The 72089-nt window shown below is 33.3% G+C and overlaps 2 protein-coding genes across 2 annotated transcripts in view; both read right to left on the bottom strand.

The window, feature by feature from the left end:
* The window catches only part of LOC129228662 (neurogenic locus notch homolog protein 1-like), a 76616-nt gene extending 68522 nt beyond the window's left edge, over positions 1-8094 (bottom strand). The window contains exons 1-2 of the mRNA XM_054863346.1: positions 8001-8094; positions 3308-3544 (exon numbers count right to left, since the gene is read on the bottom strand). Coding sequence (XP_054719321.1) covers positions 3308-3544; positions 8001-8052 — 289 coding nt within the window. The 5' untranslated portion in view covers positions 8053-8094. The remainder of the gene's footprint in view (positions 1-3307; positions 3545-8000) is intronic.
* A 23584-nt stretch (positions 8095-31678) lies between these two features.
* On the bottom strand, positions 31679-69545 carry LOC129227416 (ATPase family AAA domain-containing protein 3-like). The gene is made up of 14 exons (XM_054861970.1): positions 69239-69545; positions 68329-68507; positions 61493-61552; positions 61302-61371; positions 58511-58676; positions 53579-53648; positions 50075-50287; positions 48331-48456; positions 46740-46864; positions 44497-44548; positions 41442-41512; positions 38824-38991; positions 37344-37452; positions 31679-33370 (listed from the first exon to the last, which is right to left on the bottom strand). Exons 1-14 carry the CDS (start codon positions 69453-69455, stop codon positions 33182-33184), a joined length of 1815 nt encoding a protein of 604 aa, XP_054717945.1. The 5' UTR covers positions 69456-69545; the 3' UTR covers positions 31679-33181.
* Between the last annotated feature and the right edge of the window lie 2544 nt (positions 69546-72089).

Here is a 72089-nt window from a genome sequence, read left to right as displayed (position 1 = left end):
TGATTAGTTTTTATCCGAGTGAAATGTACGACATTTTCTTCTTTTTTTCTGAGCTGATTTTTGAATGTTCTACGGAATGTTTTTTTTTTTCTTTGTTAGACGGATAGGTTATGATATCGTGGTTGCTGGGCAAGTTTGGCGATAAACAATAGAGTTGCGGAATTATTTTTACATTTGAAAGATATTATTTGATGTCTTTTTTTTTTTGTTTATTTGGCGAAATATTTTAAATTGCAGTAAAAACCGCTTCACTCGCTAAATAGAGTTTTAAAGCAACTGTAAATCTAATTTAATGATTTGACGAAAAGTTTTAAATTCCAAAGTATTTTAAATAGTTTTTTTTTTTAAGGTGTGTACGCATTTTGTACAAGGAAACACGATCCTTTCACATCAGAGGGGGAGGGGCGTCAATTTTTTTTATTCAACGGATTTCCGTTAAAGTTTTAGCACGGGCATCGCTGTGCGGTTACTTCTAGCTGCAAATAAACAACAATGTTTCTTGAAGAAAACTTGTTTCTTCAATAACTGATTTTATAGTTGTGTCACAGAGAGATGGCGGATCAACTGGAAGCCGAAGCAGAACACTTCATTTTGTAGTAGGTGAAATCAGCGAAAACGTGCAAGCAGTTAAAATTTCACTGCTTGCGCGTTTTCGCTGATCCTATCTATTGCAAAATGAAGTGGTCTGTTGCCGCTTCCAGTTCATTCGTCATTTATCCGTGGCACAACTATTTAGACTGTGGCTTTTCTTATTTTCAACCATTTTGAAGTTTTGATGTAGCTTTGTTCTTAAACAAACGAGAAAAATTGTGAGCCGGACTATACTGAACTAGATATTGAAAATAAAAGACTTAATTTCTTTTCTGTTGAGCTCGGAACTTCAAAAAGTTTGATAGTTAAAAACAAATTTCTCAGCTCGGAAACTTCGAATATGTGAATAAATATGATGTCAGTGAATTAATATTTTCGTTTTACAGAGATTCAGTGCACTAAGATGCGATTGTCTGTGTATATCTAACATGTTGTTTAATCAAATATCTATCGACTCTTCGTGAAAATATGATCTAAAATTAATAAAATTTGATGTATCTTTGTATGCATCTGTCAATATATGGCATCGCTACTCCTGGTGAACGACAGAAAACAGAGCATCGAACCACGTATAGATAGATTCGTAATTTTCCTGGCTCCATGTTTAGTTAGATGTTATAGTTGTGCGACTTTAATTCGCGGAGATATTAATTTAAAAACGTAACTTTTTTCTCCTCTTGGTTCTTCTTTCGGAATAACTTTCAGATAGCTTCTCCTTTAGAAAATTTTGCTTCTCCCCATCATTTTCCCCACCAAAACGGAAGTGACTTGCAGAGAGGAAGATCATGCAGAAAAATACGAATGTTTTCCGAGTGGCATAATGAAGAGCCTTTTTCGATGCGCAAGGAAAAATAATAATTCGAATGGCTTGCTTAAGTAAAGCGCGTTATTAATGCGATGATATTTTCTTTTTTTATTTTAAATTAATGCCATTTACGTCACAAAAACGTTTATTTAAATTCTTTCACATGCAAAAACTTTCAGGGGGCAAGTACGGGGCGAAGCCCAAAAGTACCCCTGTGGTACTTCTAGGAAATGGGACTTGCTATTGTCCGTTTTCCACAAGAAGGTACCTGACTCCTCCTTCGTTACGTGGTATTCGATGATTCTATTTCGCTGTTTGCGGCAAAAGGTATATTCGGATCACAACATTTTGTTGTAAAAGCAGCAGTTTTTAAAATGTAAAAATAACTAATATGACAACAGACAAGTGAAGCAAGTGATGTAAAGGACACTAAGACTTGCTTGCACATTAAAAAAGGCCCAAGGGGAGAGGGTTAAGGATGTCTGGTTGTCTCTTTTAGAAGCGCGTGGATTGCTTACCGATCACCCCCGCGTAAAGTAAAATGGAACTCTTCGTTGGAGGAGGTGTGGCGAAGTGCCTTCTCGTGAAAAAACAGACAATACAGGTGGGTCGGGCGAGGTCGATTATTTCAAGAGTCGCACGCTCAGTTGCTGAAACTACGAAGTTGTGCATCTAGTTATACTACATCTATGGGCAGACGTCATCCAGTTGCGATTGATAACTCTACTTTTAAAAAGTGTCATCATGATACAAATACAAAAGTGACGACCAGCAAAAGGATCTGGGCCCAGCTAGGCTCGTCGTAATGAATTTACAATCTCCAGTGAAGATCAATGGCCCTCTTAAAACTATCTACTCCCTTGCTTATTACCACCTCTTCCGGTAAGCTGTTCCAAGGTTCCACTGCCCTGCTAAAATAATTATTTTTCCTAATATCCCTGTTAGCCTGAGATTTAAATAGCTTAAAACAATGACCCCTTGTCCTGTTTTCGGTGCTAAACTTTAGCCCCGTAACATCTTTCATTTTAGTAAATTTAAACAACTGAATCATGTCCCCTCGGCCTCTTCTTTGCTCAAGATTGTAAATTTTTAGCCTTCTAAGCCTGGAATCATAGTCTAAGTGGGAAAGTCCATTTATTAGCCTTGTAGTCCGCCTTTGAACCCTTTCCAATACATTAATATCTTTCTTAAGATAAGGAGACCAAAACTGAACAGCATACTCCAAATGAGGTCTTACCAAACTTCTATATAAGGGCAAAAGAACTTCTTTAGATTTGTTTGAAATAGATCTATTGATAAACGCAAGCATCTTATTGGCCTTGTTACTAGCAATGCTGCACTGTTGGCTGAACTTTAAATCCTGACTTATTAAGACCCCCAGAACAGTAACTTTGTCTGCCTGACTAATGACTGAACCTTGCAAATAGTAACTTGTACCCTTATTTCCTTGCCCTAAATGTAGCACTTGACATTTCCCAACATTAACAGCCATACCCCATTTATCAGCCCACTCCGTAATATGATCTAGATCCTCTTGCAGCTGATTTGCTTGTTCTTCATTTTCTACACTACCCATAATTTTGGCATCATCAGCAAAGCAATTCATGTTCCCAGAAATATTTTTATGAATATCGTTCATAAAAACAATGAACAAAACAGGCCCTAACACTGATCCTTGAGGAACCCTGCTTAAAACCGCACCCCCATTAGAATAATTTCCCCTTACAACTACCCTTTGTTTCCTTCCGGTCAGCCACTTTTTTACCCAAATGAAAGATTTCCCTCCTTCTCCTATATCAGCTAATTTGCTAACTGGAGCAACATGCGGTACCTTATCGAAAGCTTTTTGAAAATCAATGTAAACAACATCTACAGGCTTCTTATTGATGGTATATTATGATGGCATCTTACCTCTGCATTTTTTCTCATCATTGACAAACACTTGATTCGCATTCCGACATCCACAAACCGCCTTCTCTTTCTGTACATCGTACACGCATGTGGTGTCGTAGTGTACTCCACACAGCTGATCGTAGTCGCATGCCACTATGATTTGGCACAAATTGCCACTGACACCCTTCTTGCAGCTGCAGACGCCATTCGAGCAGGAACCGCCGTTGAGACAAGGCTTAGACTCGCTGCAAGCATCTGAAATTTGAAAAATATGTCGAGTTAATCACAATCGAAACATGTTTTAAATTTAAACAATTTTCAATACCAGCGTTATTAGTCTGGCTCTGAGGAACAAAACTGACAAAATTATTAATCCTTCTCAGTTTATTAATTTTAGACTTTTTTGGTCACCTGTAATCCTTCACAGTTAAGTTAATTTTAGACTTTTTTGGTCATTTGTAATCCTTCACAGTTAATTAATTTTAGACTTTTTTGGTCATCTGTAATCTTTCACAGTTAATTAATTTTAGAATTTTTTGGTCATCTGTAATCCTTCACAGTTAATTAATTTTAGACTTTTTTGGTCATCTGTAATCCTTCACAGTTAATTAATTTTAGACTTTTTTGATTATCTGTAATCCTTCACAGTAAATTAATTTTAGACTTTTTTGGTCATCTGTAATCCTTCACAGTTAAATTAATTTTAGTCTTTTTTGGTTATCTGTAATCCTTCACAGTTAATAAATTTTAGACTTTTTTGGTCATCTGTAATCAAATTTCTATTCAACGGGATCGTGAAGTAAACCAACAGGGTACATCGGGATTTTGTCTGAAAGCCGTCTGGCAAGCCTACTCAAAAGAAGAAAAAAAAAATTAACCGATAAATCTTTTTAAGCAATTGAAGTTTAATTGCATACTTCGAAAATTCTTCCAATTTTTGTTTGCTTAAATATCGTGCTTTCGTTTTTAATGAATACTATTTTGATCCTTATATTTTTGCTATTTTACTTTTATGGGTAATGAAGAAGCTCGATTTTACATCGCGTCATAGCGGTGTGTTTTGAACTCTTTCAATTAAAACAGAAAACGAATAAAAGTAGCGATTGTTTCTCACAATTATTACTGACCCAGGCAAATCCGGGTATTTTTGCTAGTTAAAGCATAAATTTCAAAAATATGATAAACTCGTGTTTTGGTCTTATAAGGATCGTCATTTTTTTTTTAACTCGAAATTATTTCGAGCATCTGGACTGTAAGATGGTCACAATGAAGAAGAATGCCACAATCGTTACATTTCGGATCCTCGCCAAATTTGTCACATACATCCTTTGGTACTCAGAAGTTCACATCGGAAATTGTTTTCACCAAAAAATCCGTTAAACGAAATGTTTACGCCTAATATTAACAATGGTAGAATTTTTTGAATTAAAAAAATACAAAGTGGTGTAAATTTAAACTTAAAGTCAAAGTTGTTCTTTTCTATACACGTTGAAGAGAAAATTTGCACCATATTTTTTTTTTTTTATTTCAGCCTGATTGTTAAACATGCGTCACTTGACGCAACTTTTATTTTTGATGTAGACCGTGCAATACGAGGCAACGCAGCTAATTCTATCAATATTATTAAAGACTAGAAAATCGCCCGTCAAGGTATGACGGGTGAAAATGGCTTCTATATTTGAACTAAGCCATTGCCTGTTTGGTGATATTTTTATCGTTGAAATCTTAACCGTAGCTCCAGTGGGTTATCCCTAAATTCCAGTAGATAGCGTTCATTATTGACCCCTTTTTCGTTTCTTCATTCCCCTGAAATGATACAGCCTTACGATTAAAACAGTTAAGTTACCGGATCCACAGTACAGCCTTGTCACAATGAAGCCTTTCCCTGCATATTAAACATTACCAAAACATATTATCAAATTATCATGCCGTGGCGCGAGTTTCATTGTTGGTGACGTCAGGAGCGTTACTCGATCATTGGCTATTATATGTTACTGACTGCGGATTATTGACTGTGCACATTTTCGAACTTGTGTGCATGGTCTCACAGAACCACGACCCGTTTATGAACTTTCATCCGATGTTACGATGTTAGAGGTAGTTCAAAGCAGATACAGATAGTAATAAATAGAATTTTTCTGCACCTGAGAAAAACATTGCACTTAAGGTGTTGTCCACCAATGATGTCTATCTTTGAGGGCGGATTCGTAAAATTTCGACAGTTTATGGCAAAAGGGAGGGAAGGGGTAACAAGAAGTGTGACGTCACTTTTTGGTTGACATTTTTAATAAAGTCAACCAAATTACAACAATATCTTTATGTAATACTAGTGGTACCCGCAAGGCTTTGCCCGTAGCAGAAAAATTAAAAGATCTTCTGGTTCACTTGTATATTTACAAATAACGTATGGTGAATTTCTCGCCAATTGGCTTGTGTCCATGTTATGGTTCCACGTTATGACAATTTCGTAATTTATTCGTCCATCATTTTGTTCTTAAAATTGGAATAGAAAAAGAACCACATCGAATTTTCGAAAAATCGCTTCGAGGTGGACACTCCCACGCTACAAACTAATTCTGTGCCAAATTTCATGAAAATCGGCCGAACGGTCTAGGCGCTATGCGCGTCACGGAGATCCTGACAGACAGAAATCCCGACAAAGAGAGATCCGGACAGAGAGACTTTCAGCTTTATTGTTAGCAAAGATAAAGATAGCGTGACACGTGATCAGGGAAGTAGAAGGGCTTAGGTGAAGTATGACCCTTTGTGACAAAGAGGAAAAGGGGTCAAATAAGTTTAAAAAGGTGAAATATTGTTTATGGTCAGCCCCTTCAGACTAGGGAGGGATTTGACATGGCCAATTTTACTGTATCGAATGTACCAGTCTCTAAAAAACTTACTCGGCTGCTAAGGTCCACCATTTTAAGGTGTATTACCAATTGAGATCTAATTTATAAAAAATTAGTCCATTTTGTAAAATATGTTCAGGATGGGAGAAAAAAGAATTAGGCTAACAGCAAAATAGTTTTTTTCATCATTTCCGGGATCAGAAAATGGAAGAAAGGCATAACAGATTATTTTCCAGAGAATAAAAATCTCGTACAAAAAAATCAAGAAGATATGTGCCCTTTTGAACCAAAACGGTAACTTTGATGACTCCAATGTCACCCCAAAACTTTAGTATATCACCACCTCATAAGGACATATATATAACTCGGAGATTTTCAGACATGTGCTCCTGCTCCATTGAAAAAAAAAAAAAAAAAAAAAAATTCGTTCAACTGTTCAACAGATTCGATCAGAATATGTTTCCTTTTGTTGAAAATGTAGGGGCCGGATTTGTTACCGTTTGACCGAAAAGTCAAACTTGAATAACTTGGCAAAGTAGAATTACTTCCGTTTGGACTTTTGGTGGGTAGGGGGTTTGATTAAGGTCATATGGAAGAAATAGAAAAAAAAGACTTCTAACAAGGGGATGTATTCTCTTTTGAAAGATTACTCCTCAATTGATACTTTGTCATCATTCATTTTCTAAACCAGATTGACGTGTGCTTTTGAAGTATGTGAGGGCTTTTAAATTCTGATCGGCAAACTTTCGTGTGACAAAAGTGATGCAGAAATTGGTTTCTTGTGACGAATAGTGTAGCACATGCGCTCTTCTCGCTTTCTTTCCTTCTCGTTGTCTGTGGTTGGGTTGCGTATATACTGCGTTCAGTACATCTGTTAATTATAACCAGAGTGTCCGTTGAAGCACGTGTATATAATCGGCGCATTTCGAGTATTGTTTAGTGTTCTCGTTGCTTAAAATCTATTTTCTTCATTAAAATATACAATTTCGTTGTGAATATGCGTGAAACGTCTTGGCCGGGACTCGCTCCGGGGTCCGTTGGTTTCGAAGGTTAACGCTTTGCCAAATGAGCCACTGTGATATTCAGTCAAATTGCTCTGTGCGGGAATATTAGAATCCGCACGAAAACGGTAATTTATCTTCTTAAGAGCGAAGAAGATGATGCACAGTGATCAGGGCCTCATTACTGAATAGGCCAACTAGACCATGGCCTAGGGCTCTCGATATTTAGGGGTCCCTAATGGTTGAAATAACTTTAGTCTATCGCTAAAATTGTTTCAGCCAACGGCTAAATTTAGAAAGTTTGAATACCAAGGGGCCATAAAAAAGTATTTGGTCTAAGGCCTCTCGATATCTTAATCGGGCCCTGACAGTGACACGAATCATGGTTCCACTAGATTGCGCTGCCGCTTAACAGGCCTTGAAAATTCATGACTTTTCTGTGCTAAACCGATGCAGCTCATGCATCCACTAATCAATGTCGACGTTTCAAAGTTTTTATTTTTGATTGGACATCCCCAGTTTGACCGCAAGAGGCGCTGAGCGGAACCCCTGCATCCTCCAATCAATAGTAACGTAATGGAAACAGGGATTCCCTGTAGCGCTCTCTTTGTTGCCATGAGTATCAGCGATTGCCACGGCCTATATAAGAATTAAGTGGGGCCGTGCACGAATGTATACAATTTTATGAAAATGAATGACTAACACAGTCTGTGCTGTTAAAAAGTGATTGTTGAATAATTAAAATGTTTCCGTTTTTCTCAAAATTTTCATTTCTGTCGTGTATTTTTACGACACACCCTGTTTTTTTTTTTTTTTTCATTCGAATCGAAGTGATAAATTAGAGCAGTAACATTTTCTTACCAACGCAAATGTCATCCTTTTGTATATATCCTGCATCACAGGTGCAGTTCATTTTGCCGTCAACAAAGTTGCAGTCAGTGGTGTGCCTTCGACAATCACATCCTAAAAATTAATTTCTCATTAAAATACTAAAATCGTATAAATAATTTAAAAATAACTTTAAAATTCTGAAAGACCATACTGCCGTGGACAGGCAAAGAGCAGTAACTGCAAATTTTTCATTTCTTTTCTTTTTGTCATCTATTGTACGTTAGTTTTATCGTACAAGCTTACTTATTTGGTTTCGGCTGAAAAAAAGTGCGCAAAAGTCTAATTCCAAAATTCTTCTGTGTCTAGTAGTGTCCGAAACGCGTTTCTCCAAATATCTCAAAAACTCATCTCTGTAGATACTGCCGTTTACCTACCCACGGCAGAATATCATTCAATATTTCTTGCTAATAAAACATAACGTATATAATTTTCGATTCTGATCTTTCAAAAAATGTTAAGTTAGATAAAATGATTAAAATGATAAATTAACCATTTGTAAAAATTAAATGCCTGGCTTTTACAAAGACGCAAATGCTCAATACGCTATAAAAAATTATAAACGGTCACCTGTCTGGTCAGTGCTAATTCTGTATTTGCTACCAGTTTGTTTGGCACTCTTAGCTTCCTTAAGAGGTTTTCCACCTCCAGCTTAGTCGTTCCTATGCTGGGATGATGAGTGCTAATAAGCACGAAACGCAGAGTCCTCGGCTGGAATTGACTGAGTTGGCGGTGTATTTCAAACATTTAATAGTAGATAATATTCATTAATTCATTATTTATCATTCATTATTTATTATTCATAATTTAATTCATTACCATAAAAATAAAATTTTTGTTTTGTTTTTTCGTGCAAAATTGGTTCAAGTATATGGCTGTTTCCTGAATCATGATGCCCCATGGTACAACAGGATGTGTCCCAAAGAACAATAGGAAGTTGTACCTTGAGACAGTTTGGAACTCTTACTTTAAATGGCACAAGGAACATTATTTTATTTTCAAACTGTCTGAATTTTAAAATATATGTTGCAGAGAAATATTTTGGGGCATTTTAATGTGACTTTTAAATTTAAAATTTAATTTAAATAATTGACGTTAAAAATTAAAATATAGAAAGAGTCCCAAGTTACAGCACTCTCCCCTAATGTTTGAGATTAAGTCACTTAAAACTACTAATATGTAAAACTTTGATTTCTCCAATGCCATTTTATTGAGTTGTGTTATTTAAATTGCTGGAGTGCGATATGATAATTTTAGAGTTCAAATATTTTCCTTTTAAAACAACAAAATCTGTTCAACAGTAAAAAAGAAAACACTATGATACGTACTTTCACAAATGTCTCCATTTTGCTTAAATCCTTGACGGCAATCACAAATCTTTGCACCATTTATGTAAACACAGTTTACTCCATATTTACCACAATCACATGCTGTCATAAGAGGGGGAAAAAAGAAGTTGCATTAAAAGAACATTCGACATGAAATGTGCTCAAAAAGTAAAATCAAAGTGTAAAAAAAAAGTAAAAAAATGTGAAATAGTTACAAGTTTTACAACATCAAAGAAACAGAGTAGAGGGGAACGGGGAATAAATCAAATAAGGAGGAAGAACTGAACGCAATGTTCGACTTTAAGGGGTCACATTATCTTCTAAAACATTTTTTTTTTTTTTTATTTAAGGGTTTTTTTTTTTTTTTTTTTGAAACCATAACATGCATACTTATTTTGCAATCAATAATTCAATAATTTATTTTCAAAATTTTAAAAAAATTGCCCATTTTTTCTAAAAATTCAAAAAAAAATTAGGAAAGTTTCAATTCTTTTAAATCTCTAAGACTTTTTTGTTTTTGAACTTATTTAAAAAAAGTTTTTTGCTAAACGATCATAATAATCTTCTTTAAAAATCTGTGCATTCATTTGCTTGTGTATTTATTAGAAAATTTTCTGTGATTAATTTTGTGAAAAATCGTAATTTCTTTAAAACAATTTTTGGTTTTTTAAGGTATAACATGCTCTGAACATTTGAGTAGTTTATAAAATGCTTATCCAATGCACAGTTTTGTTAAAAATATTATGCTGATTGCAAAAAGTATTGCTTTAAAGCTGTATCTGTAGTTGAAAAAAAATCCTTAGGCATTCTGATGACATGAAAACACAAAAAAAAAAAAAAAAAAAACGATCATCGAGAAAAAGCAATTTAAAGTTTCTCTTTTGCGTAAGAACACCTAGCGAGCATGACCTAAAACCACTCATAACTTTTTAAGTATTTGAACTAAAGCAATGAAACTTTTTCCCTATGTTTGGAAAAATTTTTAGTTTTGAAACAAGCAATAAAATATTTTTTGATCGTTTGATCACTTTTGAGACATTGTAACCCCTTCAGGGAAATTAGGGAGACTTCAACTAATTTTTGGTTTTTTATTTTCCATTTTTTTCGTAGCACAGTAAGGACGAAATAAAATAAGCAGTTTGCTATATATTTTGCACATTATTATGGCTAAAAATAATAGCATAAGTCTAAGTAGAAATGGTACGAAAAAATTATGTTCCACAAGTCTGCATATGCGTCAAGTGTCCCTAGATCTAGGGAGACTTGACCCAACACTTAAGGAGACATGACACCCTACATGAATGAAAGGAACCTAAACTCATAGGTATTGAAATCAAAAACGCAGGTTTGATGGCGTTTTTTGTTTTAATAACAGATACTTGAAGTAAATGTACAAAATGTTCACTCTTTGGGTGAAGTGTAACATATTTGTTTTAGTTAATCTTACTCCACATTAGCAGAAAAGCAGAAGTCGAATTCAAAACTTTATCATATCGTATCTAAACAACGTTTCAGTTATTTTATTAAGTAACAACTCATTGGGCTTAAAGATTATTAGTATTTTAGTTATTTGTCAAATAAAAACAATTAATTAGACCAAAATATTATATGTGTTAAGTATTCACTAAGCTAAAATAAATAAGCCTTCATATTCCCTATATTAGAGTTATTGCCTAAATAAAATAAAACGATTAGGCAACCAATTCCAAAATCTTCAAACTTTACTTAAAGTTGCTGTATCATTTAACACTGAATTTCTTGAAAACCACTGATAATTCTAAAATGTCTCGCCTTACAAAATATTGTTCTGTGATTGGTCAACCAATACAAAGACTAACATTTTCCTTAAATATCCTTCTCATGGAAAAAATTCCTTATATTTCAAGTCTCCCTATGGGTCAAACCTCCCTAGTTTCCCTAGTTTTCAATTGCTTGAAAAAAGTTCTACACCTATCGACTATTTAAAGTATGAAAAACGAATTTTTGTTTAATTTTACCTTGTAACAAAAATAACGGCATGGAGCTGAAAATTGCTGAGGAATTTTCCCTAAACCTTAGGATGTCAAGAATTTTCATTCTTCTGGGATACAAGCAAAAAATAGTTGCATTCCTTTCCACTTTTACTCAGTGCTTATAATTTACAATTTATTTTAAAATGCAATTGATGTTTACGAAATATTTGCAAATCTGCTACCTAGCTTTTTGTATCAAATCGGGGCAAACTCAGGGGTGCCAACCTCCCCCCTAAGTACAAAAGCACCCCCCCCCCCAATTGTCGCAAAGCCGAACCCCAAATCAAGAGCCAACTCCCCCGAGAAAATGCCCCTTAACCCCCCTCCTCCCTAAAAATTTTAATGGCGCAGTCTGCGCCCTTCCCTTAGGTGGACACCCCTGGCAAACGAAACAAAGGTACAAAGGAGCTAGTAATGCTGTGATTAGGATCTGTAGCTTTCACAATGCTGCTATGTTCGATTCGCCTCAACCATGGCATCACTAGATGGCGCTAACACTTTCGGGCCTTGACAATTTATGACTTTTCTGTGTTAAACCGATGCAACTATGATCTGCTCTTGAAATCAAACGGAATCCTGTGCATCCACCAATCAATGACAAGTTCCAAAGTTGGTTTATATCTGATTGGACGTCGTCCATTTTGACCGTAAGAGGCGCTGAATGAGGACTGATTGGACGTTGTCCATTTTGACCGTAAGAGGTCCTGGCATCCACCAATCAATGGCAACGTAATGGGAAGCAGAGATTCCCTGTAGCGCACTCTTTGTTGCTATGAATTTCAGCGATTGTCGCGGCTTATAAGCGTAAGCGAAATTCAGTGGGGTGATGCCTCAACTATAGAATGATAAAAATTTCGAGGTAAAGTTGAAAGATGCCATGAGTGATTGTATTGGTATCAATTATAAGGAGCCTATTGTTTTAAATCAGGCTTCACTTCATTTTTCCCTTTTACAAAGAATTATGATCAAAATTGTGGACACTTAGGAAAAATTTTGTTTTTTAACTTTGTATGCTTTTAGAAAATATTGCGTTTGACGAAGTGCAAACTTATATGCATGATTTTTAAGAGGGTTTAATCAGGGCCCGATTTAGAAATTATGTTATTGTAAGCACAACAAACCCGTGGGCGCCCCCTTGACTTACAGAACTGAGAAACGTGCTCAAACGTGCTTTTTGTCATTGTAGAGGTTCCCATCTGCTAAGAAAAATGGCGTACCATCCAAAAAAACTGATATCCCCCCCCCCCAAAAAAAAATCAGTGGTGCAATAGGCACCATTAATTTTTTTTTTTTTCAGGTTGCCCTATTGACATTTAATGTTACTGTAATGTATTTGTAATTTGAAACTTACATCAAACTAAATAAACAATTATAAAATACTCAAATATCTTGAAATATTGTAAATCAAGAAAAACAAAATAAATGCCTTATTTAAGCAGTAATAATGAGTTCTGTACTAACATGAAGTGACATCTAAGTGGTCTCATTCTACTCTAGATATCACCTCAGATAGTTTTCTCACTGGGAGAGAGCCGCAAACACATAAACCTTGTTAAAACAGAGCCAGCCACAAAAATTTAATTTTTAAACTTACACTAGAATAATAAAACAGAAGAAAAATTTTATAGCGCAAAACAAATGAGGCAGTGGGAAACGATGGGATATAAGTGTACATTTTCAAGTTTTGAGTAAAACGCGTATGAAAATTACGTCCTAGGTAAGCTCCATTGAATTTTTTTTCTAAATCATGCTATACAGCAGCACCTATAAGGGTTACTAGTACGATCTCTTGCCCCAAGACAGAGGAGAGGTTCACCTACCATTTGTACTGGTTATATCCAATTTTTTAATTTTGTCACTTGCATCCCTTTACTTCTCACTACCTCAAATGACAACATTCATTATGGAAAAAAAATAATTTTGGGGGGCCCTCCAAGCTAGGGGGCCCCAAAGCCCGTGCTTCTCGGGCTTACACTTAAATCAGGCCCTGGGTTTAATACTTAACTCAATGCAAAAAATATTGCAATACCAATAGTTCCCTCATTTTTTTTCCCCCAACTACAGCACTAGTAATAGGGAAGGGAAATTATCATTTAGTTGGAGTTTGGTTGCTGTCGCAGTAGTTTTGAAAAAGTGTTCCAATTAAAATTCGCGTTAATAACGCTTCCCTTTTTCACTGAACCCTCCAAAAGAGGTAAAAATGGCAGGAGTGGGTTCATGGCGCAGATTGCGCCGTTAAAATTTTTAGGGAGGAGTGTTTTGAGACGGGCATTTTTTTCTTTTTTTTTGGGGGGGGGGGGGGGGGCTCTTGTTTTTGGAGAGGTTTTCGCGATATTTAGGGGGGTAAGCCCTTGCTCTTAGGGGGTTGGCCACCCCTGAGCATGGTCAAAGTCATAACTCAAAGAACCAGAGCCATACTTTGCGTACTTCGATCGAAAAAGCAGAGTTGTGAAGATGTTTGTGATGTTTAACTTTCCCGGCCAGTTACTCTTCTTGTTCTGGCAACTGGGAACAAGTCAAATGTCAATAACTGCTGAAATCACATTCGCGTGTGCGACAAGTTATTATTGTGCTTTGTTTTGTAGAACGAAGAACGATTGTTTATTTCGTTACCAAATTACATTAATTCTGCCGCGCTATAAGCACAAATGTCGTATCTGCTCTTCTTATCAAAATTGAGTTACGGTCGTTCTTTGCCACAAGTTTCACCTAAATACAATGTTTTTTGGTTATTTTTCCAAGGGAATTTTTTTTTTCTTTTTTAATTTTAAAAAAGTTGCATCTGAACCAACTGCATGGAGGCGGAGGCGCAAAACTTCAAACGGGAATTTCTCGTTTTGAACTGAGCTGCAGATACGATTTTTTGCGCTTAGCACGTCAGTATTGCAGGGGAAACTGTTTGTAATGAAAATATTTACAATTTGTTTTTTGTATTGAATTCAGTTTTAAAATCTATGCTATTAATTTCTGTGCGCATCTGTTTGTGTGTGCGTCTGTGCGTCTTTAACCCTATCCCCTCCGGACTGGCAATGTCTACGAAGCCAATGCTGGTACTGTTGGATACAGGATATCAAGGGGAAGCAGTTCCTCCTGTCTCACCCCTCTAAATCTTAGGAGGCTGGAGATAATGGCTGAATATCCAGTCCTGAGGATGTCCTGACACACTGAAAAGCGTTAAAATCATCAACTGAGGCAGTGAGAAGCAAAGGGATGTAAGTGGACATTTTCAAGTTTCGAGTAAAACGCGTTTTAAAGATAACATCCTAGGTAGGCTTTCCTTGAATTTTTTCTCTAAATCATGCTATACAGCAGCACCTACTAGGGCTACTAGTACTATCTCTTTCCCCAAGACAGAGGAGAGGTTCCCTTACTATTTGCAAAGGTTATCTCTAAATTTTTATTTTAAAAGGGGGTGTAAGTACACTCCTTTGGTCTCACTGTCTCAACTGTCAACTGCCGCTGGCGGCATTGAGCCACTGATAGTGGCGAATGGGGGTTAGTAAGCGAAGCGAGCAAGGGAGGGAACCCCCTAGTAGCTTTAAAGCGATCTAGTACAAGTTTGCATTTTGTAAAACGTATTTTTTTTTCTATAAGCATACAATGTGAAAATATTTCAGGAATGTCCACGATTTTGGCAACCACTGCAGATGGACTTGCAAGACTTTTCATTAATGGGAATCTTATATGAGACGTTCAGAGCTTAAGTGGATCAAGTCTCTAAAGGATAGTTATGAGATAATCAATATTAACGGTTATTACCACTTGAACCCTAGAGGGAATTAGAAGACAATTCTCTTATTTTTTTTTAGAGAGAAATGTTCTTTTTATTGTTGCAGTATAAAGACTATTTTAAATAACATTATAATTGTATAGCGTCGAGATTAATTGTACATTAATCTTGGCGACAGATCAATTTTTAAATCAAAATTCTCGACTTGATTTACTTTGACCCTGTAGCTGTAGCAGTGATTGACAATAACAATTTTTAACCCGTAAGAAATCATCTTTATTTTTCTTTTTTAGTCATTTTTAACTTGATCTACTTCAACTATGAACGCCATATACACACTTCTCAAATGATATCTTACACTGAATGCACAAATATTTAAATATGAAACATGCTTAATATTCTTTGAAATATACCATACAAAATGATAACTTACTAGAATATATTTCTTCGATGAGAGTGTTTTCACTGCTAATTCCATTAACGAATAAGGGAAGTGTAACAATAATAACACTAAACAGGAGTAACGCGCCAATGCGTAAATGCTTAACGTCCATTCTAACCGCAGTACGTTTCTCAAGTCAACGTTTCTTTTAAAAGAGAACTCCAAAACGCAATATTTGCCTTTTAAGTATGATTTATCACCTTTTTGCCCGAAACTGATTGAAAACGCTTTTGCGATGGAAATAAGTGTAACCTTCACTCAGATTTATCTATAGGTAGATAAACATGTTATCATTTATTTTGATAAAAATATTGAAATGTGTAGTTCTTTTTTTTTTTTTTTTTTTTTTTGAGCAATCACGATTGCTTATTGCTTTTATTTGACTGTTTTGGCGTTCCTATGATTTTATTTTCCCCACCGCCACCCCTCCGCACCATCACCGTCGACCGGCTCCTCACGATGCTGCTCCTATAGCGAAAGCCGTCTCCAGGTTGCATCCATATACTACACACACACACGCGCATACATATACACACCTACACACATATATACATACATACACCTACACACACATACACAAATACATACACACACGCATACATACAAACACCTACACAAACACACCTACACACAATTACCCACATACTCATGCCTGCACACAGACACAAACACATATGCCTACGCACAAACACACGTACCCCCCCACACACACACACAAACAAACACGACTACACACACACTCGTGATTGCAAAAAAACATAATTTGAATTCAAGATGTCAAAATTCAAATTATTTTTTTTTTTCTCTTCTTTCTTTTGGAAACATAATTTAACGATCTCCAAATAGAAATATGAATTTCTTTTCACAATTTTTTTTTTGTTTATCATTATTATTATTATCTGTGTGAGGTTTCAAAGAAAACAGAAATTAAAAGCGTCCATTTGTGCTTAAGTATCCCGCCCTACTTCCCGTTTGCCTGCCCACGGCAGTAGTTCAAATCTTTGGTGATTTTGCGACAAAGGCATCTTAACGTGCGTGTTGAGGCATTTTTGCTGTCTTTTAAGAAACTTCAAAAAATGCTTTTAGGGTGCTATTAAACACATTTTAGCTCATCGAAATCATAGCTCTTTCTATTAATGCAAGCAATTCTATCAGTCATTGCAAAACTTTGGGTGGCTAATGTTCCTTGAAATAAAGTAAACTCTTTAGAGCATTATTTTTTAATGCCACTTTTTTTTTTGCTAAAGTCAAATAAAGGTGTGAAAAAAAGAAAAAACTCGAGAAATTTCGTTTGTTGGCACTAATAACGCTACAGCCTCAGGCTAGCGCGAGTTGAATGCAAGGACGCCCATATGGGGGGCAAGGGGGGCTCGAGCCCCCCCCCCCCTTGAAATTAGAACTTCCTTGCTTTTTTTCTTTGCAAAAATGTAAAAACATTTATTCTCCAGCCATTAATGAATAAATTATTAAAAATGAAATATTTTAATGACTCTAATCTGTCCTGAAATCAGTTTCCATGGGGAAAATACCCTCCTAACCCACGGGGAAAATATCTGAGCCCCCCCCCCCCCCACCCTTACAATTTAGCATATGGGCGCCCTTGGTTGAATGCCAGTCACAACCTTAGAACAGGAATTAAAATGGAGCAATCAATAGTCCATTCCAGCGGTTCCCAACCTTTTCCCCCTTGAGAACCCCTTCCAAATTCCGAAGGAAATTTGCGAACCCCTTGGGTACTAGGTAATAAGCAGCAAGCAAAAAAAAAAAATGTGCACACACACCACATATAAACATTAAAATTTGGAAGATTTTTTTATAGTTTTATGCTGCTCCATACTTCATAACAAGAAAGAAGACATAATCACAAAATATATAATTACAAATATTGCTATGAACTAAAATGATCGCAAGAACATGAATACAAAATATACTCCCCAAAAAATAAACACTGATTATTCTGTGTTGAGCTTCAATCAACTTTGAAAAAAAAAATTAAATGAAATATTTGTGGAACAAAGAGTCTCAATGTTTGGCTGAAATGTTTCTGACACAAGGGTATATTTATCTCTATCACTAAATCAGAGGTCAATTAAAGAATGATCTTTAAAATACCTTTCGGGGTCTCAGATTAACTAATTGATTTTTTTTCTTCCAGTAAAATGAGATAGATCTCTAGGTTTAGGTCTTCTTGAAAAGGACTATGAGCCTAGCTGTTTGATAAGGATATACTGCGCGCACATTAATCGTTTGATTGCTGAAGAATTTTTTTTAAATTACGCTATAAGTGCGGAGTAAAATGCGTAGATTGAAAAATAATAGAAGCTTTTTTTTTTTTCAATTTTCGCATTTACTTTTATTTTTACACAAAATGTGACTTTTAACAAAACAAATATTTTAAGCTCACTTACTACAAGTGAAATTTTCTACACGAATCTTATAAATTCTTTGTTTAAATTTAGCGTTGCATGGTAAAATTCCGTTGGTTTTATTTTTACTGCGAACCGCACACTATCAAACTTTCATTCACGAAAATTTTCTAAAGTAATTAATTTTTCGTACTTCCTGTGGTTGATAGCCATTTTTTTCATTTTCGACAGTAAAGCTCGGACAAAAAACTCATAAATCTCATTTATGTAATATTTATAATGTTTCCACTCTTAAATCACGCTTGAGCTTTTGTGTCTTCTTTTTTCTACAAGGTTCTACATAATTTAATTGACTGCTCAGATGTCGTCAATTCGATACAACTTGCTGTACCTAGTAGGACTCTTAGGAGTCATTCTTCTTTTAAAAATATTTTTACCAGACGGAACTATGCTGATAATTTTTGTCTTTTTAAATTTTAAACTTTTTAACATTCATTGTCATGATTTAGATATTTTTAACTTGTCATTTTACAATTTTAAATCTTTATGTTTTAATATTTTAAATATATAGTTTGTTTTAATTGCTTTTTCTATATTGTTGCTACTGTAATTGGATTATTTCTGTAGTGTGCAATGATTTTAATAAATAAATAATATAAATAAGTAAAAATGTAGTCTTATGTAGTGTGAAAAATTATAGCAACAAACAGCACGATCTACTTCTATGCATTTTTGACACACACGAGAAGAGCGATAACTCTTCGTCGGACTCAAATAGTAAAGAAACTAAACTTCAAATTATTTGAGGCGCTTCGCATATGCTTCATGGACTGTTTTCATCAAGTTTAATCAACTTTTCCGATCAAAAGCTTCTGAGGAAATTAACGCTTTCAAATTCTATCTTCTGAGGACATTGCATTCACAAGTAGAGCTTTTTCAGCATGGCTTCTCCCCAAATCATTCTCAATGAAAGCGCTAAAACCGGCGCTTTGCAATGACAGGCTAAATTCTTTAAATGTAAAATATGTCAGTAAGTATGCAAATATTTTCATGCTAAGAGTATCGAATGTGTGAGACCAAAATGAATAAAAAAAGGCGCAAAATTTGCTTGAAACCGCTTGCACATGAGACTTCATCAGAAACAGGCATGTTAAAACTCCGCCATTACAATGTTTTTTTCGCGAACCACCGGTTGGGAACCGCTGGTCCATTCATTGGCTTAGCAAAAGCAGACCCAAAGACCCCAAGTCACATGACTCGACAACGACGAATGGTAGGCACATTTTGCATGAAACAAGCGTAAGAAACCTGATTTCCTCCAATGCTTTGCTTTCAAATCTATCGCGTGACTTGGGGTCTTGACTTCACGAATGAAGATCTTCACTCCCTGCATTTTATTTCTTCTTATTGGTCACAACCACGACAAGGATATGCTGCCCTTCCTTTCACGAACTTTTAAACATTGACCATTTTTTTTCAGGTTTCCTTAGAAGAAGAAGTTTTTAAATATTTTCTGTACATTAATGAGTGTATTTTCAGTTTTAGACATAACACCATTATTTGGAAGTAAGGAATACGTACGAAATAAGGAATTTAGAAAATATTGTTCAACTTTTTTTCTCCCTTTCAGAAAATATTCAAAATTACACACGACCTGGCACACTACTTATTTGTTGCTAATACTCTGAAGCTAAAATATAAAAGAGAAGAAAGTGGTCAACATAATGTTTAAAAATTCTGAAACAAACAACCCCGTCCTTTTTTATGAGGGAGATTGTTTCTCAAATCGGTTTCACTTCAATTATATTCACTTATGACATCTCTGATAAAAAAAAAATGAATAACATCCTTGCTATACATTGTTAATGGAACATCTTTGTCTCAAAAAAAAAAAAAAAAAAAAGAAAGAAAGAAAAATCATTAGATATATTGGATACATCCAGATCATTACCCCAAGTTTTCATTTAGTTTGTCCCTCAAACATTTTGCAACTCTCAGAATTTCAGAATTGCACTTCATCCAGCCCACTAGTGAAAGATTTCAAGATGTCAAAAACTAAAGTAAGGCCATTCCACGGAAAATGGTAATTTTGTCCTGCAAGTGACATGCCTCATATATTTCATTAAAAATGATACTTTGAAAAATGAATGAACAAATTTTTTGTGCTTTAAAAAATACGAACTTACTGGTGATTTCTTAGGCAAAAAATTTCGTCATTATCCTTCAAAATTCTTACATTTTTAATGAAATATATGAACTGTCATTAGCGGGACAATGGGTTGACCTGTTTCGTGGAATGGCCTACAAAAAATATAAATTTTACTAAAATTAAATGAAAAAATTTGGAATACAACTAAAACACACAATATGAACAAAAATGCAAAATACAAGTAGACTGTGAGATAGCGAACCTTAAACTATTTCAGAACCCTCTAGGGTGGTTTTGATCAGGGCTGTGGAGTTGGAGTCGAAGAGTCAGAGTCGCTCAAAAACAGGCAGACTCCAACTCCGGGAATTTTCTTTTTTTTTTCACTTTATACAGCCATGACACCCTTTTTTACTGTCGACCAGTCACTTTTTAAAACAAGATTTTTTTCCCAAGGCATTGACACTGTTGCGACAAAGAAGGTTGTTTGTTCAATGGTAAAATCTAGATATATATATATTTATATCTTTTCCGGGTCCGACGAATACTGAACCAGGCAATTGAAAAAATACTTTGGCGACTATTTTCATCACAGCAAGAATGTTTCGGAAGCTATTTTACTCTGTATTTTAAAATGAATTATGAGAAATAATTTGTCTGGAGTTTAAAATTTTTTCAAGGGTCTAGCTCCTAAGATATTACGACTTTTTTAGACTCTCTCTCTCTGTTTCTAAACATTTTCAGGGGTGTACAATTAATCCTGATTTCAAAACGCTGTAATTTACTTAAAAACTACTGTATCGATTGACAGCCATACGTCCCTGGTTATTTGTTTGGTAAGAAAGAATATGGTTCCAAAATAAGCCATTAAATGGCACAGTCATAGTTTGAATTGCTGTTGCTGATTACTAAGAGAAGACATACTGACCACAATCATAAATGTCATTCGCTTCAGCTTCTTAATTATCATATCGGGGAGTGCAATCGTAAGCATTCAGGGCGCCAGTGTAATAGTGTGCCTAAGTTCATCACTTGTGGCATCATAAAGACCACGCCTTGTTTGAAAAATCACATTAAAAAAAAGTAATTAAAAATTAAACATTTTGAAATTAAAAGTTTTTCCTTGCTCCATGTTATTTTATTTTGCTTTTTCTATCAATTTCAGTGACTAAAGGTAGTACTTTTGACTGATGGAAACACACGCCGTTCTCCGCGATTTAGTGAAAATATTTTCATTCGCAAGCATGTTTCTTTCCTTCCTTTTAGCTCGGGAACAATACAATATTACAGTAGAAGACCATTATAACGCATACCTTGGGACCAGAGCTTTAGCGTTATACAGGTTTTTGCGTTATATAGATCATTTCACAAATTTTGAAACTAATGTTCAGAATATGTCTCTATGTTAGCACTTCAGAATGAGTTTTATCTGCAATGAGTATTAAAGCACCAACATCACAATTAGTTATTCACAAATAAATATGTTTCACAATCAAAAGAAAGTGCATTATCCTGCACTTCTGCTAGCTTCATGGTTTGCATAACAGATGCATTTGCAAGAGCCATCAGGTATTTTCTGTTTACTCTAAGGTACTAATTTTCATTTAAAAGCTTTGGATTAAGATGGAAAGATGAAAAACTTGTTTCAAAATTTATTTTGCCTAACCATTTTTATGTTTGCAAAGCAAAACAGAGGTATTTTTTAAACTTCAAAACCTATTGCTTACATCTTAAAAAGTTGTGCGGTTCATAGAGAATTGCATTATATAGGTCGGCGTTATAATGGTCTTCTACTGTATCTTAGAATGGAATTAATTATGGTAACAGTAAAGAACTATCAGGAAACAGTTGAAGGGCTACACAAAATAGCCATCATAGCCATGAAATACTTGTATCTTGAATTTTCAATCTTTTCTGCTTGTTCATTTCTTTGATACGCTAACTTCTCCACTTTATTCTTCATTTTTGCATGTCCACATAGGAATTTATTCCGTTGTACATTGTCTTTACTTGCAGTTAGACAACCCAACGTCCTTCGCTCTACACGCTTGAATGCGTAAATTCAAAATCTAAATGTTTCAGAGTAAAAATGAAAAAATACAAGCTTCACCTTAAAAAAAAATCTTTATTCTTTTACAGTCATACTTTACAATGAAACTAAAAAATCATTCTATAAAAACTTTAAGTTTTGCAACTCAGATTTCATGTTAGAAAATTCTACTGGATAGTAAACCATGCAGGAAATTGAAAACTTAATATTTTCTGTAAAAAAAATTGTAACTGTACATAAATAAATATACAAAACTTTAAAAGAAGACTGAATGTCTGCTTTGTCAAACAATTACCATTGCAGTTTCGCAAATATTTGATTAAAGGTAACACAAAATATGTAAAAAGAAGTTCAATTTTCATCTCTAGCTAAATCTTTGTAGAATTTCGACCAAAAAGAGTAAAATTTGCTAGTAAGTTCAAATTAAAGTAAATAAGAAAAAATTAAAATAAAATTTAGGAAAAAAACTCCTTAAAATATTATATATATATATATATATATATATATATATATATATATATATATATATATACAGTGAAACCCCTCTATTACGGACACTAACGGGACAAACTTTTTTGTCCGTAAGAGAGGGGTGTCCGCTTTACAGAGGTTTTTTTAATTTAATTAACTTTAGTTATTTGTTTATGTTTTTTGAAATCTTAAATGAAATATGTGTGAATTCTACTCTTTCATATGCATAGATTTTTTTTAATTTACTAGTTTTTACCAACATATACATAATAAACAATTATTTTATCAGGTTAAATTCAAATATTACAGTTTTGCACACTCAAAGAGATTTAAATAACAGGTTCGCATAAAAATTACATACCTAATTTGTATTTTTAAAAAATTGTTCGATTGATGTCTGTTGATATGTTTTGATCGATGAAAGTCTTTCATTTTCGAAATGTATCTTAAGTTCTTGTACCAAGTCTAGTCCTTTAGGATCGTTGTGTTTAATTGAAAATTCCCTGAGTCCATCTAATACGCTTAAAGCTTCGTTAACATTTTTAATTGTTTTAACGTCTTCTTTTACGGACAGTTCATCTTCATCGTCATCCTCAACTGTATGATCTTCGTTAATTTCGCGCACTATGCTTGCAATTTCTGTTTCGCTTTCTTCAGTGAAAACTTGGTCGTCGATGGGAGCATAGTCTTCAGCGGTCACATTTGTGAACCCTGCTTGTTGCATTAACGACTGCAAATCGGATCCATCATTGTCACAATCAACTTCGTTGTCAATTTCCTCTGTGGCAGATCCTTTTTTGAATCCAACGCGATTAAAGCAACTTACTATTTTTTCTTTTTTAACTTCTTTCCATGCGTGCTTAACCCAGCTGATTGCATCTAACACATCAATTGTTTTGGACAATTCGCTACTTGTTTTAGTTTCTTCCATTTTATTGATTAAATGCTTCATAACTAGTTGTCTGTATTGAATTTTAAATGCTTGAATTATCCCAGCATCCATAGGTTGGCATTTCGATGTTGTGTTTGCTGGCAAGAAGACTATTTCTATATTTTTCAAGTGAAAGTCTTTGGGATGGGAGGGCGCGTTGTCCATAAAAATAACAATATGCCTTTTTCTCTCCCCAACTTCTTATCAAAAGTTACAAGCCAATCAGATATGACACTGGTTGTCATCCACGCTCTTCTATTTGAATACCAGTCTACAGGTAATTTTTTTATATCCAGTCCTTTTAAACACCGAGGTCTGGCTGCTTTTCCGATGACAACTGGTTTTAATTTTGTACCATCCATGCTGGCACCCAACAAAACTGTTAAGCGTTCTTTGGAGATTTTGCCACCAGAGCAGTTTTCTTTCCGTAAAGTTAAGGTTTTATCTGGCAGAGCTCTATAAAACAAACCGGTCTCATCAATGTTATAAATGTCACATGGCTCGTAATTTTCAATCAAACTAGGCACTTTCTCAAACCATTTCTCGCAAACGTCAGCATCCACATCCATGGATTCACCACATATTTTTTTAAAAACGATATCATGTCTCGTTCGAAAATGATCTAACCATCCATTGGAAGCTTTGAAATTTTCTATACCCATTTCAGTAGCTGCTTCTTTCGCCTTTTCTTGTAAAATAGGGCCAGAAATCGGAATATTTTTGCTTCTTGCGGACACAAACCATTTAAACACAATTTCATCCACTGCAAGGGCATTACTTTTAGGAAAATCTTTTTTCTTCTCTTGGTTTCCATTTATGAACCATTCTTTCTTAAACTTCTCTTTTCCTTTTAATATACAGCAAATTTGTGTGCGTCCCACACCAAACTTTTCAGCAATGTTCCGTATTCCAATTTTATTTTTTTCTGCGAAATCTATAACTTCAATTTTTTCTTTAAGAGAAAGAGTACGACGCTGACGATGAGTATTCAGAGCCATTTCAATGAGAACGATGAAACAACTGAATGCTTTTACCCTTAAGTTTACTTTATGATATTGCATTGGCTTTACTTTTACTCTCTATAAAATATTTTTGTTAGATGGCGCGTCAACTCGGCTCCACTTAGACACAACACGCCTGCTTGTTAGTCATCTGAAAAGGAACAAGGCAACGGGGGAGGGTGGGGGTATACAGACAGAAACTTGCAGAATAATCATTTTCTCTTTTCTTTTCTTTTATTTTTGACGATTTGATGATGTTTTTTGGAATGAAAAATGCATTTCCGTGTCAAGCTGAAAATTTTTTGCTACGCAGTAGATGCAAAGTAAAATTGCAAAGAAATATTTTTTTTTATCTCCGTATAAGCTGGTCGACTTTGCATTAAATGAAGCCTTTCAATGGAGTAGCTATTTAATTCTCAAGTTTTAAATACTGTCCGCAAAAAAGGATATATCAATGTAAATGACTTCGAAAAGGGTGTCCGTACGAGAGAGGTTCCTTATACATTAGGTTTAATGTCTCTCTGCCGGGGAATTAAAAACTGTCCGCATAAGAGGGGTGTCCGCATTAAAGGGGTGTCCGTTACGAGGGGTTTCACTGTATATATATATTATTTATCACATTTCATTATTATTACATTTTATCTTTATATTATATAACTTTATGCAGATTCTCAATCTGTGATCCACAAACAATTTTCATGTGGTCCGCAAATAGCTAGTGAGAATTAATCTATATCAGTTTTACAGTACATAGTAATTAAATTTAAATTTACCTAAAAATGAATTTGGATTCATTTCATTTTGCCCATATAATTTGTTGTGAAAACTATATTTCTATTGTTTGTGGTCCCCTTGGAATACGGAAGCGTGCTAAGTGGTCCTTCTAAGAAATTATACGCTCCACAAGGTAAGGATGTGTAACGCTTGCAAGGGATTCCATGATTTATAATTGGGTTTTCCATAATTTTTTAATGGTGCTTTCTTTCCGCAATTGTTTACTGCACAGACGCAAGAGAGTGCCTGAGGTCATGAACATTATAGGCAGTCGTCTAGAGATGACCAGCCATCCTGACAGAATAGCAGGGTAACAATTTTATTGAATATTTCTTGACCACTATTCGGGAGAAAGGGCAAATTGACTGTCCATTCTGTAAAATGTATTACTGTGTCAAACAATAAAATTGTTTCTTGTGAATATGATCCATTGATCACCTAATATTTGATTGATGACAAGTGTAAACAAGAAAAGTGGGAACTCTGCTTAAATCTTTAGTAGTCAAAAGGTTAAAAATCACCTACTTTAACACTAGAAAGACAGAGAGGCCTGTGTGGCCCCTCGCATAGTTTGTTGTTTAATAACTCGGATAATGTCTAACGGAACGTAATGTAACTTCCCGACTTTTCATTATATGACACTATGTGAATGCTTGTTTAATCATTTTATCATACGCCTCATAGCACTGTAAATATTGATCCTTATACCTAGAAAGACGGGAGGGGCCACAGTGGCCCCTAAGCTTTTTTACAATTAAAAATTTTTTTTTCTTTCTTTCTCCTAATTGGTCTAGCATAAAAAAAGGCCATTCTCTCTGGTTTAACCTGTAACTTCCGCTTTATACAGCCAGTTGGATATCCAAATGCTATAAACAGTACTGACTGCTTACCAGCCTAATGGTAGCCATTGCTCTTGAAAAGAAAAACTGATCCAAACTTTTGGCCAGTATAGAGAGAAATACTACAAATAATTGCATACTAAGTTTTTATTTAGTCATGAAAGAAGGTGCATTGGGCATGTGGACACATTCAGGAAGAATTTTTAAAATAATTCACCACAAAAATGGGTAGGGGCCACACTGGCCCCTTCAGTCTTTCTAGGTATACAGAAAATGTCAGTCGTTCTAGTGTTAAGGAATCCTTCAATGTTTTTTAAACACAAAAGAAATTTATTCAACCTACAACTTGTACTGAAATAGTCAACTTGTTTTGTACAGAGTCATTACAAACAACAGTATGAACTTTTTTCCTACTGAAAAGTAAATGAACAAGGCATTTTTAGATGAGAATCTTTAGAGGTAAGATGGTGCCGCAGGGGGAGGCGAGGGATGGTATGAAGTATCCATGCTAACAATACTAAATATACAAGAGGGATAGGCTAGGGTGACGTGAGAAAATTCTAAATCTTCAAAGGGCACCGGGAAACAAAAAGGTTTGGGAACTCAGGTTTCTAGCTCATTTGATGGCAGCCTATTCTAAGCAGAATGGCATTGTCCTTCATTAACCAAAATTAATGGTATTTATACCCAGAACACAAGTTAGATGAAAATGGCTGAGTCGTTATTACCTGACATTTTCAAACGCTATAGGACGTAACATTATTTAACAAACCTTTTTTTTCTTTCTTGGCATCCATTTGTGGCGCAACCTAGAGGGATTCTGAGAAGTAGTTTCAGTTTCACATTGCAGGCCAATTAATAGTGACCTGTACATTTAGAACTGGCAAAGCATGATACCTTCATTTTGCAAAATGCTTGCCCCGAATTCTTATACAATGCTAAGGTAATCTAGTACAGTTGGCTCTCTGTTTAACGACTTTCTCTATTTAACGACAGCTTTTCACGGTCCCAGATGGTAAACTGCAGTGTTAAAAGCATTCTATTTATGGACGTTTTCTATTTAAGGATGATTTTTTGTGGTCCCTTGAAAGTCGTTAAACAGAGATCCAATTGTATATAGAGTGATGGCACTTCATAAACAGCTGGAACGATATGAGCCAAACCATGGTAAAAAATTCCATAGCTGACAGAGGTGTTCCCATAGAGGTCCCTCCAAATACGCCGCATACCATCAAACATTTTTAAGACATATTATGTATATGATCGCATACACATATTAACATATTATGGATCACTGGGAAGAAAAATTGATGGGAACATCACTGTTAGACGAGGGCACATTTCACAGTTTATTCCACTTATACACTTTAAATTAATGTTCTTTCATGTATTTTCAATATTTTTTGTGATCTTGTAATTTAATACCAGGTTCAATTTTCATGTAGGAATGTTGCTAGCATTTATATACTTTCATAAAAAATATTAAACGAAAAAGAATATTAACAAATTGACATGCCTAAGTGAAATAAATAATGAAATGCCCCCTCCATAATACAGAGTTTTGATATGGTTCGGCAAATATATATACAAAAGCAAAATGATAAATTTTTCCCTCGTTACAAGCAGGGCCACTGAAAGCCAAGGTAGCCCTTTCTAAGTTTGGTCACTGGGCCCCTATCCTCCCCTAAAACTTGCCAAATTTAGACTACTATGATTCAGAGTCAGGCCCCTAGCTTCCATCTAGGCTGGCATGGCCTCTCATCAGCCTTGATTATAAGTATCTTTTCAAGTCAAAAATCATTTTAGACTATTAGCATCAAATAGCACATGGAGTTGAAAACAATTTTCTCTACCATTTATTCTAGCATTTCTATAAAAATGCATTCAATCAAATGTTTCAAAACGTTCTACTTTTTTTAGTTGCATGACCTATAATGAACTCTAAAACACAAAAAATATGCATCACCAACAACAGAAGTTTATTTGAAAGGTCTTTCTTTCATGATATTTTAAATATATATCTTCATAGTAAAATATTAAAGCCTTTCTTTACATTCATCATATAAAGCAAAAATTTTACAGACTCTGTATACTTTCTATTACACTACAGCTGAACCACTTTGTTTATAGCTATACTTATTCTATGAGAACATTCCCGGTACATGAAAGCCCGGTAGCAGAAAAAATTTTAATCAGTCAACGACACTGATTTAAAAAAAAATAGTCTGCAAGAAAAACCAGAATTAAATAAGTCGCAGCATTTAATAATGAATCATCACTAGGGAAACTAAAAAATAAAAATCAAAATTTAAAAGTTACAAGTGAAATGTATGCTACAAAAATTCAAATCAAAATGGAGTATTAAGGCCGATTCACATCGCGACCGATCCGTCCGTCCGTTCCGATATTTTTACTCAATTCCGAGGGTTATTACTCAATTATCTTTATTTTGCGTGGAATGCTTAATTAGATATAATTACGTGAAAATTTAGTTTTGCAATTCGTTTTTTCGTTCAAAAATAATTCTACTGCTCATAGTAACTTGCAAAACCAGCTTCTAACGCTAAACATTGGCCGTGAGACCATTAACGAAACCCATTATTATTATTTTTTTAATTAGTCAGCATAAGTTTTTGAATCTTTGTTTGAATAGTCAGTTTCGAAATGTGATGAAGCAAATCATATTTTAACCAAGCAAAAAAAAAAAAAAAAAAATCATACTAGTTAAATCTTTTATGGTTACGCGTTAAAATTCAGTTTAATCCTGCTATATTATGGCACTTAGTTTCAAAAGTCGTCAGATTCTAATGATATTAAACTGTCTTAAACATTTGCTGGACTTTTCAAAATTTTGAATAAATAGGCTTTGCCACGAACTTATTCATGAATATAATATGTGCTATTTTGCCAGAAATATCCTGACTTTTTCAAAAATTGTCACTTTTTCGGATTTCTGGATAAATATAATAATTGAATTATTTTGTAACTTTTGTCATTTTAAGAGTATGCTTTAGCTCACTTCCCAGTAAAAATTTAGTTACGCAACATGTTTAAGAATCCAACAACAAATTGAAGAAGCCAAAGTGTTTTATCGATTATCCTGAATCGTAAAAAGAGGAAATTTGTACCCAAATTTATCTCAATATAAATATTTTAAGAACACTGTTTGTAAATTTAAGAAATAAATAGTAATTCAAGTGAAAATCCATGTTTAAATATAGAGAAAACTCCTTTATTTAAAGGACAATGTTTATATATTTAAGGACATTTTTTTGCTATTTTTAACAACATTTTTTCAGTTCTTAAGAGCATTTTTAAAGATTTTTTAGGCCATCAAAGTACGGGACCTAATCATATAACGCTCAGTTATTACTAAACGATTGAAATATTAGACCAAATTTTTTTTTTAAATGTTTTAAGAGACGAAGAGTGCTCTAGCTTGAACTTATATGAAATACTGATGCTGAACAACACCTATTGTAGTAGCATCGAGTCAAAGTTTCAACTGTTGCATGCCTAGATTCCTTTCAGACTAAATAGATTTTTTTTATGTATAGTTGTCATTAAATTTTTACTTTTTTGCGAAAATTTCAACCAGCAAATTTTTTCAAAATATTTGAACATTTAATATTTCTCTCATATATTCCATTGAAGATCAAGCGGGGGGGGGGGGGAGGACTGAAATGTGGTACAGATGTTTTTTTTTATGTACAACTCTCATTCAATTTTTACTTTTTTTTCTAAAACTTCAACCAACAAGTTTTTCAGAAAAAAAAGTATAATAATAATAATAATATTTCTCTCATAAATTCTATTAAATATAAGAGGGTGAGGGAGGTGTGTAGACACGTTTTTGACAGAAATATTGTAGACAAAAATTTGAAAATTTTTCTGTTACACTACTTGCTTACCCTTATCGTTTGGCCATTTTAATTTCTACTGCCCAAAATTCTTCTGAACGTTCAAAGTGATCCTACTAACCGCTTGCTTGACGTTCGTGACAAACAATAATGTATTTTTAAAAGGCTTATTGCAATCACAGCAGTAGCGCTTATAACTTCTTGTTAAATTTATTTTGATTAAGAGAGCGACAAAAGAACGGCATTAGATGCGCGCTCTTCATCCCTAGCGGGGGAACACCTTCACGTGGCTATCGGACGGAGCTAGTATGCTGCCGTGCTAAGCACAAAAGTGGTATCTGCACTTTTTGTCAAAATTGAGTTATTGTCACCAAATGGTTCTTTGTCACATATTTTATCCAAATACAATGTTTTATGGTCATTTGTCGATTGGAAGTATTTTTTAAAAAATTCTAAAAAAATTCATCTGAATCAAATACATGGGGCCACACAACTTTAAACGGGAATTTCTCATTTTGAACTCAGCTGCAGATACCACTTTTGCGCTTAGCACGGCAGTATGAATGTTGCAATATTTTCCCACCCGTCCGATAAATCGGAACGGGCGGACGGATCTGTCGCCATGTGAATCAGCCTTTAGGGTGCTGTTAGCTGCAGGTGCAAGTGCTATTAACCTCTCAACCAGTGAAAGCTCCTTCATGGATTTTAGAGTGTTTTTTGCTTTCACCTTTTCATTATGCTTCATTTGGAACTGTGTTTTTCCATTTTAAGTTCTGCAGAGTTGTGCAGACAGTTATAATAGACTTTCCTATTCAGAAATAGTCTGCAGACCTCGTTACAGATCTGCAACAGGCGTTGCGCTGTTTGTGTTACTGGGTATTCAAGTAAGATCTCCCAATATGAATTTCCATTTGTCAACTAGTAAGTAAATGTTTAATCCTGGATCCATAATAAATAAATTGGTTTTAGAACAAAATATTCAGAAATGACAGAATGAGAGTTTGGAGAGCATGCCAAATTTTAAAAAAATATTTTGTTACACAGAAAAAGTTGCATTGATGAGACTAAAGTGAAAGGAGATGCTGCAATGTTAGGTGAGTATGTTCCAATGACTTGAAATGAGACATGAGTAAGCAAGACAACTGATCAAGACAAAACCCGTAAAAAATAAATTCGGTATAGTAGTCTTACTCACTATACTAGGCAGACATTGATTGAACTTAATTCTGATTGCTATGAGAAAAGGGGAAAAAAAGAAAACATTTTAGCTGATATCCAAAATACCACATTCTTAACCGTCTTATTTTGTTCCATAACTCAGAGTTCCCAATTAATTTTTGGCAAAGAAAAGGGTGATAGAGGTCCATTTATAATTTAAACAAAACTAAAGAGGGTTAAGAGAAACAACATTAATATTCAGTACCTACTGTTTGTCATCTTCCCAAAAATATCCTTAAATAAATCAAACAGGGATTTTAGATACATATGGTTTGCCATTTAGATACAGGTTCCCACTAATGAGATAAAAATTTCACAACAATAATTTATCTAAATAGTGTGCTGTAACCTTGTAAACTGCACATTTATACAGAATCCGGATTTGGAGTTTTCAAAGAAACTTTTCAACTTTGAAAACAGGAAAATATTATTTAGTCAACTGAGGAAAAAAGATCAATCCAAAACATTGCATAAAGCCTCCAAACATATTTGATTACACATAACTGCCGCTCATAAATTGACTTGCAAGGAAAATTATGTGATAAACAACAAAAAATTAAGTAATCAACTAAACAAATAAAGCTTTTTTTCTTCTTTTTTTTTGAGCAATTAAGATTGCTTATTGATTTCACTTTACCAAGGCTTGACATTTCCCATTCTATTGTCTTTGTGATTGGGTAGCAAGTGGCATCATCCTTTACTTTATGTTGCAAATGAACCTTAAGTACGGCAACAGGGTTCAATCTAGGTTTTTATTTTTAAGTCTGCAGTTAGTGAAAAAAGAAACTTAAACTTAATTTTTGCAGTAATGAACCATTATTGTGATTTTTCTTTTTAAAAAAATAATAAATAGATTAAAATCCTCACATCAAAAGAGCATTTTTACCCATCACAATTTTAATATGAACTCCCTTTTGGCTGATAAGATTTGGAGATGGAGGGGGACGCATCTTTCTGGTGGAAGGAGAAAGATTGAATATCACACTGCTTTGATGCAATAGTTGATGGCCGATCAGTGTGAGTGGAAGTGGCTTTTTGAAATTGATTTTTAAATACATAAAAGAAGACCAAATGTAAAAACAGACTTAAATCTCAAACACAGAATTTAAAGGGAAAAGAGGTTTATTTGGGAGCCCTGATTGATTTTTAACCACCATTAATTGAAAATTTGCAAACTACATGGCAAAAGGTAGTTGACAATACAGGTAATTACATCATTAATTCAAAATAAGAACTTGTCAAAATTTATTTGTTTAAAAAAACTGTGTTACTAAGAAGCAAAATGTATTTTTATAGAATTTCTTGAAGTAACAAATAGTGTGCAGTATGAACAACAACACAGCAGGTCCATAAACATCTGAACATAGAACTTTTACCTTAAAACAAAGTGTAGAAACATAATAATATCAACAATAAACACATTTTGATTTGCTAACAAGGCATTTTTTGTAATATGAAAGATAAACAATAGCTGACTTTTTGTGATACTATTAATATAAAAAAGGGTTACTAATTTCAGTATGTTTTAAAACATGACAATTGAGTTAATATTCATGACACATCAAGCATCAAATAATGTTTTAAATAAATATTATCACCCAACTATGATTCAAAAACAATGTCCAATTATATTAAACATTTCACACAAAATGGTCAGTAAAATTATGCACATAAAATCCAGCAAAAAGTTCGTATAATTAAAAAATATATTAAACTTTGGAAATAAAAATTTCTTCAGCAACAAATACCTTGAGCATTATGCAATACAAAACAAAAACACCGATACACAATGATTGAAAATACTTCAATATCTACAGTGCGGATTGATGTCATGAAGCTGATGAATTTCGTTCTTCTAAAGATTTCCTACTAAAGTTTTATTATATTCAATACTAATGAGAATTTTCTCTTTCATCCATTACTATATTACTGATTTTCAGATGAAATATATGATTGAATTTTAATAATCCTATACTAAAGTCTTGATTAACTAGGGGAAGCTTTAGGGTATTCAAGAGGTATTGCTCTGGGCCTAGAAGCTTCTAATATTTGTTTCTTTGTTTCCTCTATGGTCTGCCAACTGGCTTTGTGTTCATGCTGTTTTACAGCATTTTGTACCTCAGTCATGATCATTTCTTTTGTCAACAGGCCAGTATCTGAAGCGTATGCAGCAAACTGAAATAAAAAAGGAAGGCATGAATGATAAGCTAATTTTATCTATGTATATATAGATACATACATACAGGGGCGTGCACAGACATTTAGAGGTCCGTCCCAAATGACTTTTCTGGGGCCCCCTCCATATTGTTTATTCCTACGTCAGTACATATTTATGTCACCTCTTATTATAAAAATATTGGGCCCACTTCAGGCACGAGCCTGGGCCAACAAATGTCCCTTCCCCTCTCCTGTGCATACTCCTGCATACATACAGGAGCATGCACAGAAATTTTGGGGTCGGTCACAAGTAACTTTTCCGGGTCCCCTCCATATTGTTTACCCCTGTATTTCACGACTAGTTTTTAAAATATTGTGCCCCCTCCAGGCTTGGGCCCGGGACAACAGGTGTCCCTTCTCCGCTCCTGTGCATGCCCCTGCATACATACATTGAAAGACATAAATAAACAATAAAACATTAGGGAAATGTACCAAAATTAAAATAACTGGACCACAATTAAAAGGGAGAGAAATAAAACTGTGCTCATCAGCCAAGGATAAATCTCAAACACATTAAAACCAAATGTCTACTGTCCCAATAGAAGGCAAAAACAAGTACAGTGAGAGATACTTTCAAAGCTTTTACAAACATATTTGACAAATTAAAATATATAATACCATGGTTTGTACACAAAAGTGGATTGTTTTTCAAGGAATGTTCAAAGATTTTTCAAGCATAATATGGGCATTTTCGAGGACTATGGTCCATTTAGAGAGAGCTGATAGTGGAAGTAAAACCAACGCGACACTTGGCGACACTGCTGTGTGCTTGGCACTGGGTTGATTGAAAACAGCGGCAATCAGATAAGCAAAATGTCAAAGCGAGTTTTTACCCTTTTTTCCCCACATTCTGCTGGAAAAGTTAAAAGCAAAGCCTGTCAAATGCTGTCAGTTTTCAACAACTAAAGTCAATATAAATTTTTCTATATAAAGCATTTCAATCAATAAGAAACATTAAGTCAAATTAACGTTTGTTTTAGGAATGTACTTCAGTGATAAAAATTTACAAAAACATAAGTATTAATGACAATCATTGGGAAAAACACAGCCACCACACTCAAACACACCAAAACAAAATAGCATTAAAGAAAAATAAATAAAGAAGGAGGGAAAAGAACAAAATTCCTCCAAAGAGGGCTTTTTTTATCATTCTTCTCTCTCTCTCGTAAAAAAAAACATAGCAAATTTATTATTTTCTTTTCTTTGCAAGATTTTTTAGATCATGCATCATTAGTTTCAATCAAAAATTGTCCTTTTAAAATGACTCTTTATGTTTAATTAGATACTGTCTGCTTTGGAAAAAAAAATTAATTTATGTATAGAATACATTCGAAACATTTTTTCAAGAATTGCTTACTTGAAAAAATATTAACTTATTTTGATTATTATTATCACATTTTATCTATTTATTTATTTATTTTCAAGATATTCTAAGGCATGCGCTTAGCATATCTACTTTACTTCAATTAAAAACTATTGTTCTAAATATTCCATTGTCTTGACAATGAGAATTTGAACATTAGATTTTGTTTGTTGATAAATATTGTTTGTAAATGCATACTTTTCAGATTTCCAATTGTGTTAAAATTCTGCATACTCTGTATTCTGCAGTTTGTAATTTTAAATACCAATCTCAAAGAAATATCCTTGTTAAGACAACTATCCTCAATTATTACTATTATTTTATTTACTTTCCTTTTTGCTCAAAAGAAAGTAGTTTGTCGGTAACAGTCTTTCACACAAACAACCTAGATCCCCGGTCACTTACTCATGACGTCAAGGGTGAAAACAAGGGAATGGCAAAGGGGGCGATAGCCCCCTCATTGAGCCGAGATGCAGGAACTCTCCTTCGCCACATTTTCGATACTTAAGTAACAAAAACATAATTTTGGACGATCTTCAACAATATTGCGAAAAAAAGGATGCTCTCCCTCTTGGAATTCTTTCAGAATATTGTAATTATAAAAGCGCATCTGTACTGCCGTGCTAAGCACAGATGTGGTATCTGCAGTAGAGCTCAAAATGAGAAATTGACGATTAAAGTTTTACAACTCATTTCTTTGATTTATGACTTAATTAAATGCTCAACTTGCGGTAGTTGTTTCGTAAATAAATTATCTAAAAACTGTAAGTGAGTATTTTTGTAAAAATCTTAATTCAAAATTAATAAATGTAGTTACGATAAATTTTCTTTTCAAAAACTTTTCATATACTAAGCTATTTTCACCGTAAGTGACAATTACTACGCATTTTTAGGGGTATCTGCGCAGATACGATAAAAATAGCTTATTAAAACGTGCTGAAAGTATCATTAAATAATACTGAAAACATCTGCTTTCTTTAGACTTGGCTGTTTCGTTTTATTTTGTTAATACAAATCTAACAGAATCTACCTTCTGAAGGATACCATTTTCAAAACTCCGCAGGGTTAAAACTGTAATCTATAACAATTTATGTTTTTTATATTCAAAGAATGTGTTTTTTATAATGTTTTATTTTCTAGATTCATTTTTACATAGCATGAAGATAATTTTGAGAGCAGACGATACTTAAATAAAAATATAATTGGACGTAGAATGAAATGCTTTTTTTTTTTCATGAAAGACTTAGATAAGAATATTTTAAATGCATTTAATTTTTAAGAATTTTCTTTTTAAATAAAAATTGGAATAGAGAAAGTCGAACATTAACTTGAACATTCATCCAAAGTAGTATTAGCTTTTATTTTTGACCTGTATCAACTATTCAACGGTAAACTAATTTTAATATTCTGTGTTACAATAAACTGCTACATTATTAAATATGCTGCTTTACTAAGGTATAAAACTCGTATCTACAAATTACTAAGGAAAAAAGTGGTAACTGTGCAGATACCACTTTAAAGGCTTAGTATTTGTCACTTACGTTCAGATTGCCTTAGCAAACTCCGCAAACTGTGCAGTTACGACTTTTTTCTTAAAGCTTTTTTTAATATTTCGTGTTCACAAATCGCTAAAAAACTTGACATGCAGGTAAATTAATTGACTAACGACCACCTGGTGACAATAACTCAATTTTGATAAAATGTGCAGATACCACATCTGTGCTTAGCACGGCAGTGTAGCACATCGCTTAACACCTTCGTGATAGAGATCGGAACTTTTTACAAGAAGTTTTCCGAAAATACAAGAACTCAATTTTAGATAAATTTTAGATGAGGCTAAGGGGCTCTGCCCTGGAAAGTTCTTTAATTTGAAGTCCAAAAAAAAAAAAAGAAAATAATTATAGGACACCTTTGATGACGTTAAGTTAAGGTATGGGTTCATTACACTCCTCCAAAATTTTTCACAAAGGAAGTTCCAAAAACAGCAAAAATATGTATTTTTTTAAGACGATCTTCCATGCTGTTAAGGGGCAGAGGTTTAGGAATTAATAAAAGGGTAAGTATTTGAAATCACTCGCCCCCTCCTTGAATACTTTCTGGATCTGTCCTTGCATGACGTATGGCAACCAATAAGACTGAATAAAAAAATTCTGGTGCAGAAAAATCAAGAAAATTACAGAGGTTCTGAAAATATCTTCCTCTCTTTCTTTTATTACTGAGATTTAAAAAAATACATATTGATAAAAACATTAATTTTCAGTGGCCTAACCACTGACTTAAGGTAGAAATTGAGTCAAAATGAAATGAACTTTAACTGTTAATGTTATTATTATATGCATTTGATAAATGAGACTTTTATTCTTCTTCTTGTGTTTTATTTTATTTATGTATTTTTTTTCTTTTTTTTTGTCTTGTGTTTGGGGGGGAAAAAAAACAAAGGAAGAAACCTGAATTCAAAGTGCTTTTGTTCTTATTCAAAAGAGCTGCAAAAGATTTCATTTTGTTATAAGTTTAAACCCAAGACTTAACTTTCAACAAAATTCTCAAACATAGGGGAATTGTACTTACTTGCCATGCAGATGCAAGTTTAACTATTTCTCTTCCAGACAAACCTTCAGTCATTGTTGCTATGTCAGAGCAAGTTTTTATGTAATCAAACTGCTCAACTTTAAATCTCCTACAAAATATTTAAACATTGAAAGAAACAGATGCAAACACAATTAAACAAAAGGTAAGCAAAATAGAAATAAAAATTAGCTTTAGCTCAATACCTTAGGTATGCTACTACAATACTACTTCCTTTGTACATTCTTTAGAATTTGAAGTGCAGTATGTTTCATCTATATTTTGGATTATTTACAGTAGATAGAATAGTTGCCTGAGTTTTTTGTATATTATGATAAAAATTTCAATATCGCAATTTTACATTTGTCTGAATTTATTTTACACATATATAGAAAAAAAACTTACATCCAGGAATAAAAGCCCTATCAACTCTTAGTTTTTGATGCACTGCATGCAACATTTTCCAGCAGTGGAAAGATGACAGTAAAAAATTATATTTTTTAGATTGTCATATTTGGCTTTTTATTTAAATTAATGCAAATAGGTTTCAAACCACTTCCTTTAAAAGAAAAGTCTACTTTCTAAATTTATGATGGTATAAGTAATCCAAATTGAGCTCTTCTGACTCAAGAAAAATTCAGCAACCATGAGATATCTTTACTAATAATAAAGCTCAAAGTCTCTCTTTCTGGATGTCTGTGACGCGCATAGTACCCAGACCGTTTGTCCGATTTTAATGAAATTTAGCACAAAGTTAGTTTGTGGCATGGAAGTGTGCACCTCAAAGCGATTTTTTCAAAAATTCGATTTTGTTCTTTTTCTATTTCAATTTTAAAAACGCTTTCTGGAGCAAAATTATCATAAGATAGACAAGTAAGTTACAAAATTATCATGACGTGGAATGTGAGAGCGAATGAACATAGCCAATTGGTGAGAAATTCGTCATCCATTATTTGTAAATATACAGGCGAACCGAATGACTTTTTAATTTTCAACTGCGGGCAAAGCCATGTGGGTACCACTAGTACCCAATAAAAAGGGATATCATTTGTAAATTAAAATAAAAAACTTAATAAATGTTACTGAAACACAATAAATGTTATTTTTCAATGTTGATAGAGCAAAATTAGAATGTTATTAAAATACTTGATTTTTTTTTTTTTTTTTGAGAAAGCAACATCAGATTTTGTAACTTCTTCGAAAACATTAAATGATATTTTAGTTACTCAAAAAACCAAAATTTAAAATAATACAATCTTAGTTGCTTTATATTTAATATATATATTTATCTTTCTATCTTTTATAAAGCTTTTACTACGAATGTTAAAAGGTGAATTATTAATTTAAAAACAAACTGACAAGCAAGTCTACATTTAACAACCTCTACAAAGGATTGCATAGGAAGGTCTTCTGATTAAAAAGGATTTTATTAGAACTTTAAAATTCAAATTCACACCCTATGTTTATAGAAAGACAAAATTACCTTTTTCCTTCAGTAGCTGGGATAAGAACAAACTTTTCAAAATACATGTAAATCATGCGTCCTCTCTCTGCTGAGCCAGGTAATCTAAATTCAACAACTTCATCCATTCTGTCATTCATAGCCCAGTCCAGTTGTTCAGGGGTGTTGCTGGCAAGGACTAGCATGAACCTAAAACACGCCTAAGTATTTTTATTGAGGTAACCCCTTAGCATACTAGTTAAAAATCACTTGAAGTTACGACAACGTAACAACAATATACACCTCTTGATATACAGTGGCGTACAGGAGATGTAATTTATTCCACCCCCTACTGTAGACTGATATCTCTGAGATATCATTTGCTTCAAGTACCATTGCAGACGGACATCTCTGGGATCTCATTCATTTCTCGGGTCATTACAACCTCTTGGATGTCTCCAAGACGTCATTGTACGTCAAGTGGTTAATATGATTTAATTAATTAGTGTTAATCCAAGGCAGAAATACAGAATATTTGAACACATATTAAGCATCACTGATACACATGATTTTTAATGTTGTCTATTTTATTAGAGAAGATTTTTAGGACTGTTGTACATCTATTGCAAGAAAACTGCTTACACAACCAACCATAACTTGCACAAACTCAAAAAAATATGAATTAAATAATTTTACAAAAAGAAAGCTAAAGAAATTCTATTTAGCTAAGTTGTTTTTCTTTTTTTTTTTGCAAGTGAGGTACTCTTTTGGGTGTTCATTATTAAAAATTAAAGTGAATAAGAATCTTGAGAGCGGTAGAACATGTAAAACTAGGCAAAAAAGTATATATATATATATATGAAACTTTTTTGACCTTCCAATCAGAAATATCATTATCTTGTAATCAGAATTCATAATGTTGACTGAATTTTTACCAGACACATTTTAGATCATACTTTTCTTAGTTGGTCTCTCTTTTTTCATAAGTTGCAGCAGATTTTTCAATTATGAGATTATATCTCGTAAGCGGGGGTGTTTGTGTGCTGATGATGAAAAAATACCTGAAAAATGTTATGAAAAAAAAATTGGGGTGTCTAGGGGGGGGGGGCAAAAGTTTTTAAAATGAAGGCCTCTAATAAAAAACATCTTATAAATTTATAAATTGATAGGTATTGTTGACATAAGGCTTTATGTTCGAATGTTTTATTAAGATTTAAAATATGGTGTATATGTTTAAAATAATAATGAGTTATAAAGTTACATATGAGCTAGTATTTTACTAATTATACCCTAAAAAATATTTAAAACATATCATTGACAAAATGATAAGCAAAGCATACACATTGTTTAAGCTTTTTATCAATACGATTCTTTTTTAAAATGTAAACTGATAATGCTATGTATGTATTAAAAAGCTTAAAATAATTGAAACAATTAGATAAATTAGTCAGCAATTTCCAGCATTAACCCTTTTCACTCTCAAAAAGTGGGAAATTTCATTTAAAAATTTTTAATTTTATGGTTTTTTTTTTCTTTTTTTTGCCTTAACAACATGTAGTAAGCATCAAAATTGAGAAAAATCAGGTCCTCACAGCAAACGCATTAGATAATACGATTTTTACGTAGAAAATTGTAAAGATTCGAAAATTATAAAGATATTACAATTTTTTAAATGAAATCAACAAAGGTTTAAAGATGGAAAATAAAAGACTTTTATGCAAAATTGTTTTAGATTTACGACTTTTGATACTCATAAAGAACACAAAATTTCGCTTGAAAATTTTTAATACATGATCTTAAGTGTTGAAAATATAAATTTTATTCATTTGCTTCTTAAAAAAGTGAAGTAAGCATCAAAAATAAGAAAAATTAGATTTTCATAATAAATGCAAAGAGATTGCATTTTTTCAAAGTAAGGCATCACTAATACAAAAACAGCAAATACAAGAATTTACTAAAGTAAAAAAATTTTGAACTGCATTTTAACAGGTCTACACGATCAATGTCAGAAATAATTAAAGTCAAAAATATATTATATCCAAAAGTTTGGACTAAGGAAAGAAAAATGTTAGAAGTGGGAAGAGAAAAGCTCAATAAACAATACTGGATTTCTCGTAATTAACACATCAAAAAATTTGTGTGAACAACTGGAACACAATCATTTTAGTGTGAACAACAACATTGTATTTCTAATCATTGAGCTGGAGCTTTTGAAAAGGGACCAATTATAGTTGAAACTAAAATTAATATCTCAGCATAATAGCTGTGTTAATCTTTTATGAACATTAATGAATCACGTGTTTTTTGTTCACAATTTGTCTTAAGTTTTCATTAAGAATGCTGTGATTTGCATTATTGTTCCCTAACTTTTTCTGCTGCCAGATTCTGCTCATTATTTGCCTTACAAAATTTTCATACTATAAATGTTGCCAGCTCTAAAACTTTTGGCAAGAAAGGAGTTTTAATGGCTTGTTTATTCTTTTATTTATAGTGTTAGCTACTGAATATCAAGTTCAGATCTTCTTGTGATTATTTTGAATCCCTGATAAATAGCATAGTTTCTTCAAAAAATAAATTGACAAAAATTGGATTACAATAGCACATTTCAAGAATTAAAAAGTATATAAACTTTAAAGCAATGCATAAACATCTTTTTATACCTATCAGATTGATCTCCCGTTCTATATAAAAATGCATTTAAAGCTGCTCGAACATTTTCCCCAATTGCTTCCTAAAATAAAACAAAAAATAAAATAAAATAAAATAAGGGAAATACATTGCGTTACAAAATTCTAGAATGTATCAAGCCACACATATACAAATATAAACCTATATTTTCCAAAATGTAAAAAATTCACTAAAAAAAACAGAACTTGGTAACAGTGCAGAACATTTTAAAAGACATTATTTTGTAACAATTAAACTAATTCTTTAAACAATAAAATTAATTAATTAAAAGGGTACTAGCTGTGATTATACTACAATAGCATCATTGTAAAAATAATTTCAAAAATTGATAAATTATAAAACTTGATTTATCATAAGACACACTCTGCTTCTTATCTATATATATATATATATAAATGAATGTTTGTCTGTATGTCATCCATGAACTCAAAAACTACCCGGCAGATTTGGCTGAAACTTTCACCGTTTGTTATTTTTGGTACTGGGAATGTTTCTAGACCAGTTCGAAAAAAATCCGATTGATAGCTCCTTTTTTATTCCAATTTAAGTCACAATCCATTGGATAAGTACGAATAAAATTATCGGCTGCAGAAATTGATAAGAATCTCTCTTTATCTCATTGATAAGAAGTTAGCTGTTGCCATTTTTCTTTAGTTTGAACAATTAAATTCTTTCTTTATTGTTTTATGGCTTTTCATGCAACGGGGGGATTTAAAACTTTTTCTATTTGATATTTTTAGCGATTGATTGATCTTGCAAACTGCGTGAGTACACAATTTGAGTATAGTCACGGCTTCACCTGATACCTGGACCGATTATTATGAAAATTGCTATATATATGTATTTTTCCACGGAGAAGGTGCGTAATATGCTCATTGCAGCCACTTGCCACCAGGTGGCACTGCAGAGTAGCAACTTCTGCCCTGTTCAACCAACTGTCATGAAAATCAGTATAATGATGTATTTTTTTGTTGGCGTAGCAACGCGTGTCGGGTACAGCTAGTTTACATATAATAAGTACTTCTCTTATGCGTCTAAATAAATCTTTCGAAGTCCACTAACAATTTCTTGGAATATAGGACAATTTAGAATAGGGGTACAGGGTTACGGCACCAGTCACAGACATGTTTAAGACATTGCTCTCAGGTTAACTCAATTTTTTGAGCCTTTTAATGTATTTAGAGTTTTGAAACTATTTCTCTCTCATGCAACTACATCTCGTCTAACATTTGACTGCTTATGGATCCTCTACATTAAATATTTCTATTTTTATTTGCCCAATTTTGAAAAAAGGGTCGACCCCCAGTAACAGATACTGACAATTATAATGATACCAAGCAACAGATATGACGAGGAAAGGATGAGGTAGTGGACAGAATTCTCCCTTTCTCTTCAAAATGTGCAAAAGTTCTTTATTTTTAGATCTAAAACCTTATAAAATTCAAATGAACATGAAACACTGGCCGACCTTGTGGCGGCTCTTCATACCTTCTACCACTGCCTTGTAAATACCAACTGGCTCATATAATTCACTCTGATAACTCTAGATGGCTACACCCTACTCATGGGCAACAGCAACATCAGTTTTCCTCTCAAAAAGGCTTATTTAAATCCTGACTGTCTGTTACTGGACCCTTGTCTGTTACTGGTGATCTTACCCTATTCACAACATGAGAGATATATCACTTCTGGACATAAATGATTTAATAGTTGGCGACATCCTACAATCCTAATCTTAGCAATTGCCACTACTTTTGATCAAAGTTTCATGAAAATCACTTATATGCATCACTACATATTATTTTATCTTTTTAACTTACTTTTAAATGAAAAAAAAAAAACATGAATCAAGATTAAAACTTCCCCAAACTTAACAAAACAAAATTAAGAATTATATTTATGGCTAGTGCTATGGCTAAGACTAACATAACCCAGTCAACAACAGTAAAAAGCTTCATTAAATTGTAAAATAATCCTCATCAAGCCTAAAAACACATTACGAGTCATATTAAAATCCAAAATAAAGCATAAAGAACTAACAAGGATATGATTTAAACAATATTTTTCTCTTATCCCTAACAAGCAAGACAAAGTGCCAAGTGTATCCCTACTCTATTTCGATCTTTGCAGCAAGTACAACATATTGATTTCACAAAGGTATGTTTTGTATAGTAGAAATGATACTAGTCGAGAGTCGGGATCAAACTGTGTAAGAAGGATATAAATGAAAGGAAGAGACTAAGTTGCACCACTTGCCGGTGGTGACTAAAAAAATTAACACTAAGCAAATAAACACTGACACCATTTGACGGAATGTTTTACTGTCTGATTGCAAATTAGACTTTCTGCAGTAAAATCGGAATAACTTTCTTAGAACGTCTGCTTTTAACATTTATGCCATAAAGTTATCTACATTTTCAACAACTAATATGTTGCACAAAGTGATAAACAAAAATAAGAAACTAAATTCATTTCAAAGTCGGCAGTTAGAATTGCATCTATTCTATGGTGACACTGTTTCATGCACTGTTCTGCAGGTTAAAAAATTAATAGGCAACGCATACTATTGAAAAGAGAAATGCAATTTGATTGATGTAGAACACACTACCCCATGAAGCTCATTTCCGCCATGACATAACTGCTTTAGAACAAAAATGAAACTGGCTTTTGAAACCACTGATGATATGTAAAACATTCTAAAATGTGGGGCAGATCCATTATTTCAAAGTTTCCTGGGGGGGGGGGGCAAAGAGTTTGAAATCAATGCATTTTACAGGAAAAAAAACATCAAAATACAAGCAAAAATTGCATAATGACTCTCCCCTCGACTGCTCGGATGACATGCCTGGTGGGGGAGGGGGGGGGGGAATGCAGGATTTTCAATGCAGAAGGAGATGGAAGGCTTAAAATGTGGAGAGAATCCGAAAGTGAGAAATTGTTGTACACACATAGGAGCTAACTACATTATGCTTCTTTTATACATCACTTAACTTGTAATGTTAGACAAAAATCAAACAAAAAACTTACTGAACTTCTTTTTCGCAAAAAGGCTTCAGCTTCATCAACAAACAATAACAACCTAAACATTTGTATAGATACATATAGGCAATTAATTTCTGTAATTATATCAAAAGCACAGGTATATACACTCAGATAAGACATACAAACGCATACATATTGTATATTGAGAAATAGAAACAAAAGAGATGAAAACTGTAAAGCGGGAAAAAAAATAATAAAACAACCTGGTTATACTTTGCACAACGTTATGAAAATATATAAATATATACATATAAAAGGTGACACTTGGAGGGGGTGCGCCCTGGGTATCACCCGTCTGGCGAATGACATCCAAAGCGATATTCCAAGTTTTTAAAAAAATCTAAAGCTAAAATGCATTTTTAACACTGCAAATTTGAAAATTTTTCAAGGGGGACACCCCTCCCCCCCTACTATGAAGTGACTACTATTCACTATCATGAAGTGAATATAATTCTAAGGAGTTTGTTCATATTGTCAATACTTAAGACTTAGTACAACATCCTCCTAAACCTAAAACCCATTATCTTTCCCCGTTTTGAGATAAGTTTGAAATAAATAAGGGGCCATCAATTTAAACCACCCCTTTCCTTTTTTGACCTTGCTACAAGCCCTGTACATATGCATCTAGGGCAAATTATACAAAAAGCGTTCATAGTTTTTAGATTTTTTTTTTGCACATTAACCCACAAAAATTTAGTTATAACACAAATTTAGTTGCACCTGAAAATTGTATGAATTTCATGAAAACATAAAACAATAAAATTGTTTCTCTTTTAATTATTAATTAATTTTTTTCATTTATTTTTTAATTATTTATTTTTTATTTTTTTTCATTTGTAGACAGGTGACATCACAAAATACCGCCCCGAGTATCACCCATGCTAGTTATGCCACTGTAAAATACACATATATAAATATAAATGTTAAAATAAAATAATTGTATGAAATAATTAAAAATCCCCAATGTTGGAATCAGCAGCTTTTATAATACTGATCTAGCATAAGTGCTGCTACACAGAAGTTGATAATTATACTTATATCTTGTTTTTTTATGAATTACTTATTCATACATATTTAATTTTTTTTCTTTTCTTTAAAAGATATTTCTCTTAGTTTGAATAATAAAGGTTGTGAAGAAACAATTAAGGCAGTGAGTGAGAATCAATGGGATGTAAGTGAGAAAGTTTAAAATTTTGAGGACACCAGTACAAATGGTAGCTGAACATCTCCTCTGTCTTGGGGCAAGATATAGTACTAGAAGCCTTGGCAGGTGCTGTTCTACAGCATGATTTAGAGTAATTTTTCAATGAAAGTCTACAAAGGACCTTATCTTTAAATGTGTTTTACTCAAAACTTTAAAAAACCCACCTACATCCCTTAGCTTCCCACTGCCTCAATTGAAACCTGAATATGTAGACTCACTTAACTATTTTTACAAAAAAAAAAAAAAATTGAAAGAAAAAATAAATTTTCAAAGTCAACTACAGATTTAACTTGATAATTACAATGTTTCTATGCATAAAGCAAAATGCTTTCGCCCCTTAAATATAGTTGAGGCAGCATTATAGGTTAATACCGAAAAGCTTTTTTTACAGCATCCAGGGACTACCATTTCCTAATTTTTAGGAGTCACCAACCTGGAATATTCATAAAGAGCTAGAGGCAGTAAACCTTTCATAACACAAATTAGTGCTCATATTTCTATTTAATTTTAATGCATGACTTATTTGTACACATTCCCACATAGTACATTGTCTAGTTTGAATAATAGTATACAGGTTGCAAAGAAACAGAATAGGTGACAACTAAATCAAAATGCACAAAAAAAAACTTTTCTAGATTCATGTTAAGAGGCTGAGCAGCACTAACATGTTTGCGGACATCTTGCTCGTTTGTTATAACTAATAGTATGAAGGCAATTTCACATCATAGGAGAGGCTACTCTAGTCAGTTTATTTCTAAAAATAAAGTAAAACTGCAGTTTCTGGATGCTGTAATGAGCTACTTGCTTGTATTTCAATGTGCACAATTCCTTCCTTTGAAAGTGAGTAGTGTATAAACTGAAAGACTGCAGTGAACATCCAACCTTTTTCAGTTTACTTTTTTGCATAAAGTGAATCAAATTGATTTTAAAAATTACATAGTAATATATTATACATAATTTTTGAGCACTAAGAGGAGCAATGCAAATAAATGTTGATTCTCAATATTTAAGACGTAAGACTTACCCTCTTCGAGAACTGTTGGCCCAATCAAAAACTTTATTGATGGCAGTAACACCTTCTCTGCCCATAGCAACAACATCACCACCGCTCATAATGGCATAGTTCATACCACAGTGTTGGGCTAACCTCTGAAAGAGAGAAATTGATTTGAATAAATGCTTTATATTAACATGTTTATTTGTGATCTGTTATATAATATGAGAAAACATGACTATTTTATTTATACATTGTGTTCACTACAGATATTCTTTATATTTCATAAAGCAAAAGCATTTTAGTTAAAAATAGTTGAGACGTAACAGTAAAAATCATAAATGATTCTGCCAGGCCATATGCTATCATAACTACCCATGGAGAAGAAAAAATATAAAAATTGTTTTCCAGTCAACACAACCTTTTATCTGTTTTATTTATTGAGTAGAAAACATGGATTTATTAAATTAATAAGGACACACATGCTGAAAAATAACGAAAAGGATTATTGATTTTAAAGAGCGGTTTCAAACAGGGAATTTCTTTTTTCTCTATGTGCGATTAAAATACCATAAAAAGAAAAAATCTTGTTTAGATATAAACATTTGCTTCAAAAAGTATTAAGAAAGCAAATATCTATGCAGTACATTAAGGGAAAAAAACTTTCATTATCACAAACTGAAACAAATTGAACTGTAACTTATTTCTAGGAATAGATTTTCGCTTATTATCCACAGTAACTTGAAATATCTTAAAGAGAACAATTTTGTTTCCCACTGTCAACCGTATGATCCCATTGAAAAGATAAATACAGCTTATTTCTCAATGATAGCCCAAAAACTTTTAGCATCTCTGCCACTTCAAGTTTTATGGCATTACAGGAACAAAAGTTGATTATACATTATAGGGACAAATTAGTACATTTTTCAGCATTAGAATTACAATTTAATCGTAAGTAAAAATAAATTTAATGTGAAAGAGGAATTATTTTTCTGGAAAAGCAGTATCAGAACAAAATCACCCCTTACATATTACACACACCAAGAAAAGAGAAAATAATAACACATTCAAAATAACGGGAGAATAGAAAAAATGTAAGAGATGGCAATTAGTGAAGGAAAGAAAAAAACTCAATTCCTATAATATTAGAAAATAACATATTATTGTGTTCAATAATTCAAAACAATAGAAGAATGAAATAGAAACAAAGTTCTTAAAGCACTATTCTCTGCTAGATATATAGGCACAAATAACTTGACAACTGCCGAAGTAGGATTACAAAAATATGACCAAAAAGTAAAATAGAAAGCTTATTCGATGGGCAATAGAGTCTATAAAATTTTTTAAAAGCAAAACAAAAGGAACTTAATATTATAACACAAAAGGGAAAAGGAACGTAATAAATTTAAGCGTGGGGACAGCATGACAACATGCTTGAAAATATAAATACACATTATGTCGTATTCCTCTTTTCCCTACAGTCACAGCACAGTAAAAGTTATTTGTTTCCAGCAAAAACATTTTATTCACAAAAAATAGCATGTTTCCAATTAGAATGAATGCTGCAAGTTCAATATTTGTCATGCAAAAGTCCATGAAATTAGATGAAAAAAAAACCCACCTTTACAAAAAGAGTTTTTCCTGTACCAGGAGGACCATATAATAACAGATTTCTGTACATGCCTTTATTTTTCTTAGTATTTCTAGTAGCAATTGTGATTTTACTAAGACGTTCTTCTAAAGTAGGCTAAAAAAGATACACAATAAATCTTAAATAATTATATGTTGAAAAATAAGACTCGACATTAATAAGTAAAAACATGTTTCAAATTAGTTAATGTTTTCTGGAGTATTATTAACTACATAGTCTAAATTATACAAAATTCTGTTATTCAATAATGTGACACTAAAACCGTAAATTTATATGTTTACCAAACGTTACAATAAGCTATTGAATTTTAGATGTATTTTCATAACTTTAACCCGTAATCATTTTTGTGGTTGTAATCAAGACAAAAGAAAATAAGGAAGCAGTGTATTTCATGAAGTAAAAATATCTTCCAAGTGAAAAAGTAAAAGTATATACAAGAACATAAAAACCAAAAGGCAAGTTAGCAGAAAAATCCAATGACAAGTTAAAAGATTACAAGGAATCCCGTTTTCAATGCAAAAACATGTGAACTAATAAATGAAAAGACATTTTTGCATTTAAAGAGAGTCTCCTTGTAAGCACATGACACATGTCTGAATTTTAGATTTTTAAATGCTGTTGCATATATTTTACAATAGTACACTGAAACTTCTACAAGCGACGCCCTCCATTAATGACAAATTTTCCAAAGCACCAATTTTTTCCTCTATTAATTCAATGCTAAAAATTTGCAACCAGCCTCCCCTACTTAACCCTCTGTGAATGACCACTGGCTGGCCCTTTGTCCAAAAATTTTCTTGCATACATTTCCCCACAAAAAAAAAATCTACAATCCAAACTGGTCAGTGGATTTTGACGCTTTGTTTACTGTTGAGGTTAAGGAAGGGATGACGAGTGAAAAGTAAGTCACACTGCTGATAATCACTAGGGTCTCTCAATCCCTTAGGCAAGCACATTTGGTGTGAATTTAAGGGACGTACAAGAATGACAGTGCACTTAAGCTAAATTTCTTGTTTAATCTAGGGCTTAAAACATGTTGAAACAGCGGATAGAAGTGATTTGATTCTTATTAAAAAGGAAATTCAGACAGGAAGATAGTAGATGTTCAATGTTGGGGGAAAACTCAAATTACTAAAATTTTGAAGAACAAATTTAAAACTCATAAAAAATGGGAAACTTTCAAACATTGAAAAAGATGTCGTAAAGAGAAGTCGAATGGAAAAATCTGAAATTGCTTCATATTTTAGGAAAGTTTTAAAAATGCACACTAGGCGCTTATGTCATGTAGTATTTGATAAATAGCAAAGACAACTAATATTCATGTTTCTTTATTCTATAAAATTTTTAAATTTACAGAACTATTTTTGGCGAAATTCTTTTGGTGAATTTAGGTTGACACTTCTTTAGGCGACTGCCTCTCTTGTAGAGAAGTTTCACTGTATATGTTTTCCTCCTTACTACTAAGATCTCTCAACATATCAGCCATGCTATTTCATATCTTTGCAGGTCTGATTAAATGTACTCATTTAACTGCCCAGAGTGGGATCTATAAACTATGGTTTATAAACAATAGATAAATTGTTTGATAAAACATTATTATACTAATAAATTGTTTGTTAATACATTATTATTAACTGATAAATTTGAAACAAAACTAACTAAAGGCCAAAAGAATGTTACAACAAATTCATTTCTACTTTTATAATTCACTTACATTTAATATAACACCTTGCAAAACATCTTTAGGTTTGTTCAACAACCTTTGTTTTGTTTTGATTGGGTGTTTTAGGGCTTCTGACAGAGTAAGACGTGATGTCTCTTGCACAAGCGATGGTTTGTTTAAACGGGCTTCAATGAATCTTGCAGCTACACCAGTACCTTGTTTTACTGTATAGTAGCCAAAGGCAAGCATAGTAACACCAGCCACCTATAATAAAAACAAGTTATTTGAAAACACTTTTAAAACCCGGGTTCTTAATGTATTATATCACATTAAATCTTTTCAAATTTACGATTTTGCAAACATTATTGTATTAAGATGAAAGAATAAATTTCAGCACAAAAGAGTTTGTACTCTTTTATAAACCATGAAACCTTACAAAAGCCCGGATAGGGAAGCAGTGGCGTAGCTAGACCCGACTTTCGGGGGGGGTTACTTCTTTTATATATATATATATATTTTATATATATATATATATATATATATATATATATATATATATATATATATATATATATATATATATATTTTATATATATATATATATATATATGTATTTTATATATATATATATATATATATATATATATAATCGCTTGGAATTTTTTCCTTTTCTTCTTTTTTTTTTCTTTCTCTTCTCTCTTCTTTTTCTCTTTTTTTTTTGAGACTAACTTTTCGGGGGGGGGGGGTTTGTCCCCAAACCCCCCCCCCTTAGCTACGCCCCTGTAGGGAAGCTACTTTTCTGCCATAGACATGTCATGGCTTATTTTCAACATTTTTTGCCTAACTAGTCAAAACAAAGCACCTAGTGGCTCACCAAACATTGTTAAAAGCAATGTTGCTGAAATTTAAACTTTTATTTTTAAATAAAGATATTCATTAAATAAGACTCATAGCTACATGAAAATCAAAAAATTCCATCAAAAAAAACAGAGCTAAATTACTAAATATATCAAATTTGGATGCTTGAGAAGGTCTATGGACTGTTGGATCTGTTTTCACCTTTATTGAGCAATCATGATTGCTTATTGCTTTCATTTGACTGTTTTGATGTGCTATCATTTTATTTTCCCGCCAGCACCCTCTGCAGCACCACCGTCGACCAGCTCTTCATGATACTGCTCCTATAGCAGAAGCCGTCTCCAGGTTGCGTCCATATCTTACACTTACACGCATTATATACACAACTACACACACACAACTACATACATCTACACACACATACACACACTCAAACACATACATACAGACACCTACACACATCTACCCACACACTCAAATACATACATACAGACACCTACACACAACTACCCACACACTCATCACACTCATGCCTGCACACAGACACAAACACATATGCCTACACAGATTCACATTCCGCACCACACACAAACACTCTTACACACAACTACTCACACACTCATACCTGCACACAGACACAAACACACATGCCTACATACACACACACACACTCATGATTGTGAAAAACATAATTTGTATTTAAGAGGTCAAAATTCAAATTATATATATATATATATATATATATCTTTCTATTGTATTTTCCCCAAAACTGTTGGATCGGTTTTAGCCTTATAAATGCAAGGAGACATTTATAAGCCCTATGAGCTGAGAGTAACTACTTAGGATTTGGAGAGGGAAAAGAGCTAAGGAAGAATATTCAGAAATAGTGAAAAAATACATAAAATAAGAGTTACATTATTGCTGATGCAAAAATGTTTCAAATAAAGCTATGTAATGGTTTAAACTTTGTTTTAGTAGCAAGAGCAAAAAGTACTGTAACAAGTAAATATTACAAAATCCTCACTAACATAAATGGGAAAGTAGGTTTGTTTGACACACTTTTACACATAACTACTCAATTGATGTTCATGAAATTTTGCAGACACATTGTCCGGGGTACAGAACAAGATAGAGGGTATCTTTCATCCAGAGACAAAGAAATTCCTAAGGGCTTTTAATTATAACTTATTTTTTACATCTTAAATGGGCTCTTTCTACATGGAAGAATTATGGACTGCGTCCCTTTCTCTGGCAAGCAGCAATGCAACATTTGAGACAGCTCGCACAGCGCCGAGCCCAATATGACAGGGATTAGGATTTTTAAAAGAAACATCCACTTTATTTTATTTATTTATTTTATCATTCCATGTGTTCAAGACACAAAACATGAACATGGATCCGTGGAGAAGCTGAAGTACAGCTGCGAGAATAAAAAACACAGAAAATCTAAACTCCATATACATTATAAAAACACACACACACACACACACAAAAAAAAGCAGAAAAACAAATTCTAAAATTATATAATATTAAAAACATTTAAAAAGTCTAGAGTCAGTAAAAAACCTGCTGAGAAAAGTTCTTTCTTTGTCAACCCTATACAACTTAGTATGTGTTCAGGGGCAGCTGGATGTAAATTGCATGAAGTACAGGTGGGGGAAAACTTTTTCTCCCGCTACAAACTTTATTTTTTATGGCGTGTCCAGTAAGCAGTCTTGCTAAGCATGAAGAATTGTGCTGACTAAGACCGAGATCAATTAAGATTCCAGGATTGTCGGCCATGTACCAATGATGGGAGGACACCATTTGAGCGGTTTCTTTTAAGGCTCTTTTCTGTTGGGATTTATAAAGGTCAAAATCCAATTTCACATTGGGAACAGCTGCAGCCTTAGCTAATTCATCAGCGATCTCATTTCCCTCCAGTGCAACGTGAGAAGGGATCCACTAGAATGTTTGGGAGGAGTCCCCTTGAAGTGCTTCAATGCAGGTCACTATGTCCCTTAAAATTAGTATAGCTCTTTTGTAATTCCTGGAGGGCTGTCATGGATTCCACAAAGAATTCTGCACTTATAGGCATGGATTTATTTAAGTGATTTAAAGCCATTTCAATTGCCTTAAATTCTGCATTCATAACAGAACGACCTCTAGGATTTATATTGCTAAGGCTTTGAGCCTGGTTGTCGAATATCATAATTGCCCCACTTCCAGAATTGCCATCAATATCCTTAGAACCGTCTGTATAGACCTTGATGTATTCAGGGCCAAATGAATTTATTTTTTTCTAGAGCAAGAGCTCTCAAAAGACATGGGATTTCTTCCTGCTTTTTTGCAATTTCCAATAGAGAGATTTATATTCAACGCCTTCCTTTTCTGCGGACTTTATTTGGAACTGTTGATCTTATTATCTGTCATTATGGGGGGAGGAGGGGCTAGACCATGTAAACTTCCTTTTTACTCCTACACTTATTCCTGATTCATATTGCATAGGGTTTTTATTTTTTTTTATTTTTAGATATTAAACCTTAATCTTCATTTACTTATCACCTGCATTAAATAAGTTTATTGTTTATATATTAATGTACCCTGTTTCTACCAAGGAACAGAATTTATTGTCCAAGTCTATATTAACACAAGCAAAATGGCAGGTAAAAGCAAGAAAGTAATAATTTTAGTTTTAAATGCAGTAAAAGCACTTACAGTTGCAGTAACTTTACCCCAGTCACTAATAAAGGCATTGAATCCAGTTCCCAAAATAGATCCAGCTGTTCTAAAAATAAAGTAACAGAACAGACTGATAAAATGACTGTTGTGTTACCAAATATAAAGTTAAAAATACTAATTATTTGAAAACAGAACTGAGAAATTTAAAAAGATTACACAACACAGCTGTAATGAAAGTTCATAATTGGAAGGACAAGTCCATGCAACGGGTTGTGCAGAGCAAAAACGTAAAGCAAGCCAAGGCCCATTATGGGCAATGGGTATAGCTCAAGAGGATTGTTAAACAAAGTATTTCTTTCATCCAGTGTTAGAAATAAGAATTTAAAGTTTAACGGTATTATAACACCTAAGATCAGTTTCTAAGCACCAAAATGAGAAATCTAAATGCTTTCATTGAATAAATATGTAGATGCGGTAGAACCCTGATTTTATGTTTTCTGTCAGACCAGTGATAAAAAAGCGTTCCAAGCGGAAAAACCGAAAACGGGGCCTCCCACGAAGTAGTGGAACAAATGAGCAATCTCTTCACTTGTTTTTATTTTTAATTTTTAGATATAATTTCATTTATAGTATGTAACACAATTTGTACTAAAATTTTTTTGCAAATTTGCTTCATTGTTGCAATTTAGAAATAAAAATAGTTTTAGAGCTTTTATGCTTAGAATTGCTTGATCAGCTGAGGTAGTGAAAAGCAAAGGGATGTAAGTGGCAAAATTAAAAATTTGGAGATAACCAGTACACATGGTAGGTGAACCTCTCCTCTGTCTTGGGGTAAGAAATGGTACTAGTAGCGCTGGTAGTTGCTGCTATACAGCATGATTTAGAAAAAAAATTCAATGAAAGCGTACCTAGGATGATATTTTTAAACGTGTTTTACTAAAAACTTGAAAATGTTCACTTACATCTCTTTGCTTATCAATGCCTGAGCTGTGGGCTGTGGAGACACCCTCAATTATTTCTTTTTTGTCTTCATCGTAATCATTGAAAGCAGATAGAAAATGACATTGAAGGAATTCATGATGTGAAAAGACTATACATGCATCACCAACTTCTGTAAAATTTTCACGAAGAATGTCAGCAGCTATAGTCCGGAATTATCACGAAGAAAGATTGGATGATCAGTAGAAATCCCTTTTGCAGACCAAGGACGATTAGGCAGAACAAAAAGAATGCCAGAGAGGCTTCAAACAGTTATGAAACAAATTTGTCTTGAAAATATAGAAATCTTTTAAAAAAAGAAGTTAGTGTAAGTCTTCTAAATGAAAAATTATTTTGATCTGTTTGTAGAAAAAGAAAGCTGACGTTCTCAAAAAGCATAATGAAAAATCCAGAATGCTTTTCCATTATCAGTATGGCCTTTTTCAGTGACCAGCAAAAATGACGTTGGAAGCGGGATATAGTCCAGTCAATAGGTAGAAAAAAACGGGCTTGCCTTACAAAAAATGGGGTCAAAGATTTTATTTTTTAAATTTGTGTATACTAGTACCAATATGAAAAAACCAAGTTATCCAACACGAAAGACCTCGGGAGAAGTTTTGGGGGCCGAAAACCCCCCAAAATTTGTGACTTTTTGTCGTATTTTCAAAATATCTCAAAAATGGTTAAAATTACAAAAAAACTTCCAATGCAAATGTTAAAGGGAATTAAATTTCCTTCAACTTTTGTCATTACAACATTTTTGTAGCATGAAAAGCAAGCGAGTTACAGCTTCTTGAAAGTCACACTTTTTCTGAACCCCCCAGCGAAGTGCGTGAAAGCGCATCGGATAACGGAGGAAAAAAGGAGAAACGCCGGCAGTCTGACCTTGGAAATCATTTGTCTTTCACAGTTGAGGGTAAATGCCTCCGTTCCCTTTAACTTAAACAAAATACCCCATTCCATCCCCCCTTTTTTTCTCTCCAAATGAGATGAATCGACTCAATAGCTACTCATGTTGGTCACTTCAGGGTTTGAGCGAGAGTATGTTTTATCAATTTGTGTGTTCTGTATTATAATTTTTTCCCTAGAAATGATTACGCCTGACGAAGGTGTTTTTTTTTTTATTATTATTATTATTTGCGAAATCAGTTTGCATGAATGCGAAATAAAGATTGTAAAGGAGAAGGGAATAGAAAATCTTCAAAGATGCAGCGCAAAACGGCAAAATGAAGAACATCAGCGTTTTTTGAAGTTCTTAAAAGAAGTGACAATTCACACTGCCTGTCACAAATGCTATATCAATGAGCAATCAATCTCTTCCCTTGAAGTAATGGTTGAACCTAACATGTTAACTTAATTCCTCAAGAAAGATTACTGGCAAATTATAACAACAAGAATTATCTTATTCAACTTCTTGAGACATATTTCGAAGAGGCATTGAAGTCAGGCAGACTCAAGATGATGCCAACTTACTTACTGCTCTTTCAAAGGCAAAAGAAATTGAAAAGGTTGTTATAGTAGGCGAGAGGATATAGATCTGTTGGTGCTGATGACAGCTTTAGGACAGCCTTTCAGCAACTTGTTCTTTTTAAAACCTGGAAGAGGGATTGCTTGTGATTTGTTTTTTCCCCCACTATATCTTTTAAGTTTGACCCCAGCAATATTCTTTTCATCCATGCGTTTAGTGGGTGTGATACGATTTCGGCAATCTTTGGCAAAGGCAAAATTAAGTTGTACAAGATAGTAAAAAAAAAAAAAAACTCCTGAAATTAAGGAAGCTATTGAAGTATTTATGGACCCAATCTGTCATCATGATGCTTTAATTGCAGCTGGAGAAAACATTTTCAAATATTATACACAGGTGACGTAAAGTATTTGAACCTATCTTTGGATACATTGCAATTTAATCTTTGTATGAAACTAGTATACAGGGCTAAGATAAATCTTGCAGGGCTACCTCCAACGTGCGGGGAGGGGAGGGGGAGGATGCTGGACGTTATCACTCATATCGGTTCTACCACCAAATTCAAAGTTGGTTGGGCAACATAATTGAACCAGAGTAATGGGGTTGGGAACGCAGAAAGCAAGGTCTAATGCATGTTGACACGAAAAGAGATTTAGTTACTCAGAATCTTTTGAAGATTGTGCCTTGTACCTGCAAGAAAAATTGTACTGGAGCCTGTTCTTGTCACAAGGCAGGTTTAAAATGCTCCAGCACGTGCAAACACTGCAGAGGCACAAATTGTGAAAATTTGCTTTAAGGTCGAATGAATCTCTCTGTAATTTAAATCTGTATTATTCTGTCTGTAATTAATCTGTATTAAGCTTCTACAGTTTGATTTTCATTTTGAAAGATAATTCTTTTGGGTTTTTCATGCCTCAAAAAGTCAGTTTCTGCAGAATTGTTTCAAAGTGTTCATTACGTATTACTATTGTACCTTTATTTATGGATTATTATGTCTATTGTTTGCTTATTATCACCCTAATATTTATTCTTTCACATTTATATTCGAATATTGCATTTATCGCTTGTAATAGAATAGATGGTACGAATTATGTGCTTTAAATGAATGTGAAGATTATGTAATTCAATTACAAACTGCAATATAAATCATATGTTATTGGAGTCTGACTGAAGATTACCTCTGTCAGACTAGAAATATTAGTTCGTGAGCGGTGGGGGAGGGTTTATTATTATTATTGTATCAGAGCATAGGATGCATGACTGTGTTGATTGTTTGCTTATTAGCTGTCTAATATTCATTCCTTCACATTAATATTTAAAAATCGCATCTCTGTTTGCAATAATTAGACTAGATTGTACGAATTATATCCCTCAAATGAATGTATATATTGTGTAATCTAGTTACAAACAGCAATATATCATCTATTATTGGAGTCTGATGAAGACTACCTCTGTCAGATCAGAGAAGTTAGTTCGTGAGCAGTGGGGAAGGGTTTTTTTTTTTTATTATTGCATCGTCGTATGTTTTCAGTTTCATAATACATCGTTTGTTTTTGGAGTCTAGTGGGAACTAATCTGTCAGCCAGAATTGCTACTCTCTGTCCAGCGGGGGGGGGGGGGGGGGGGGGGTGGGGGAGGAAAGAAACTCAAACTACTCTAACTGTCAATAAACTCTCTGAAACTAAAGTTTCTATTCAAGTTCTAATAGGTTTGACGCCTTGCTTTCGGTGCGAAATCTTTTTTTTTTTTCGGAGTGGAGGAAAACTGCCTATTTTCAAAGAGCTATAGCAAGCTTGTTATTTATGCTACCAAAAAGTTGTAAATGCAAAAGTTGTAGGAAATTTTATGTTCTTTAAACTTTACATTTAAAACTTTTTTCTAAGTTGAACCATTTCGGAGATATTTTGGAAAAAACAAAAAAAGTCATAAATTTTTGTGGTTTTTCGGCCCCCAAAAGTTCTCCCGGGGTCTTTCGTGTTGGATAACTTGGTTTTTCCATGTCAGCACCAATATGTACAAATTAAAAAAATAAAATCTTTGACCCCATTTTTTGCAAGGTAAAATGTATCTATTGACTGGACTAATAATGCATGAAATGGAAAATGTAAAATCGGGGATCCATTGTATCAGATTATAAAAAATTATTTAATTTTTGATATTGAAGTGCCTTATATTTTGAGTAGCATATTTTAAAAAAAATCTGTAAAATATGCACAGAGGAAGAGTTTATACAAATACGAAATTCATTGTATTTTAAAAATAAGTGCGCAAATTTTTTCATGTCAATTGCAGGTCTCAATCAAAACGAGTAGGAGAAAAAAGCTCTGACGCAGCCCAGTTTTTGCGTTAAATTTTGCTCCAAGATTTACAAATCTAGGTGCTAAATCAAAATGTTTTGGTCTCAAAATGTGACAAAAAAAGAGTATTTTAAAAAATAAATAAAAATAAGAATTAAATCAATACACTCAGCTAAACAAAACAGTAGTACAATGAAACCATTTATATATAGAGATAAATCTGCTTACTTTATGGATTCCAAAACTGTAGTTCTGCTTTCAGCAGCCTTTAAGCGTATTTGCTCTAAATATAAATCTTGGTTTTCTCTATCGACTTTTGCTTTTGCTCGCATTTCAGCTTCAATTCTTTTCATATCACTCTGTGCTCGAATCTCCATTTCTCTCTCCAGTGTAGCTGAAAAGTATAAGATTATTTATTTAAGATTAAAAAAAGTAACAGCTTTTCAAAAACATAAGACGCAAATAGAGTTTTATAGTTGCAATTAAATATGAATGTGTGTCAAAAATTATTTCCCATTTTTCCTGTTAAACATAACATTTCATTACAAACTGAAAGTGTTTTCTGTAAGCCGTGAGAAATCGATGCAAATACTTGATATGGAAACCCCGAGTTTTTTTTAAATCATGTCAGCTCAGAAAAATATTGAATAGCTTATGTTTTGGAGTACCTAAAGTTAAGTTGTAAAGTAAAATATTAATACTCGAGATTTTTTTTTAATGATTTTCCTCTGATTCCTTTTCTAACATGGTACTTAAAATTTCAATATTTATCTTAAGCTTTTACTTTCATGTAGAGCTTTTCAGTGTATATTTCAAAAGGGAATTTGTTTATTTGAAATTTAATCAAATTAACTAATAGCCAAGGCAGTTTTCAATATTATAATTCATTTTACAAATTTTTAACAATGACATCTTAAGAATCGGCAATGTTAGAACAAAAAACTTTGTGCTATTTCAGCATTTTATAAAAAAAGTTTGATGATCAAGTAAGCTAAAATTATTTTTACTATTATTATTAAGTTGATTGTAATTAATTATTATTTTTTTTTTTTTTTCTAGAATTTGGACAAGGATCACACAAATAAGCAAGGCAAGATTTTGGACACAACAGTCCAACTGTACAGTCAAACAATTTTGTCTAGCAACACTATTTTAACAAACAGGAAAATAATTGCAAATAAAATGAACATTTTAATGTTGTTTAAAACAATAATTACTGAACATGAATCTAGGTTTGAAATATTTTTTTAAAATACAGTAGAATCTCATTAATTCAGGGGATCCAATTGGTCCAAATTAATGAAAGTACGGAGTAAACAAAATAAATCAGAAACTGAGCCCAAGTACATAAACTACTGTGCTGTACAGTAGTTTGTTTAAATACATCAGTTTCATTTGTAGGTTATAATTGTATTTTGAATTGAAGAGAATGAAATATAAAACTTCAAAAGAAAATATTAAACATACATATTGTTAAGAGTTCGTGATACAACTTCAAACTTTCTTGAAATGACGAAACAGTTCTTGAGAAAACACAGGAGATTTATTTACAGCTATGTACAAGAAGCGTAGTTACAACTGCTAAATCAATAATCGGCAATTAAGCAAATATCAATTAACACCATAAACTCAACTGTTACATGTATTTACATCCAAATACGCAAAAACACAATGCAAAATGCCTCACAATAAACAGAACTAATCCACGCTCTCCAGCATACCGCTGACACGATTCACAAGCAAAAACTAACTCGAGACTAACTCTTTATGCTGCGGAGCCTATTTATAAATCCTTGAAAAGTTTCCACAATATTCCATTGAGAAGATTCGACTACATTCTACATTACATTCTACAAATATCTCATACTTTCTTTTTATTCATTCACGAATCTTATCAATAAAAAATAGGGGGCCGTATACTTCAGTTGAATGTCAGGGGGTTGTATATTCATTACAAGAAACTATTTACAGGTTACGATACTAAGATAATTTTTAGATGAAAAATAATGGAATGAACGCCAAATTTAGCTAGATTACAACAAATTAATCACAAAAATAATTACTATTTACAGAATTTGTAACAGTATGTACATACATTATTTTACAGGCCTAAAAAAAAAATCATTGCAGTCTATATAACTGGCTTTTTATTCATACAGTATCTCTACATAGTATAAAATGAAGTCTCCAAAAAGCGTCTGTTTGTGTGAACACGCAAAACTCGAGAACTACCCGGTTGATTTCACTGAAAATTTTCACAGTATCTTTCTTTCAGCCCCGGAAAGGTTTGCAGATCGGTATGAAAAAAATTCGACTAGCAGTTTTTTTTTTTTTTTTAATTCCAATTTAGGCCCAATTTTCGCATAAAATCCCAAATATAGGGGTGAAAAGTTACTTACACACGTTCATATTATATATTGTTGGAAAGGGTAGAATTTTCTGTGTTGTACACAATTTGTTTCAATGTTCTAACTTAACTATGGTGGGAGTTATTTGCATTTTTAGCTCGAATTTTTTTAGGCTCAGCTAAAATTTACACTACTTTCTTCATTAAATCTATCAATAAAAAGAGAAAGAATTGTCTTACAGAGTTTTCTTTTTGACACCATTACATAGAGCGACATTTTTACTTCCTTATACAAAAAAGGAAGTATTGTATTCACAAAAATAATTTCACTCAAAAATCGATTTTAATTTCCATTTTGCTCACCCCCCGAATGAATGTTGAGTTTTTTTTCCGACTCACATTTGCAAAGTACGTCAGTAAGTCTCGTAGAGATATCACCTGCAACATTTTTTACTGAACAAAGTCATTTAAATGAACGGGCCAGAAACGTGAACGATCCTCTAATAAACTGATTATTAAAAAGAAAGAAATTGCCCATCTTTAATACATAGCACACATAAAGGGGAGTTAAGAAGTGAAATTTAAATAACACTTAGGAGAAATTAAAATATTTTGAAAGATACTGCTTTATTTCATAAGAAAACTGTTCAAACATTTAAAGAAAAATTTTACCTCTTCTCATTGCTTCCTGTTTTGCTAAAGATTCTTCCTGCTTTCTTAAGTTTTCTTCATTAGCTCTTTGCTAAAATTTTAATTTCTCTCATTACATCAGAAAAACAAATCTGATTCACAAGAAAAAGAAATTATATCACTTTCTATAGTATATTTGTAATATGTAGCAATAAGACAACTAAGAAACATACTTGCTGAATCAATTGCTCATCGTATCGCTTCCGTGCAAGCTGATCCGCATATTGGGCTCTCTAAAATAAATAGAGATATTTTAATTCAATCATTATTCTGCTAATTATAACAGCATAAAAAGAAACTAAATACAGTAGAAGACCGTTATAATGCACACCTTGGGACCAGAGCTTTTGTGTTATACAGGTTTTTGCATTATATAGATCATTTCACAAATTTTGAAACTAATATTCAGAATATATCTATATATCAGCACTTCAGAATGAGTTTTATCTGCAATGAGTATTAAAGCACCAATATTACAATTAGTTATTCAAATAAATATGTTTCACAATCAAAATCCTGCACTTCTGCTAGCTTCATGGTTTGCATAACAGCTGCATTTACAAGAGCCATCTGTTATTTTCTGTTTACTATGAGTACTAATTTTCGATTTAAAAGCTTTGAAATAAGATGGAAGGATGAAAAACTTTCAAAATTTAATTTGCCTAACAATTTTTACTTTTGCAAAGCAAAACAGAAGGATTTTTTAAACTTCAAAACCTATTGTTTACTTCTGAAAAGTAGTGCGGTTTATAGAGAATTGCGTTATACAGGTCGGCGTTATAACGGTCTTCTACTGTAGTACCAAGCATAATCGATTTGAAAAACTTTCTTTTTGAAGGAAAACATTTTGGTTGTAGGGGAAAAAACGGTGGCTGTTATTCTGTACAACAGCAGAGCTTGTAGGGAGGGATTTAAACTAAAAGGTTTACATGCACGATGATGAATAAATGATGTACTGCCTGACCACGGATAAGATGGAAAGGCAAACATCTGGTTTACAGGTGAAAAGGACACATCTATTGGTTTGCAGGGATGTCAGTTTGACTTCTTCAAAAATGTGTTAGCCTCTAAATAAAGAAGAGTCTCAATGAAATAAACCAATATGCTCAACAAATTTTTCCTTTTCCCTCTCAATCACATCAACTCCTCTTAACTGGCAGCTTGCTATTCCACAGCAAATATAAGCAGACAGCCCCATAGCAGAAATGGTGCAAAATGCATTGCAGATTCTTAAGAAAGTCAGCAGACTATTTCATAGCTAAAAACTTAATTAAAAAAAAATTTAAAAAGTATTTTTTTTCTGGATATAATTAACAAGTAGCATGCATTTACATTTATATCTTATTTAAAAATATTTTTCACAGCATTATGATTTATCTACTGTCTGTTTATCTTGCAAACTATTTTTTGATTTTTGATTTGTGTTGCAGGCGCCAGAAAAAAATTCTGCTATCGAGGCAGACATTGTGCATAACGAATGAAAGCAATAAATTAAAACCTTTTGGAAGAAAGGGATTCAGATAAAGCTCCATTATTGAATGAAAATTTGAAGTTAGCAAAGTTTTAACTGGCAAATTGTTTAAACGATTTGAAAAATAAAACCACTGAAAAATGAATCAGCCTTTCAAAAAAAATGTTACAGCATTATCCAGGATCATCTAAATTTGATCCTTTTTTTTTTTTGAAATCTCCTTTGCACGTCTTCATTTTTCTACCAATGGCACAACCAAATTTTTCTCCTCAAAGGAATTGTTGGGACATTTAATATACTAGGATTAGAAATAAAGTTTAAAATCCAGTTTTCTGCCAGGGATTTAACCCTGAAAACCCTTCCCTAGTTGCATCCCTGCTCTCTGCTTCTTTGAAAAAGTTTAGCTTGAAGTTAAAAAAAAAATAGCAATGAAATTTTTTTCACATTTAATTAGATAAAGATTTGATCAAAGAATCCCCCCCCCCCCCAGAAAAAATAATAAAAATCAGTTTGACAAAGTTGTAAACAAACTAAATTTTAAAAGTCGGTTAAACAAACTTAAATTATTTAGGCTCTGAAGGCATAGGAGCAGCAAAGATAAAGCCCTATGTAACATTTAAATACTTCTATACTTCTACATTAGAACCCTTATCAGAAATAGCTTGATCTGCAAAAGTCAATGGAAGACAACGGTCTTATGATCAATTACTTCAATTAACCTAACCATTATCTGCTTGATCTGCCACTGTGTTTCAATGCATGTTAACAGAACGAACAAAATTCACATATGAACGTAATTGTCCACCTCTGGAATGGAAGAAAAAAAAATTTTCTTCAGAAGAGTTTAATCTTATGCAGAAGTTATTAAGAGAGATTAATTTATTCAACATACATTTCTTCTCGTGCCAAACAAATTAGGATGCAATTTCAGGGTATATGGAATAGGAAAATCATAGAATATATTCCAAATGCATTCAAGCCAAAATTTATGCATTATATATGCCTTTTATCTTCAGAAACATAAAAAAAGGAGCTCTGATTTTACCTTGTCCTTATTTATACGTCATCCTGCTTCCAAAGTCATTTTCTGCTAGTTCATAAAAATTGCTACACTGATAATATTAAAGCACTCTGGATTTTACTTTTGCCTTTTTCAAAAATTCACTTAATGCATTTCTCTACAAACAAACCAAAGCCATTTTTTATCAACAAAGCTCACACAAATGCTATTTTTTATTTTTTATTTATTTTTTTTTTTCCAAGATAAAAATGTCTATAACTGCTTGAAGTCACTCTGGCATTCATTTTTTTCTGTCTTATTGTCTTTTAGACGATGAAAGAATCTCTCACACAGACAATCTCCCTTCACAACAGGGTTGGCAAAAACCCGGGTTTTTTTTAAAAAAAGCCCATGGACCCAGGGTTTTTTGGGTTTTTTTAAATAAAACCCAAAAAAAAAACCAACTAAAGCTGGGTTTTTTAAAAGAAATGTGGGTTTTTTTTGTCTTTTTTTAGGGAAAATGTAGGGTACTTGTAGCATATTGTAGCATAAGTATATGAACAAAGCACAAGAATTGTCTTGGGTAGAGACGTACCGAGTAGCACTTAGGCCGAGTAGCCGAGTACCGAGTACTCGGCCTTTCACTACTCGGCCGAGTACCGAGTTACCGAGTACTCGGCATTTCACTACTCGGCCGAGTTAACAAGTACCAATTATGTTTTAAGAAGAACCACTGACACACATGTGATCAATTTTGAGCTTATTGGAATAGTAGTATAGACCTCTTTGTCCATATAAAAGTTTTTAAAACTAAATTCCTGCTGAAATTTAATTTCACATTATTTAAAAAATTTTGTTTACATCAAAAAGTTTACAAAAAAATTATTTTTAAAATTAAAAATAAATAAATAAAAGGTATGATTGATCAAGTTGGAATTAAGACAAACTATACCAATCTATTTTAGTTCTAGTCCGCCAAACATAAATAATTTTTAAAAGCAAATAAAGCAAATGTGCAGGAACACTGCACACAGGTGTTTCTGCGCTACAAAGGAACGTCTTTATGAGTGCATAAAATGTGAGCTAAAGAATGTAAAGACATTCGCCAAAAAAATCTGACTTTTGTCGGATGCCTTTAAATCTACAAGCTCACATTTTGTGCATTGAAAAAGGAATTTCCTGTAACGCCAAAACATGTGTCTGCAGTGTTCCTGCACTATGCTTTTAACGTTGTTTTATTTCCCTTTTTTTAAGCAAAAGATTTTTTATATTTCTTATAACTAATTTTTGTTTGTAGCAAAAATCTATTGTTTATGTAAAAATTCCATATTTTCTATACTTACCTTTTTTGCACAATTTTTAATAAATAAGTTTCATTAACTTTGGGGGACATTAAAATCAAGATTTATTCCATTAAAGCATTAAAAACTTTATTATTCTCAAAATTTAAACTTGACTTGTAAATGATTGCAGAATATTAAATATGCTTGCGCTTTTTTATAAATTTTAATATCTGTCTTGGACAATATTCAATTTTTTGCAACTACTCGGTATTGGCCGAGTATCTGATCAAAATTTGGCCGAGTACCGAGTACTCGGCAAATTGGCCGAGTATGCCGAGTACCGAGTAGTTACCGAGTACTCGGTACGTCTCTAGTCTTGGGGTAAAAAAAGCTGGAAAACTAGTTAAAATTCAGCGTTTTCTGAAGAAGAGTATGAAAGACGACGAAACCCAAGAATGGTGAAGTTTCGGATTTTTTAGTTTCCATGATTACCAACAGTTAAGGCAAAATTACTTCTTGAGTGATAAAATCTATTGTTCGTTTTTAATTACTACTTTTTTTTTTTTTTTTTTTTTGCATTTTACTTTATTGTATTTCATTTTTTTATGCAAAACTACTGTAGAACCTCAAGTGGTTTAAATCCCTATTTACTGAATTCCAGCTTAATCAAGACATTTCTTTGAATTTTATGTTGCCTGTTTTTCTATTTCTGTGTACAGAGTAAGAAATATTAAACTTTTCTGTAAGATAATGAAAATACTGTACATCCTATTCTGTTTTCTGTCCAACCATTTGTAAGACCTGTTAATTTCTAAAAAAATATAACTTGTTAATTCGAAATTTGTGACGTGTCGGGTTGCAGAAAATAATTCACATGAAAGCCTTTTAGCTAGAGTAGTTTCCTCTGTACAATCTACAAATATTGAGAAAACCAGACGTGACAGGACTTAGTCAAGATAATTTGAGTTATTTATTGACCAGTTAAAGATAAAAGTTAAATATATATTTTTTAAATCTTTGAAGTATTTTTAATGCCGTTAAGAGTTAAGAAATACTATTGAAGTTCAAAACTCATTTTTTATGTCCATTGTCTGTGGTGAAGAACAAATAAAATAGAAGTTTAAATTGTAAAAGTATTTAAATTAATTACTTTTTTAAAAAACTTCTCAAAAAATTTAAAAAAACCCAACAGTGGGCTAAATAATGGGTTTTTTTTAAATGGGTTTTTTCAAAAAAACCCATTGGGTCCAACCCAATTGGGTCCAATCTGGCCAACCCTGCTTCACAACGATTGAGAAGCAGAGCTGCTGATGCTCTCCTTCATCTCCCAGAAGTCGATAACACATGTGTCGTCTCATCACAAATTAATCTCGATAACAAGAGCTAATACTTGCTTCCGATGATAGAAATGAAGAGGATGAAGATTAAGAATAAATAATGGAGGATGTCCCCACAACTGATTAAGCAATGTAAAGCATAAACACTTGAAAATAATTTTAACCAACCAAGAAGCACATTTAAGAAGTTGTTAGTATAGAATGTGCATCTTTAGAAAGAATAAAGCTGAAAGTCTCTCTGTCTGTCAGGATCTCTCTCTGTCCAGATCTGTCTGTCTGTTAGGATCTCTGTGACGAGCATAGCGCATAGACCATTCGGACGATTTTCATGAAATTTGTTTGTAGCTTAGAGGTGAGTACTTGGAAGTGATTTTTCGAAAATTCGATTTCGTTCTTTTTCTATTTGCAACTCCAGAGCTCGAATACGCTACCTTGCGGATGTTTACAAAACTGCCGAAAAAACTAAAATATTGCGTTACATGTGTTCATTTTGGGCAAAACAAACAGTTGGTTATGTATTTTTTTTTATTTGCGTAATTCATCATCTAAAATAAAGAATTTACCTTTTTATATGGTATAAATATTCACACTCAGCCTAAAACAATACATCATATGACAATGGCACGTTACAGATACACACCACGTTGGAGTTAACTTTTAATTAACCTTCAAGTTTGAAGAAACTGGCATTTTCTAATGTTTTTACTTCAAAACACAACTACTGAATTTAAACTAACACAAAATAAGCATTCCTGTAAGGTATATTGCACGAAACAACACCACGTATCTCTCCTGCGTGAAACCCAAACAACCCAAGTAAACAAGTTTGAACAGATCTGTAAGATTGCCTTCGGGTTGCTAAACACAAGTTAGTTTGGCCAGGGATGCCATGCATAAAAAATTATCGCCTCATTGGCGAGAAAAATATTTTAATTTTGTGCAAAAAAATCGAATGTCGCCAAATGGGGGGGGTATATCACATCTGTACCTAATTTTCTCCCAAAATAACAATTAAACATTGCACCGCGCACACCGTAAAAACGCACACCGTAAAAACGTAAATATTGACAAGCTGGCAAAATGATGAGAATATTTTCTAATCAAGTCATTATAAAGGTTCAATGCCAGAAGCAAAGTGGTGATAATTTAAGTTGGTAACCCTATCTGAAGCATATTTTTTCCTCACCCTTACTATCCCTTTGCAGTTCTAAGTTCATTTCGCAGATATATATTATTATTGTTTATTAAATCATGAGGGGAGAAAAGTGCTTACCAATGCCTTTTCAGAAAAGTTTACAACAACACCACTGCTAATTATTTGTGATAAAACAAACCATTATATTTATTTGGCAGTAGCAATTATTTATCGCTTGCAGGAGCATCCCAAGAGTGCCGATTTTTTTTTTTTTTTTTTCAAAATTAGCCGATTTTGTATAAGCTGATCCCTCTAATTTGACTTAAAAAAAGGTTCCAAAAACTATCGGTTTATACACAGAAATATGCGTTATTTTGCTTTCAGATTTGCTCTTTCAATAGACAATTTGTGACAGATCCGATCTTGTTTATCAGAATTTTGTGAAGGGTCCGTTTTGTTTGATCGAGATTTTGTGAAAAGTCCGTTTTGGTTGATCGGATTTTTGTGAAGGATCCGTTAACGGACCCAAATATCCTCTGGCCAGACCCCTTAACATTTCAAACATTTGATAAGTGAGTAGTGGAGGAGATGACAAATTAGAAGTTTTCTCAAAAAACTTTTACATTTTTTAAAGTTTGTAACTCTAAAAAGATTGCATGTGTTCATATTAATGATGGAAGAACTTTCATAACAATAAATTTGAAGTTCAAAAAAAATATTAAAAAGCATTTCATGCACATAAATGTAAAACTAAAATTGTTTAAAAGATGAAAAAAAAATTACCATTTGATTATGTTTTGTTTCTTCCGCTATGGTTTTCCGTCTTTCTTCCTGCTGTACACGTATTTGCTCTGATTTTGCGTTTTCAATAAGTGCTTCATATTCTTTCATTTTGGACTGCTTTTCTACTATCAAGTTTTGCTCTTGAAGTTTGGCAAGCTCCAAATACTGTTTTGCATTTGCTGTAAACAAAAGCAATGAATGAATACAAGTGAGAAAAAAATTTAAAAGTATGAGGTCATTTAATTTGAAAACACAATTTCAGATACCCAAATACAAGAGTAGCAATCAACAATAGGCTGGGCCCACAAATGGCCCACGGACTGCCGTTTGGAGAACCCTAAAATGCTAGGTTTGCAGTCTGAATTCTAGAAATCATATTCCATACAGTATTGAGACAAGAGTGGAGCTGGATTCTGGTCAGGGAGACGGAAGGGGACATTAGAAACATATTACAACCCAAATAAGATGGCAGGGAGTGGTCAGTCATATGTGTAACATGCGGATAGCAGGTTGCCAAGGGCTCTGCCCCAGCAACTTCTTGAAGCTGAATTCCCCCTTTTTCTAGCTTTGGTTTTCTAAAGTTACATCATGACTTTCATGACCCATCCCTTGGATCCACACTTAAAATGATTTATGTGGTTACAAAATTGTTCTTAACACTGAACTAGAGATAGGACATGCTTTAAGTATCTAGACAATTACAAAGATCAGAATGAAAGAAGTGTGCAGAAGAAATTAATAGCAACCCATAACCTGGATTTATTTCTTGCAATTTTCATAATTTTATACACTGATAACGAGAGACATTATTGATGATTATTTCAACTGTTAGTTGAAATAATCATCACAATGTTCAATGTTGACTTCAGGAAATTTTTATGTATGTATAAATTAATGATGTGTTACATACGAGATAATTCCAATTCTCGAGCAGCTTTTGCTGCTCGTTCCAATGCAGAGGAGTCAAATCTATAGGCATCCATGCGTTTGGCATTATCATCATTAGATCCTGAACCTGATTTACCACCGCCGGACGATTGACCTTCTCCAGGACTTCCATCCGGCGGGAACCCAGTAGAAGATAGATCAGGCATAGGATTTTGCCTCAATCCAAATAACCAACTCATTATAATTGTCTTTTGAAAAAACTACGATGTAAATAATAAACACAACATTCACAGCAATTTAAACACACGTGCGCTAAACCGGTGTGTGTGTGAAGGATTCTGCAATCAAACTTATACCGTTGCCAGCTCAAGTAAAATATGCAAAACAAATAGGCATTTAAAAAACGAATTACATAAAAACTTCATGGAGGAAAAGGGAATTCAACTAAAAATTCCTTCAAAAAATGGTTTAAAGTTAAATGCATTTTTCACAAATGCAAAATTCATGAAATCTGTGTCCAAATGGTTTCACAAGCTTTAAAATTTTCGTTCAAAGAAAACCATTTAAGACAGAATTTAGTTTATGGACAACAAAAACAAAATTGATGGGGAAAAGAACAAAAAGGAGGAAGGATAATTATAACTGAAAATATTTATTTGCAAAACCAGCGTTCCCCAATAAGGGTTCCCCAAAACAATGCTAGTCTTCCCTTAAATTAAAAATAAAATACTGGTAAATAAGTTGGTATTATCGATGTGATATTTGAATAAGCTGTTTATTATCTTGTTAGGATCAGGCGCTTGCACAAGGGGTGAAGGGAAGGGACACCTGTTGGCTCGGCCCGAGCCTAAATGAGACCCGAAATTTTTTAAATGAGGGGTGAAACAGTGACGGATCCACAGGGGGGGGGGGCCGATTGCCTTCTCAAGAACCACCGGACCCTCTCCTTGAAAAAAAAAAAAAAAAAAAAGGAAAAAGCTCCTGCAATTGAGTTTTTAGCATTGAATTCCAAAAATTTTCCGAGGAGGAGTCTCCTCCCTCTCTGGTCATCGTTAGATCTAAAATTTTCCATTTTTGCAGCTTCAAGTTCAAAAAATTGCGTGGGAAGATTCTTTTTGAGCCCATTCTCAAAGCCCGACTAATTAAAAGTGAGTCCCAAGGCCCATAACAATTTGGAGGCCTTATTCTACCATGACTTTAGTCAACGAAAAATAATGTTTAAACGTATAGCAGTGTTAATGGTTCAACTTGTGGGATCCTTATATAGTGCCTCGAGGCTAGGGCTGGGCGATATCAAAATTTTAATACCGCGATAAATCGCTCTCAAAATATTGATATTTTCGATATATCTATATATTTAGGTAGTTAAATTCAGCATTTTATGGGGGGGGGGGGGCACTGCAAAGCCTGTTACATAAGTGTCTGCCGCAGAGAAAAGCCATAGGCCATCCGGGTGAATATATATTGTAGCAATTCATTCCAATAATATAGCAACAGTAAGGATTCTCATATATGTGTTTGTGTCAGGGGGGGAGGGGGATCATGAGGCAGGGATTAAACCACTGAAACGTTTGGAGAAATTATATTAGAAGAATTTAAGTCTTTTTATTTGTGGGTCGCAATTCTTGAGGGAAAAGGGGACTTGGTAAAATTGAGGGGTGCCATCGCAGTCGGGGGGACTGGGCACCATTTAAGATATGCTACAGAGAAACGCCATTGGACATCTTGAAAAAAAAAATTCCATCGGTTTATTAGAATAATAATAGCTAAGGCGTGCCCATTGGGGGGGGGGGGGGGTCTTGATGCTGAGTATGTAATTGAAATTACCAGAAAAGTTATTTTAAAAGGAGTTTAGTCTCTTCAGTAAAAGGTCGCGTTTTGGGGGAAGCGCGTTAAATTTGAGGGGGAAAGGGGATTTATGCGAATAATAACTGCAATAGCAATATATAAGAATAATAACAGCCCCTGCGGGAGGATAGGAGGTCATGACGCAGAAAATGCCAGAACAGATTTTTTACAGAAGGATTTTAATCCATTAATTAGATGGTGACGTTTTTCTTTTGTTTGGGGGGAGGGTGATAAAATTGAGATGAGCCACAGCATTTCGGGAGGGAAATTGGCATCCCAGTTACATCACATACATTATAAGATCTGAAGTACACGTACTCTAGTAAAACCGTACTCCAGTAAAAACTGCTTAAGCTTCCGGAATGATATTCATCCAATGGAACAAGCGTCTTTTGGATTCTATCTGAATGAAGCAAGTGAATTCTCTTACGGCAACCCTGGCTTTAGACACGGCGCGGTGCTGCACTGGCGCGTTCTTAGCTCTAAAACTGGCGAAATACATTTTTTTTTTGTTCTGTAAAACACGAAAATATTGGAAAATTTAGCTCGTAATCATAACACAGGAAAAAGACACGAAAATCCGTAAAACGTCTGGGAAATCTGGAAGAGTTGGCAGGTATGATCCATTCATTAGCACTAAGAATTATGAATAAATATGCATTTTAAAGTCATTATTTCAATTAATTCTTAGTTAAGTACGGTCAGACGATATATTGGATAGATTTAAATATGAATATTGTTATCGCGGCAATAAATATGTATCGATACATTACGGTATATCGGTATATCGCCCAGCCCTACTCGAGGCCCGATGCACTTGCGCTGTTTGCACACGCCTAGAACCGCCAGCGCCACTGCTTTTTAGTATCAATTTCGAAACTTAATACTTTTATAGCACAACTAATTAGGTAAGAACATTTTTTACCCCCTCTAGAAGATAAATGGACCATTTATTCAACAATTCCTTTTTCAAAAGTTTTTTTTAGCTTCATTAGTTTCATTTACTTATGGGGGGAAAACTCTAA

The sequence above is a fragment of the Uloborus diversus genome, chromosome 8 (assembly GCF_026930045.1).
Source record: "Uloborus diversus isolate 005 chromosome 8, Udiv.v.3.1, whole genome shotgun sequence".
Lineage (NCBI taxonomy): Eukaryota > Metazoa > Arthropoda > Arachnida > Araneae > Uloboridae > Uloborus > Uloborus diversus.
The sequence above is the reverse complement of the archived record's forward strand: the minus strand, read 5'-3'. Positions and strand labels throughout refer to the sequence as shown.

Coding starts and splice junctions, on each gene's coding strand:
- LOC129227416 (XM_054861970.1), bottom strand. CDS start 69,455: ATGAGTTGGTTATTTGGATTGAGGCAAAATCCTATGCCTGATCTATCT. Junction 61,372..61,492: donor ATGAGCAATTGATTCAGCAA/GTATGTTTCTTA, acceptor TTAAAATTTTAG/CAAAGAGCTAATGAAGAAAA. Junction 37,453..38,823: donor CCAGCTACTGAAGGAAAAAG/GTAATTTTGTCT, acceptor AATATTTTGTAG/GAGATTTAAAGTTGAGCAGT.